The sequence below is a fragment of the Coptis chinensis genome, chromosome 5, assembly GCF_015680905.1.
Source record: "Coptis chinensis isolate HL-2020 chromosome 5, ASM1568090v1, whole genome shotgun sequence".
Classification (NCBI taxonomy): Eukaryota; Viridiplantae; Streptophyta; class Magnoliopsida; order Ranunculales; family Ranunculaceae; genus Coptis; species Coptis chinensis.
The window spans coordinates 74,723,452-74,795,540 of record NC_141460.1 but is presented as its reverse complement, the minus strand read 5'-3'; the positions used below and the strand labels follow the sequence as shown (position 1 = coordinate 74,795,540).

At 38.2% G+C, this 72,089-nt stretch overlaps 5 protein-coding genes and 2 long non-coding RNA genes across 7 annotated transcripts; 3 read left to right on the top strand and 4 right to left on the bottom strand.

The window, feature by feature from the left end:
* Positions 1–16,601: 16,601 nt before the first annotated feature.
* Positions 16,602–17,030, bottom strand: LOC147498886 (uncharacterized). Its single transcript, XM_086563367.1, has one exon. It carries the CDS (start codon positions 17,028–17,030, stop codon positions 16,602–16,604), a length of 429 nt encoding a protein of 142 aa, XP_086419493.1.
* A 21,185-nt stretch (positions 17,031–38,215) lies between these two features.
* Positions 38,216–39,169, top strand: LOC147498885 (putative protein FAR1-RELATED SEQUENCE 10). Its single transcript, XM_086563366.1, has one exon. The coding sequence runs from the start codon at positions 38,216–38,218 to the stop codon at positions 39,167–39,169; it is 954 nt and encodes a 317-aa protein (XP_086419492.1).
* An 8,544-nt stretch (positions 39,170–47,713) lies between these two features.
* On the bottom strand, positions 47,714–49,442 carry LOC147498884 (uncharacterized). The gene is made up of 3 exons (XR_015194381.1): positions 48,797–49,442; positions 48,073–48,711; positions 47,714–47,993 (listed from the first exon to the last, which is right to left on the bottom strand). It is a non-coding gene; the product is annotated as an uncharacterized LOC147498884 (long non-coding RNA).
* A 2,803-nt stretch (positions 49,443–52,245) lies between these two features.
* On the top strand, positions 52,246–53,241 carry LOC147498883 (eukaryotic translation initiation factor 3 subunit C-like). Its single transcript, XM_086563365.1, has one exon. The coding sequence runs from the start codon at positions 52,246–52,248 to the stop codon at positions 53,239–53,241; it is 996 nt and encodes a 331-aa protein (XP_086419491.1).
* A 1,800-nt stretch (positions 53,242–55,041) lies between these two features.
* On the top strand, positions 55,042–55,615 carry LOC147498882 (uncharacterized). The gene is made up of 2 exons (XR_015194380.1): positions 55,042–55,074; positions 55,246–55,615. It is a non-coding gene; the product is annotated as an uncharacterized LOC147498882 (long non-coding RNA).
* A 3,790-nt stretch (positions 55,616–59,405) lies between these two features.
* On the bottom strand, positions 59,406–60,252 carry LOC147498881 (uncharacterized). Its single transcript, XM_086563364.1, has 2 exons — positions 59,703–60,252; positions 59,406–59,638 (listed from the first exon to the last, which is right to left on the bottom strand). Exons 1-2 carry the CDS (start codon positions 60,250–60,252, stop codon positions 59,406–59,408), a joined length of 783 nt encoding a protein of 260 aa, XP_086419490.1.
* An 80-nt stretch (positions 60,253–60,332) lies between these two features.
* Positions 60,333–60,797, bottom strand: LOC147498880 (uncharacterized). Its single transcript, XM_086563363.1, has one exon. The coding sequence runs from the start codon at positions 60,795–60,797 to the stop codon at positions 60,333–60,335; it is 465 nt and encodes a 154-aa protein (XP_086419489.1).
* Positions 60,798–72,089: the final 11,292 nt, after the last annotated feature.

The window sequence follows — 72,089 nt, the reverse complement described above, 5'->3', positions numbered from 1 at the left end:
TATAAGAAGATTACAAGATGTTTATATAGAGATCAATACAAGAATATAAAATAGGAAGTAAAACTAAAACAGTTCTAAAAACAGTCGGTGGGTTTCTAGAGAATACACGAAGCACGGTCGCGTTCGTGTAAGGCGCATGTCGCGCTATGTTAGAGCGCAGTGCGCTCTCCACTATGACTGCGAGGAACGACTGCTAATAAGAAGGCAGGCAGACCTTGTTTTCTACCAACTTGCTGTTCTCTATGCTAAAAAAAATCTTACAATACTTTGCTTTCAAAAAGAAAACAAAAAACGTATCTGGGTAATTATAAGTACTCTTGGCTCTTATTACAACCTTGTACTGGTGATATTGATCAGGGTTATTCCTGCAGAGTAACAAAAGGATGTGAACTGCAAATTATATGTTCTTTATATACCTTAGGTTTTAGGTCATTAAATGAATAAATTAACAAATGTATTTAGGTCATCACGAGTGAAAGTATCCCAAATGCTGGGGTTTCTTCCATCCTCTGCAGTTGCTCCTACCAAAAAGAAAACTCCAAGTCATGCATTTTCAAACTTTTAATTCTAGAATTGATTGTGAGGGGTGGGGGTGGAGAGGGGAAAATGTAGGCAGAGATTACTTGATAAGCTAAGGTACCAGCGCCAAACACAAAACCTGGTGGAAAATCACGCCGGCCTACAACAGAAATGCCTGGTGGTAATACTAGTCCTACTACTACCATCTAAAGCCCATGCATGTGCAGATGTATGTAGACATGAAAATAGGCAGCAAAAAAATAGAGTAGCAGCTTGGATCATAAGTACTATATGTTTGAACAGAAGTAGTTGACGATCCCATCTACTTCTAGAGGAAACAGCTAGAGGTTAGAATATATGATATATGATCTTTTTCTATAGGAAACTATTAGAATATGTAAGGATTATTAGAACATGTCAAATATGGAAAGTCCTAGGTTTCTATTAGAACATCCATGTCTAGTAGTTTCTATTATTATGTTTTAGTTTAGTATAAGTATATAACTCTAACCCTATTATTCTAGCCTACTCTCTTCTAAATTCTTCTTCTTCTTGGTTTTCCCTCATTAGAACAATGTTACAACTCTCCTAGCATCACCACTAATATGAAATTCTACATGGTATCAGAGCATTATGTTCAAATATAAGTTTAGTGGTATGTTAGGAGAGGTATCTCCTAAAATTAGTATACAAGAAGAAGAAAAAAATCAATTCTTTTTCAGTTTTTAGTATTCAAATCAAGTTTCAATCTTTCTATGAATATTATTTATGTTCGCGGGTTTACTGTTCATCGACACTATCCATCGGTACTGTTCAAGGTTCTAGTTTTGTATTATCAGTTTTCAATATTGTCGCTTGGTACTGTTCATCGTCATGTTCGAAGTTAGTATTCAAGGTTTCACAATCTCTCGTCTCATTATTCTTCATGGTTCGAAAGCCAGGTAATCTCTCTGTCTTAGTATTGATAAGAGGGGCACAACCTCTTTGTATCCCGGAGTCTCTGAAGTTAGTATTGGACGAGGCACGCATGCACTTAGTCTAAGCCTTCTGCTAGGCGCGCACGCCAAAAGTTGGTTTAAGTACTGTTCATCATTTTTTTTATTCAGAGAAGAGGGCGCGCTGCGCTCAAGTATAGCCAGGTCCAAGGGGCACACGCACCCTGAGTACTGGAAGTTGGACGAGTAGAGGGCGCGGGCGCGCTCCAATACGTCTTGGCCTCCTCACATCAGTTTTCGAGATTTTTTAAGTATCAAGCCTTTGGAAGGTGGTTTACTCTCGTCCAGGATTAGAGGAGTCGTATTTTTTGTATGCTGTTATGGATGTTTGGGTTTCTAGCTTCCACGCAGTTGGTATTGATACCGTCTTCTGTCTCAGTTTCTATGACCTCTGTCTCAGAACACGTTGAGTTATTGCCATTCAAGGAGGTAAATATGTTTACTTTCTTAGAGATTTTGTATGGTAATCTAGTGGTGGATAATAAAGGTCCAGTCACGCCTATATGGTATTTAATTCAGTAATGGAGATTCGTTACTGACTAATGGAATTCAAGAGTTCCTATGTTGGTTATCCTGTTCGTGTTACTGATTTAACTCACTCGAAGAACACCTAGCCGGTCAAATTGGGCCAGATTCGATTCTGTCCGCGTTTGTTTGTTATCCTCATCATGTTTGGGGTTATCCAGTTCGCGTTATTTTTTGTGATCCTCATTATGTTTGGGGTATCCAGTTTGCGTTATTTTTTGTGACCTTCATCATGTTTGGGGTTATCCAGTTCGCGTTTTTTTTGTGATCCTCATCATGTTTTGCGTTATCCAGTTCGCGTTTTTTTTTGTTATCCTCATCATGTTTGGGGTTATCATTATTTTTTTTAGGCCTTTTATGCCACAGTGGTGCTCGGTGCTCAGTTCAAGTCGGAATAGACAAGTCTTTGTATGTTCCAACTCCGTCTTGTATATTCTAACTTGAGGGGGAGAATATGGAAATATGAGGACATTGAGTAGTATATAAGGCAAGGAGAATATGGAGACGTATGTGGAAGAGCAAACATGTCTCCATATTCCATCATGTCTTGACGCCCTCATGAGCCCCACTATTCAGCACTCATGTTTCCAGGTAGCAGTTAAGCATAAATTGCACTCATGTTTCAGTATTTAGGAGTACCCAGAACAGTATTTTGCAAGACTTTAACAATGATATTGATAGTAGCAGCCAAGAAGCTCATATCAAAGCACTGTTATTGTTTGAAATTTATGTTATGCAAGACTTCAACAGTGATATTGGTAGTAGCAGCCAAGAAGCTCACATCAAATCATTGTTATTGTTTGCCATTGCCTAAACCAACAGTTTCACTTCCATAACGTCTCAACAGTTGTTCGAGTTCTTCAACTAAAGACAGTTCTATGCGAAAGGGGGAGCTGTATTCTTATATTTTCTTTCTGCCATTCAAGCTGCAATTTGCAAGTTTGCGGCATTACAGCTTGAGGGGGATTATTAGAATATGTCAAATATGAAAAGTCCTACGTTTCTATAAGTGTGGACATCCATATCTAGTAGTTTATGTTATTATGTTTTAGTTTAGTATAAGTATGTAACTCTGGGTAGAGAACAATCAATATACTGGAACTCTAATCCTATTATTCTAGCCTACTCTCTTCTAAATTCTTATTCTTCTTGGTTTTCTCTCATTAGAACAATATTACAACTCTCATAACATCACCACTAATATGAAATTCTACAGAAACAGCTAAAAGATATGATATACTCTAACAACATTTTCTCTTGCCTATTACCTGCGCATGTTGAGAGGTTGCAGATCATGACATATATTGATTTTTTTTTACCATTTAACCAGCTTCTTGGACCCTCCAGTATATGGAAGATACCCTGCTATTATGGAAGATTACCATATTTGATAGAGAACGACTCCTAGAACCTCATATAAGTATGACAGTGACTATGCTAGAGAAGTCTCTACTAAACAATCAAATTACAAATCTACATACTAAAGTATGGAAAAAACTGATGACCAGAAATGTAAACTTTTCATTTAAAATAACCACAAACTATATTCTCATTTACAATCTCTCTCTCTCTCTCACAAACCATAAAGGTGTTTTTCTTTGTCAAGTTCCTTTGGTTCGATAGTTTTCTCTTCACTCAACATGATATAATACCGTGGCCCTCCACAAGAATTGGTCCTCTCTCTTGCTAAGTTTACAACCTTTATGACCTGTTTACATATTTCAGATTTGGTCATTGTCTTTGTAAACTCCACGTCATGCACGTGGCGACTTCTAGATCCGATATATTTAACAAATTCGACGTCTTCAGCTGTACTAGTCAATTAGCCCACCTGCGGCCGGGCCTGCTACATTAATAGTTCACGATGAATTGATTTTACTTTTATCAAACTATTAACAATTATAATACAGCCATAGTCATTTCAATCTAAAATTGTGGAGTTTCATGAAATTCTATCTTATGAACCATCCAATTGTTAATTACCATAATTAACCAATAATAATTAATACCCGACGAACCATGAACAATATGACCACTGAATATAGGACCTAAACACTGTCCTAATTCTTAGCACATGATGCAGGAGATTAAGTTACCAATCAATTAAAGTGAAATGGACTAATTAAGAGCACGGAGTTGTAAATTAGATTTGGTTACCATATTTCTCTCAACCACTTGTAACAAGGGAATTTTATATTAAAACAAGTAAAATGCTACTTGGTTTGTCAATCTAAGAAGTATCTAAAAGCGAGCCATCTCTTCACTTATATAGTGTGAAGAGATTGACCCTTTTAACCCTCTAATTTCTTAGACTTTAAGAAACCTAATTCTAGAACTTTCTTTAGCTTTCTTGAGTGGAGTGAGCCTTGGGCCTAAACCCATGTCTGATAGCAGCTTTGGCCTTTTGTCTTCTACAGCTTCCTTTGTAGAGTCCAGGTCTTGGAAGGAGTTGGGTCTTGATCACAGCAGTCTTAGAATGATGTTTTGAGCTTTTGACTTTTTAGGTCCTTCAGTTGACTTTGACCTCGACCGTTGACTTTGACCTTTGACTTTTAGCAGTTGACTTTTAACACTTTCTCCTGATCTTCCCAATTGGTCCCTTTTAGGCTCCTTTTGACTCTAGAATGCATACGTTGAGGTTTCTAGTTCTAGAATAGGTTTGTAACCTGAAAGGCAATAAGAAGGTGGTTATTCTACATTATTGATCATAATATTGACTGAATTGAAACATTGTAAGGGGATAGAAATACATATTTAAGGCCTGATCAACAACCCCGAAACAACATTTTGCTTGTCCCCAAGGAAATATGTGAAATTAAAACAGAAGAAGTCAAATATGTATTTATTATACTAATCTCGTTTTGCGGAGTGAAGCGGCGTCTTGGTTAACTGCCCAAGCACCTAATTCTGTGGACTCGTGGGCCAAACTTGTTCAACTATTTATGGAACATTTTTACCCACCCCTGAAGACAGATGAAATGCTTTCCAAGATTCATTTCTTTCGACAGAATCCTCATGAATCATTTTCAGAGGCTTAGAATCATTTCACTGATCTTCTTATAAAGTGTCCACACCATAACCTCACGAAAAACAAGTTAGTTGGTGCCTTTTTCAAAGGACTGCTACACCACCACAAAGAGGTGCTTGACATAATGAATGGAGTAGTTTCCTCAGTAAAGGAGCCTCAGAGGCTTATAAATTTCTAGAAGATCAAACAAAGCATAATAATAACTTGGCGGTAGTGACGATATCCACCGTTCCGCTAGTTCTTCTTAAACAGTTAAGGCTACCAGTATGTTTGAGGTTAAATCCGATCCTGAGCTTAAAACTTTAATTGAATCTCTCACTAAAAAGGTAGAAGCTATTTCTATTCAACAAAAGCCTATCCCCGTCATTAATGTCAACTCTATTCCATGTAATTTCTATTTGAGTCCAGAGCATCCCGACTCCTATTGTCCTCTCGTCTATGAACAACCATATGCTCAGCCGGACAATGTTTATTCCATTAATAGCGAACCTAACGCACCTTGGCGATAAAACCCCAACTTCGGTTGGCGAAATAATCAACAAGTTACACCTCCAAGGTATTATAATCAAAATGTTAGGCCAGCAAACAATTACAACCAAGCTCCACAGAGACAAGGACATGGACAAGGTAATTATAATAATTATAATAATAATAATTATAATGCTAATAGAGATATCGTTCCGGTTAATAATAACTATCACAGCCCACCCATTAATAATCAACGTGACATAGTTCCTGTCACACAACCTGTAACAACCACTCCTCCACAACTAGATCGATTCGACACCTTTATGCAAACCCAACAACAGATTTTACAAGCCATCCAACTTTTCTTATAGCAGTTAGCACAAGAGAAAGTACAACCAAAAGGTGTGTTTTCAGGTCAAGCGATACCTAATCCTAAAACAACAAACACAGCCTTTGAGGTAAACGGTAATACTAGTAATGAAAATGGAAACGTAGGTGAGCTAAATGCCATCACCACTCTCCGTCCTGGCAGAGTGGTTGATAACGCCGTAACGATGCCTGTAGTTACCCCACCAGTAGTCCCTACACCGGATATTGAACTAGATACCGAACTAGTAATTGAAGAACTACACCTGTAGAGGTACCAGTTAAACCACAACCTAAGAAACAAAAGGCCAAGGTTAAATATCATGTTGATCCATATGCTAAATATAGAGAAAAACACCATTTCCCCAGAGATTAGCTATGTTAAACAAGGATACAAATTTTGATGAGATTAGGGAGGTTTTTAAAAATCTAACGATAAACTTACCTTTTCTTAAAGCAATTAAAAAGTTACCTCACCACGCTAAGTTTCTTAAAGAGTTGTGCACTACTAGACGTAAGACAAATATTCCTAAAGACGCCTTTTTAACTGAACAATTTCCAACTTTAACCGAACATAATGGAATCGTTAAGTACAAGGACCCTGGTCGTCTTACTGTACAATACATATTAGGAGATCCCCACATGATGACAACACTATTAGACCTGGGGGGGAGTGTTAACTTACTCCCTTATTATTTATATAAACAAATAGGTCTACAAGAGATGCAACCAACGAAAATGATGTTGCAATTAGCGGATCGTTCTATTAAGTATCATAAGGGTGTGGTTGAAAACGTGCTGGTTAAAGTTCAAAATTTTTACTACCCAGCCGACTTCGTTATCCTAGACACTGAAAATGCTAACGACTCTGTTCCTATCATTTTAGGGCGTCCTTTCTTGGCAACTGCCAATGCACTCATAAACTGCCACGATGGTTCGATGTCCATGTCCTTTGGCAATTTTTCTGTTGAGGTAAATGTTTTTAAATCGATTCAACAGTACCCAGATTTGTCTATAGATGGGGAAGTTAACATGATCGAGAGCTTAGCTCAAGATTATTTCAAAACCACATTTCCTGAGAATCAGATGCACAAATTCATTTCCTTCGGAAATTCCAACTTCGACAAGAACTCCCTGGAGATTTCCTTCGACTCTTTTGCAACTCTTCCTTGCCACCTCGTGAGTCCCCCCTGTCAACATCCATTCATCCCTTGACGCTATGACGGAAGATGAATTTTTCACCCTCTATCCCTAGTGATTCTTCTAACCCACCTATTGAGGAATGTCTTGCAGATCTACAAGCTTCTGATGATTTAGACCTGAAAGCTATAGCTAAGCACCAAACACCCACCTCACATCATTCACCTTCCATCAATGTTCCCCGCCCTCCACCTTCCCAAAGGAACCTGGAGTTTGCATTTGACCCTCTTGCTTCTTCTATGCTTAATGATTTTCTAAATCCTCCTAATACGGAAATAATTCCCAAGGGAAGAGCACTTGACACCTTCATTTTCAGAATTAAAACAGTTCCTACTTACACCATGAATGAGTTTTGTGCTAAACCCACATTCTCATTTTTTCCATTCTTTTCTTCTAAAACTTATCCATATCCACCATATCTTCCACAACCATCCATTTTTTCACACTCATTCACTTGGACACCCTCTCGTTCAAAAATAAAGAACAAGGTGCATGCTCGGTTACGTTCTAGGTCTATCAGACTTTGTTTTCATTTCACTAAGTTGCGTCATCGAAAATCTTGGCGCTTGATTCTAGTTTGGGGGTGCATTCTATGTTATTTATCTATGGAAAGACCCACAGCTCTTTAGGTTATTGATATATGGTAAACTGCATGTTCATTATATACCTATGTGTTAGATAGAGTCTTGAGTATCTGACTATAAAAGACTCATTTTGTTATTTGGTGTACTTCCTTTCACTTTCATATATTGGTAAGTGCACCATTCAGGTAACCGGGCCCTCCCTATGGAGTGTGTGGCTGTAAGAGTATCTTTAGGAGAGCTACCAAAAAAACACCAAAATTTTGAACCAAAAAAACAACAAACCAAAAAAAACACCAAACAACTTCAGAAGCAACATCAAATTTTCGACATCAAACTACGCGGTTTTTGATAAACCGCGCCATATAGCCTACGCGGTTTTCCCAAAACCGCGCCATAGAAGCCCATCTGACAGGCCCAAGCCCACGCGGTTTTCCAAAAACCGCGCCATGTATCGCACATAAACTTTTTTCTTTTTTTTCTTTCCCAATCTCTAGCGCGGTTTTCACAACACCGCGACATAGAAGCCCACTAAGAAGCCCAAGCCCACACGCGGTGTTGGCAAAATCGCGCGGTTTTGGTAAAACCGCGTGAGTGATTTGATACAGCACCAAACCTGGAACCAAATATTAGCCGATTTGGTGTTTGGTTTGGTGTTTTTTTGGTGTTTTCATCAACATGTGACTTTCCTGAAGTTGAAAAAATACCAAATTGTTAAAAATTTGGTGTTTGATGCTAGGTTGGTATCACTCCTAAAGATGCTCTAGGAGAGCTACCAAAAAAACACCAAACCAAAAAAACATCAAACAACTTCAGGAGCAACATCAAATTTTCGACATCAAACTATGCGGTTTTGGATAAACCGTACCATATAGCCCACGCGGTTTTCCAAAAACCGCGCCATAGAAGCCCATCTGACAGGCTCAAGCCCACGCGGTTTTTCAAAAACCGCACCATGTATCGCACATAAACTTTTTTCTTTTTTTTTCTTTCCTAATCTCTAGCGCGGTTTTCACAACACCGCGACATAGAAGCCCACTAAGAAGCCCAAGCCCACGCGGTGTTGGCAAAACCGTGCGGTTTTGGCAAAACCACGTGAGTGATTTGATACAGCACCAAACCTGGAACCAAATATTGGCCGATTTGGTGTTTGGTTTGGTGTTTTTTTTGTGTTTTCACCAACATGTGACTCTCCTGAAGTTGAAAAAACACCAAATTGTTGGAAATTTGGTGTTTGATGTTAGGTTGGTATCACTCCTAAAGATGCTCTAAGTACTGGATCCTAAGTCCACAATTAACGTAATTCACGCTTTTTACTTTTACATGTTTTCTCGGTTTTTGAGTAATGTTTATATATGGAGTGATTTACGTCTTTACTGCTTATTGTGTTCATAAAAATATCAAAACCATAAAAATAGTAATCTAGGAAGTCTCGGGAATCTGACTTTAAAAGACCCACGTTTAAAACAAATTTTCTAAACTCTGTTCTATAAAATTTGTTTGGGGGTGGGGTGTTGGTCTTTCCATCCTTGATTGCTCAACTTTCCATTTTTGTTGCTTATGCCATTTAATCGTATTTTGATTCGGGTTGACTTTATATATGGATTTAGATTTTATTTGTTCGCATAACTTACGTTATTCACGCACTTCAAGGTATTTTCCACCTTTTTATATGTCAACCACGGTTGGAATAGAGTGTTTTATGGGTCAATGGATTGGAAATTCCCTCCTGATCATTTTCATATCGCATTCGCAAAAATCTGACCAGTAATGAGTCGAGAATTTCAATTTTAATTTTGCCCGCAGAAGGACAAAATGGGTATTTTTCAAAATTTATTGGGCTCGGCCCCATCTTTATCTCAACCCCCATCTTCATCTAGTGGTTTAGGAAATTTGTAGTGATTGATGTTGTTTTTATTGTTTTTATTAATTCGGATGTTAAGATTTTTAATTCAGTAGTTAAATTTGAATTCGGTAGTTAATTGTATTTTAATTTCGATTTTAATTTAATTTGGTTCTTTTCAAATTATGCGTTGATTTTAGTGTTAATCCCACCTTCCCGAATTGTTTGGGGGTGGTATTATTTCTTCTAGCATGATTTTTATATGATCCACAATTTTAGAAGTAGTTTTGCAATGATTGTTGGGAATGTTGCCGATATTGGCATGGCTATGAGTAGATATTATGGTAGGATGAAATCTTAACGAGTTAGGCAGTTACTATCCTAAATTCAACCTAAAATATATTAGATTTGTTTTGGAATAAAGAATATGGGTTGTTTCCGTTTTCGATTTTGGAAATATTTTGTTTCCGGCAATTGCCTTAATTGCCTTAAAGCTTTTTGGCAACTTGTCGATTCGTTTTAGAAACTAAAACCCTTTATAAACTTCCTTCATTCTCCACACAAAACCCACACTTTCCCTTTCATCTCTCACCTTTCACTCCCTATTTTTATCTCTTTTATTCTTCACTTCATCACTTAAGCTGCACGGAGCGCACCCTGTGCTTGAACCGCCTGTTACTCAACTTAGACCAGAGCGCACCCTGCGCCCTCACAAGAACAAATCTGAGCGCGCCCCGCGCTCAAAACACTGTAATTCAAAATTCACCTGAGCGCGACCCGCGCCCTACCCAGGCATAGTTTGAGCCCCCCGCTCTGACATCCGTAGGCACGAAAATTTTCAATTTTTTGTGGGTTGTTCCAGGATCGTTTGCAGCTGTTCTAAAGAGTACTTTTGTTATGACATCCCCTCGTATCATACCGGAGCAGTCTTTTGAAGACTTGTTCCAAAGCGCCACCTATGGTGCTTGGTTTCACGAGGTGATCATACATGTAGACTGGGAACCGCTAATGGTAAGACCTGATGAACATTATTCTCCAGCACTTACATCTTATTTTTATGATAATTGCATGTTCTTTGATAGATCGGATGGAGAACAAGTGTTCTCCATCACCATTGAGGATGAACCAATGAAAATTACTAGGTTCTTGCTAGCCTTTGTTCTTGGACTTGCTATGCCCACTAAAATACAAGACCCATGGGGCTATTGGGTAGATAATATGTATGTTTACACCTATGAGTTTTTGCATGAGGCTTATGGGGAAGGAATTTTCCGTATTGAGGACTAAGGGGAATACAACGTCGCCCTTGGTAGTCTGTCCATGAATGTGGGCACTGTTATGTTTTGGATCATGCTAAACATATTAGGGGAATGCCGTTTTTCTTCTGTGAATGACGCCACTTGTAGTGTCTTCCTTGCTTTAGCCACGGGACGTATGTTCTATGACCTTCCCCGAACCTTAGTTTCTAGTTTAGCGCGAGCCCATAGCTTGAGGCATAAGTAGCTTCTTATACCTGTTTTAGTTTGTCGTATTATGCTATGTTTCTTCTCTGTTTTTTGTACCCGTTTCACGGATTGGGTTGGGGTCGACATTGTGAGACCCACCAATTGTATTATTCGATCTTTCCGTGCAATGACTTGGCAAAGGTGGAGGATACAACCTCATCAGGTTACACCTTACACCCCATCCGACCAAGTGGCGCTTAATAGGTTAGCGATCATAGATGATAAATGGCGTGAAGCCTGGTAAATCATCATGGCATGGTATGATGCGAAGGAACCTCATTTCTTTATAGAGAATGAGGATGATGCTTAAACGCGGGAGAGGAGGTAAGTTTTTAGTTTTAGATAGTGTTTGCTTATGTCCCAAGCAATTTAATTCTTGTTAACCCCATAACAGGTGGAACTCCTATAGAGTTGCATCAGTTTTTATTTTCTATATTAGTATGTTTTAACCTTGTTTTGCAGATGTTCCAGAATTTCACGCGTTTCCATGGTATTTTTCTACCCTTTTTATTTAAATAGTTTGAGGACAAAGCATACTTCTTGTTTGGGGGTGGCATAGAAACACGTGTAATTAAGGCATCTGTTAGGATATAGATATATACATTATGCACTTGTTTTTCTAGTAAAAATTTCAAAAATTAAAAAATAAATAAATAAAAAGTTATGTTATACACTTAGGAATATTGGTATTGTTTTCTTTCCCTATGCTCTTAATAATCTAGAAGTCTCACGTTAGCTTTTGTATTAGAATAGTTTTTAGAAACTTAGGTTAATATGTAGATAATAATCTTTGCATCTTTCTATAAATATATTGCATGAGTATCTATGATTGTTTGGCAGTAAGTTTCTGAAATCTAGGCTAGAGTACTTATTCTACAAATCCTATGAGAATATAGCCTAAAGCCTTATATGAGTGCAGTATTTGAGAAATGACACAAGGGAGAAGTAAATTCCGAATAGAGAAATTACACGTCCACTTTCTTGATCACTATACCATATCCTAAGCGAGAATTTAGGCCCTCTTTGGATCGATATAGCCAGAAATTCAGACCTATGAATTATTTTCCGCTAGTCGCCCCTCTGAGCCTTTCTTTAGCCTTTCATAAACCACAATTCCTTTACCCTTTTACAAAACAAAATAAAAAATAAAATAAAAAAAAAATCAACCTACCCATTTTAGAATGAGTATGAGAATAGGATAAGTGAAGAAAAGAGAAGAGAAAAACCAATGTAAACAAAAATTAGTTAGTTGCTTCAGAAAAGAAAAAGAAAAGAAGTTTCCATCCAAAGAAAAGAAAAGAAAAGAAAAATAGAAATAGAAACAAAATAAAAACTCCAAAAAAATAGAATAAAAGGAGTCAAAAAACCAAAATAAAAAGGCTAAAGATGGAAACAAGGTGTAGAAGCAAAAAAACAAGGGTTTCTCTAGTTACGTAATATGAAAACCCTATTATCTCAAACTTGTCCTTTTTGAAAATCCATTTCCTTCATTCTTAAACCATCACCTAATCCCCGCAACACCTAATAAAGACCTCTAGCTCAATTAGGAATAGGTTAGTGTGATAGTAAGTGGCAGATGTGTTTGATCGACTCCGGCTTCCTTGTGTGTCATTGAGATTGTAAGGTAAAGTGTGCCCACCGCATTAATCGGAGTAAATAAACTTGAGCAAAAAAATCAGAGTGGTTTTTGTCTTGACATTTATGTGAGGACATACTTAAGGACGCTATTCCGAGTTTTCATGAACCTGCTAGTGCATTTCATAGTATTACTCATTGTATATATGTTTATTCATAGATAATTGATTATTAAGCATATATTAGCTTAGGTTTCGACTTGATTATTCTATATTCATTGCTAGTGAGATGTATAGATAATTGAGGCATAAATAAGGAAACAATAGTTTATGAACCTGCTAGTGCATTTCATAGTATTACTCATTGTATATATGTTTATTCGTAGATGATTGATTATTATGCATATATTAGCTTAGGTTTCGACTTGATTATTCTATATTCATTACTAGTGAGATGTATAGATAATTGAGGCATAAATAAGGAAACAATAGTTTTATTTCTTAGTCGTTGTAGTATAGATGAAGTTTGTGAGTACCTTCACTGGAAAACTCTCACGAGGCTATAATTCATCCACTAGGGAATTCCTAGTGGTTTAAGGTCTTGTTGCATATGGTCAATGCAATCGCACTCGGTGAAACGAGAGTAGGTAGAACTCCATTTTTAGTCACTTATTCTAATTTCTCATATTTGCTTGATGACAAGCAAAATGCTATTTGGGGGTGGTTTGATAAGAGCCCAAAACTGTAGTTTTAATCCCTTAACAATAATACTTTTAGACCAATTATGCGAGTAATAAATAAGAGTTAATGTTGATTACGTGCTTTTATGTATTTCAGGCATTGAAGTCAATTATGTGCAGAAATGTGTCACTTTGGCGAGATAAAGGAGTAAGGGTTGGCTGCTAAGAAGTTCTGTGATTAAAGGCCAAGATTCAAGGAGAAAAAGACTTTTTAAATCCTAGTCAAAGCTGAAAAGCCAAAGTCAATGCGGGCAGAAATAGCGCACAAAAGTTAGCATAACTTTCGAAGGCCGTATCTTTGGACTCAGATATCGGAATGGGGCCTATCTTATGTCAAAACGACCGTCTTGGAAAGAGCTTTTCAATGGTCTAAGCCTTGAATCAATCAGAAGAGCAGACGTGGACAAAAAGTCTATAAAAGTCAAATCCAATTGAAAAGGGCTCTGTGGACTGAATAAATTGGGCTTTGGGCTCGATTTTCCGGCCCAAAACATGGCTCCTCACCCCATGCACGAAAAAGTAGATCTTGTCTCCTCCATTTCAAGACACAAGACTTAACTCTTAAGTATTCTAGTTTTTTAGGTAGCCATTAGAATATAGTTTGAGATCTAGTTTTTAGACTCCATTAATTAGTTTTTCATTATCTTGTTTTAAATTCAGTAGTTGAATCAGTATTGTTATTTATTCATTAGTTCAATAAAGTTAGTTAGTTCTTGATAATCTAGTTGCATTTCATTAACCATTGTAGTTTTAATTTATAGATTTAGTTATTTATCATTACTAGTTTCAATTAAATCTTACATGAGTAGATATCTTTTTAATTCAAATAAGCAAATTTAGAATCTTTATATCATGTCTTGCTTAAAGTCATATAGAAATGATAGTGTAATGATTCTAGGCTAAACCTTTATTAGAGGGGGTTGAAGAAGTCTTGATGAAAACTTGATTTTGTTAGCTTAGAAATCATCGTGATAATCTATTCAATTGTAGAAAGTAATTAGTTCACCATGAGAATGGGTTTGATTGCTTCACATGCTAGTTATTATTTGGTAGAGATTGCCATGAATAATTAGGGATTAGATTTACCAATTTGTATGCGAAAGCACTTCAATTTGGATTGCGACATTTCTTTGTTAGTTGATTAAGTCGAGTTAAGGTGGAATCAATCCCCCTTAATTCCTTATCATAGTATCAATTTAGTATTCCGTAGTTTGATTTATCGCATCTTGTTAGCATAATTTCCATCGTAGTTTAATTTCCGTATTACTCTCATTAACTTTGGATAGATTGATAATCTTAGTAAACGCTAATTCTAAAGAACTAGGAGTGGAACGAATCTTCTATTCCCCCTATATTGTTATAGAATCGAGAGTAGAAAACTTTGATAACTTAGCACCAAGTCTAGTTTTAGTTTTACTTGCCTATGCGTAATTGTATTCGTAGGTAAAACGAACATTTTACCTTTTATCAGCTTATAAACTGTTGGGCCTCCAAATTTGACATGGTACTGCATAATTGGCTGACCCAATTGATGCTATTGGGCTTATGGATAATGGGCAATTGGGCTGGTCTTGTACCGAAGGCACGACGTGTTGTTTCACGCCGAAGGCGCGTGTACGCCTTGCGCCGAAGGCACGGGCATACCCTATGCCTAACATTTAGCACCTCAAAAAGGTTTCTAAACACTGCAAAGGATGCGACAATATTGTCACAATACCATGGTGCTATCTCAATCCCATTCAAGATGTTGACAACTCTGAGTGATTCTGAACGCACTATGAGTTTCTTGTACCCTCTATCAATGGCTGCCTTCAAACTTTCCACTATAGCTCCCAGTTCTTGGCTAATAATAGATTTACTAGGGGATGAACCAGTAAATACCAGTTCTACATTACCTTGCCAATTCTTGAAAATGCCACCAAAGCCATTATACTCACCTACTGCTCCATCAGCGTTCAACATAATCACGTCCACATCTGGACTGCTCCATTTGATAAAAGTAGCTTGCTTTAGACTGGTAGCGCACTTCAATGTTCAACCTTGATAACAAAACTCTCAATTCAATAGAGTCTTCAACTTCTACTAACCTCCTCTGAAGATACAACTGCATGTCATAAATAATCTTGTTACAAAGTTCCAGAGTTGTTTACTAATTTGATTCATTCTCCTCCTTCCTCTTTCTGCCCAGATCTAGTGTACTGTTGTTGCCACAAGGTTCTCCACACTTCACTCTTTGTGGTGTTCGTCCTGCATTTTTTGAAAATGTCATACCATTCAAAGGTCAAATCAGTAACACACCCACCCATTCCTATTACTTTCTTAACCTTACTCCACACTTCCTTAGAAAATGGGCAATCAAATTAAAGTATAGGTGTTTAGAGTATTCAGTCGAGCAGCCATAGATGCAACAACTCGAGTGGCTCAACATTTTCTTCCTAATTAATCTATCCAGAGTTAGTAGATAACCAGCAAATACTGCCACATAGTAAAAGAGTGTTTAGGAACCACCATCTTCCTCCATACGTATAATCTTGTACCATTTAACCTCCTCCCTAATCTTTCTCAGAGTCATATAAGCAGACTTGGATGTATAGGCTTCTGTGACTGAGGGGGTCCAAACTACTCTATCCTTTTCAACAAAATTGTTGATTTGGATTTGTAGTATTGCATTTCTCATAACCTCATCATCTAAGCTTCTGATTATATCATTCCACCTCCCCTCAGAGATAACATGACTAACCTTTGTATCAATTGGAAAGTCAAAGAGATTTCTACTAAGAGGTTGAAACCACAAAGGTACTTTTGTAAGCCACGGATCATGCCAGAACCATGTATCCTCTCCATTAGCTATAACATACTTGATATATTTTCTAGTTGTCTCTCTGTGTTGCAAGATACCCTTCCACACCCATGAGCAGTCACTTGGCACTTTCATCGTCTAGAAGTATTTGTCTTTTATCTACTGTTTCCATGTCCACTCCACCCAAATCGATTGTTCCTTTGCAATGATTCTATAAACCAGTTCACAATAAGAAGCATAGTTCCAGGTTCTCGGGTCAACAATTCCTACACTTTGTTCTTTAGAGTACCTCAAAACATCATGACTTGCATGGTGCATTTTGTGCTTCATGTCAGGTCCAACCCATAGAAACCTATTACAGATCTTAACAACCTTATCAAGGACCTGTTTTGGATCGGAATGACAAAAGACCTTGCCCAATACACTTGGAAAGAAGATAGAACATATTTGATAAGTTCTAGTCTTCATGCGCTGCCTTTGACAAACATCTGTTTTTCCAGTCTTCTATTCTTCCAGTCATTCTTTCAATAAGGGGAAGGCATTCTTTAATCCTCAATCTAGAGGAAGTGAGAGGGAGCCCCAAATATGTAACTAGAGGGAAAGCTAATGCCACATCCATGACTGCAGCCATCTCATTACTCTCTATACAACTCATACTCCCAGAAAGTAGAGTTGTCTTAGAGTTACTTAGATGCAGTCCTGTTGCCCGAGTAAAGGAATCAATAATTCCTTTAAAAGCTTCCACATAAGCTAACTCACCTTTACAGTAAACAATCACATCATCTGCAAAGCTTAGGTGAGTAAGTCCAAGCTTCTTGCATTTTGAGTGAGCAGATAAAGACTTTGTAACCAACCTTTTCTTAAGCAAACCACTTAACACCTCCATTACCAAAATAAATAAGAAATTAAAGAGGAAACTATATCACCTTGACGAAACCCCTTTTTACTAACAAAAACCCTTCAGAGAAACCATTAATCAGTAAAAAGTAAGAAGGGGAGGAATAACACAAGCATCTTCAACCAATTAATGAAGGTCAGCGGAAATCTGAATCTATGTAAAATCAGCTCCAAAGTCTTCCAGTTAACTGAATCATAGGCTTTCTTGATGTTCAGCTTAATGACACATCTCTTTGTTCCATGTTTTCTATTATATCCTCTCATGAGTTCATGTGCAAGGAGCAAATTATCTTGAATGCTTATTCCAAGAACAAAAACAACTTGAGTAGAGGAGATAAGCTTAGGCAAGCACAACTTTAACCTGTTTGTTAGTACTTTTGTAATACATTTAACATAGTATTACAATATGCAATAGGCCTAAACTGAGCAACTAAAGCAGGGGCTAACAATTTAGGAATTAAACACAGGTGAGTGCATTTATACCCCTATGCCTAGTACTACTAGAGAAAATATGTTCCACTGTATGAATAAAATCATCACCTATATGATCCCAACTCTTCTTAAAGAAGATTGCATTAAATCCATCATGTCCCGGGGATTTATTCTCCTCCATAGAAAATAAGGCTAGCTTGATCTCTTCACTTGAGATTTCTAGAGAAAGGGCTAGAGGTTGGGCTTGATTCAGTTCCTTCAGCTCAAAACCTTCAAGAATCTGGCTTGGGCAAGAATATTGCGCCTGCTCCTTACCCAGAAGGTCGGTGTAGTAAGAGACAAAGACCTCAGAGACCTGTACTTGGCCCTCTCGATCTTCTCTTCCCTTGGCCATCTTGTACTACATACCCAAATGTTGGTCCTGTTCTTTTTCTCCTTCGGAGCATTATGAAAGAAGGAATTCCCTTCATCTCTATAAGTTAACCACTCAGTGTTGGTTTTCTGCCCGAGTTCCTCTTCCTTAATTTGCATAAAGAAGCACAATTGGGTTCTAGCTTCTTTCTCTTTACAGCAAAGATCCACATCAAATGGAGTTTGTTGGAGGATATTTTGTATAGACTCAAGTTGCTTTCTAGCCCTTTCAGTGTTCTTTTTAATATCTGTGGAGCTTATCTTGGGCCACCACTTAAGCAATTGCTTAAGCTTCTTGAAAAACATGAATGACAGATTGCCACTATTCTGAATACTCCAGGCTTCAATCAATGTAGAGGTAAACTCTAGCATTGTTAACCAGTAGTTACAGAATCTAAAAGGAGGCTTACTGATAAGTATAAATTTGTTGTTATGTCTGCAAGACACAACACTAAACCTACACTTGTATCAATACCTTGCTCACAAAATTATGTTATTGTATAGCTTTGAGCAAGAATTCGTACCCATGCCTAAACATTAGATCATGTATGACTACGGTGTTGAATTGTCTCTAGGGAAATCTATGTGAGAAGGATTTATATGGGAACGAAGATTTCACACTACACTTAATATACAATTAGATGGAAATTACAATAATCAATTTAGAGAAGATAGAGAGAGAGAGAGAGTTGTGGAGAGTTAAATCCACTGATCTTGTTTATTTGGATTAAGTCTACTGTTTGAATTAATTTCCATTGCATCTCTAATCCTTCTTGGGCTCATAGACAAACCCAAGATGGATTCGAGTTTTGGTCATAACATGTTGAACTTACCTCTAAGAACAACCTGTTAGCATAAGGAATTGAAGTGATATTTCATTTCTGAAATATATATATCCATTCAACTCCTAGCCTGTTAGTGCATCTAGCGTTCACTGGAATTTTGATTTGGCTAAGATCAAGTCGTGCACGCTACTAATTTAGTCGCGCACTCTACTTTGTTTGAAGATACAGAATCCTAATTTGAACGGGTGTTACCATATTACAATAGGATGCAATTATAGACTTAAATGTACTGACCAATGAACGTACTGTAAATCCTAGAAATACATGAGAAACTAAAGAAGAACAAGTTGAGAAGAATAGTTTTATTCCTTTGGAGAAGACTCCATTAATGACTTACAAACTATTCTAAATCTAAATCATGATATAATTTCTTTTCAAAATACAAAACTAACTTTATGAAAAATAGAATGAGTGGAGACATGAGTGCTATATTTGTTGCTTCATTAGTGCTCCACTTAGTGCATTTAGTGCTCTTAGTACTCCACTTGGTTTTGTCTCAACTTATGGATCAAATAATGGAGAAACCAAATAAGTGATGAGCCCATATGTTTTGACCAGTGGTGGGTCCATATTGGCCCAGGTGACTTTTATAACTTTACGTCTTTGCGTAGAGCTCGTCGCACTGATTGTTTTGACTACAATTTACGTGCTGAATTCGGAGTCCAGAATCAGAAGATATGATTGTAAGTTCTTCTACTTTTCTGCATCATTATCTTGATTTGATCCATAAATGATCGGTGTTGAGTACACGAGCTTTATTTTGGCATTTTTGAGCTTCAAATGGGCTGAGAGAGAAGACTTTAGGTTTAAGCACTATTCCGTACAACATCTTCATGCTAAAACGCAGGTTTGGCCAGAATTTTCTCGTTAACTATTGAAACCTATGAAAACACGAATATACAATTAATTTACATTTATTAAACACATAATCAACAAATATGTAATGTCTCTACGGGGTTTATTACACAATTTTGGGTGCTTATCACTTATATCTGACTCCATCTGATAAGGACAAAACTACAGGTGAATGATCATAAATTCCCTGAGTTAGGAACTCCACTGAAAAGTTATGAAACTTCATTGACCAATCTACATTAATTAAACATCTGTCAATCTTTAAGTATTTTATGGTTTGAGCATCTCCAATGCTAGACCATGTGAAAAAACACCCTGAGGCCTTGTGATCATAGAGCCTAGCAGTGTTTAAGCAGTTGACAAGAGGAGATGTTTCTCTAGGGGAACTAGCTTTCCTCCCACTCTCTCAAACAAAAACAAAACATTAATTATTTAAGTCTCCCATAACACACCATGGTTCTTTTATAATTCTACCGAAACATACTAGTTCATCCCATAAGACTAGCTTCTCATATATCACCGTGAGCAGGAACTCTTGCAGAACCAGCAACATGGTAACTCAGCAATGAATAAACTGAGAGCTCTCTAGCTACTAGTTTTTAAACTTTAAGAAAACTAGTTTTCCAACTCAATCATATTCTTCCATAACAATCACTGGAATAATTGTTAAGGAACTCCCATGAAGCTAGGTCGGGCAGCACACCGGTGAAATAACATCAAACTTGTCAATCTTCACCTTAGTTTCTAGTAACCCAAAAAAACAAGTTTATTCTCAATTCTGAACTTGTTCAACTTTAGTGGGTGTTTGGGTCTCATTTTTTCTTAAAAAGCATTTCTATGAAAAAAATATTTATTCTAAAAACAATTTTTGAATAAACATGTTTGGTTGTGATTTTTCTTAAAAGCTATTTTATCAAATCAGATTTCGCACTATATTTCTTGACATATTTCGGCATATCGTGGCATAAAGTACTAAAGTCTAAAACATCCGGCAGTTCATTTGCCTTGAGTGCTCAAAGTGTTTCCCTCAAAGAAAAATAGTATTTTAACTTAAAAAACAAGTTTTACCTAATTATCATAAAATGAGTTTTTGGGACCAAAAAGTGAGTTTTGGATGAAAATTTTTAAAAAAAATAGAGACCAAACACATTTATTTTTTCAAAAAATGTTTTTTCACTACTAAACACTTTTTGGTAATAAATAAATTGTTGGAGTTATCCCTCACATGACGATGAGAAAAAAGTATTGTTTGAGTGATGAGGGCTGAGCGCGCGCTAGGGGTGTAATACGGGGCGGGCCGGGTCAACCGTGGGTCAAATAGTGATGGGTCGGGGCGGGGCGGGTCTAGGGGATACAAATCCAATGGTCCCCGACGGGGCGGGGCAGGGCGGGTTGAAGGTCATGCCTTAGTACCATCACCCGGCCCGTTGGATTGGGGTCACCTTTTACGGGCGGGTTTTGGTAGTCATCTGGGTCGGGTGGAAATTATCATTTTAACCCAATTTCACTAAAAAAAAAACTTTCTAATTCTGCAAGTAATATATTTCCAATTCACAGCATAGAGAAAAAATGGAATCAATCAATAAAAAATAAACAAAAATAAAAAAACTTGAATTTGAACCCAAAACCATATCTGTAAATTTGAAACTTATTTATCGTGATTTACCATTTGTAAATTGATTATTTTCCATAGTATGATAAAATGAAGATGGGAGCAAGGATCTATTGTACAAAACAATAAAATATAAACTAAAAGCATTCGAAATTAATACAAGGATGAATGATTTATCTTCTCCAAAATTCGAAAGTTGAATTTGAACTTTTGATATTTTCCCAAAGTTCAAACTTGAATATGTGAAATTGATGTTGAACTCATAAGTTTGTATTCATATCTCTCAAATTCCTACAAAAGTTAAAAGAAATTATAAACAAAATACAAAAATATTAGAGTTAGAGTCTTGAAATTGTGCGGGTCAACGGGGTTGGGTCAACGACTTTTGACACGGTGTGGGTCGGGCGGTTTGACGGGTCGGGTTTGAACATAGAACCTACACTCATAGCCCGACCGCATAAAAACGGTGGCGGGGCAAGGTGGGTCTATTTTTGGGTCGGTGCGGGTTTGGGTGGCGGATGAAGACCGGGTACCCTACCGGATGATGGGTCAATGGTTTTTTTTTACACTCCTAGCACACGCGCTCAAATTGGCTTAGACCAAAGGCACGCCCGCGCCTTTATTACTATTCATGGGAGGGGTTTGAGCTCGTGCGCGCTCTAATTGACCTTGCCGAGAGCGCGCCCGCTCCCATGTCTAATTTCGCAGTTTCTATTTTGCTACAGTAACCGCGAGATTGTGGTTTACTATATAAACAGAAACAAGGTTTTAGAAAACCTAAGTTTTACAGAGAAACCCAATTTTGAGAGCAATCAAGATTGAGAGAAAACCTTTGTAGAGAGAAAAGCATGTAAAGAGAGAGGAGTGATCTAGTAAGGTGGAGAGACTTGAGAGGAGTGATTGTAATCTTCCTTCCCACGTTATAAAAGAATTAGCTCTTGTGGAAGTAGGCATCATTAGCCGAACCACGGTACATCTTTGTGTTGTGGTATGCTTTATATTTTCTTTGCATTATTATTTGTTATTAATAGTTGTTTAGAGAGTTGGGCATGCTAGGTTGGTTGTAGTGGATATTTAGAATTTGTATGGAGTAGTAGTGTGTTCATATTACAAGTTATCTGTGTAGTGGGGATCGATTGGAATCGTTATTCCCCAACATGTGGTATCGGAGCCAGGTTAGATTAACCTAGGTTGTTATCCAAATTTTGCTCGGAAGGTGTTTGACAAAATTTCAGAGAGAAGATTTGAGTTTAAATAACTTATAGAGATGGACCATTCTGTGAACACTCGCATGACTAGTTTGAATAGAGCTAACTACACCATTTGAAAAGCTAAGATGGAAGACTTGCTCTATTGTAAAGACTTGGCATAACCCATTGAAAATGGAGGAGAAAAACCGAAAACGATTCCTTTGGCTGAGTGGAGCAAGCTTGACAGAAAAGCAATATGGTACATTCGATAGTGGATTGACGACAGTGTCTTCCACCATGTATCCCAAGAGACTACTACTTTTGGCTTGTGGAAGAAACTCGAAGACCTCTATGAGAGGAAGTCGGCCAGAAACAAAATGCTGCTCATTAAGAAGTTTGCCAACACGAAGTACAAAGAAGGTTATTCAATGTCTAAGCATCTTAATAAATTACAGAATACCATCAATCAGTTGCACTTGATGAAGATTGATATGGGAGACAAAGTTGAGGCTTTGTTCATATTAAACTCTCTACCCAACAATTGGGAGACGTTAGCAGTTTCTCTTAACGGAGCCACTAAGGATGGAGTTATTTCCATGGAGATGGCTATCGGGGCATTGTTGAATAAGGAGACAAGAAGGGGTTCAAAAAGCAGCTCCTCTCACTTAGAGATCCTTGTCACAGAGAAGTGGGGGAGAGGTAAGAGCAAAAAACCATCTCATTCTAGAGGTAATGACAGAAGTAAATCTAGGGGTGAAGCTAGAACTCCTAAGGCAGAGAGACAATATTACTATTGTGCCACCAAGGGTCACTTCAGGTATGAATGTAGAACACTAAAGATGGATGAGAAGAATAACTGTGTACATGAAGACATGGTACAGAGGAACGTAAACACAGGCAAAGATACTATCGCACTAGTCGACGATGGTCTAGTAAGAATTGTGTCAGAATGTGGTGTATGCTGTCTTAGTACGTCATGCCAGGATACATAGTAGGTGATAGATGAGGAGCATCCTATCACATCACACCGCACAGGGGATTCTTCACTATCTATAGCTGTTGTGAATTTGGTGAGGTAAAGATGGGTAACAGTGGAGTCTCGAAGATTGTAGGCATTGGTGATGTTCATGTAGAAACTAATGTCGGCTACACCTTGACACTCAAGGATGTAAGACATGTCCCTGACATTCGGCTAAGCCTAATTTCCGCTGGGAAGTTAGATGATGATGGCTTTCTAAACTCGTTCGGTAACGGGGTATGAAAACTGAGCAGAGGTTCCATTGTAGCAGTCAAAGGAAAGAAAACTTGCTCTCTTTACAAGACACATGCTAGTTTGTATAAAGTAGAAGTAAATGCGGTAGAAGAAGAAGCTTCCTCCGAGCTATGGCATAAGAGACTATGTCATATGGGCGAAAAAGGCATGGAAGTTCTTGCCAAGCAAAAGGCCTTGCCAGACATCAAAGGTACGCATTTAAATAGGGTGTCTTTCCAAAATATGGTAACTAACTCCATGAACTAATGGTTATCAAAACCAAAACCGATTTGGATAAGGCTTCATGTGCTGGCGGTTTCCATGTTTCCAATTTTATATTGGAAATCCGCGTGTGATTTGGCTCTATTACTTAACAATCTCCCACTTGGAGACTGATAACCAAAGTAAATCAACTCCATGCATTTCCAATGAATCATGGTGCGCTTCATCCACGATCCTCAAGATAGAAGACCCACTGAAGCTAAACACAGCTTCAGCTTCTCAATAATCATTGTCTTTATCCACTGCAGTAGCTCCCACTGCAAAGACATAACCAGTAGCGCCTTAAATTCCTGCGATCAACTTCACTTGCAAAGTCTGTATCTAAATACCCCTGCAAATACACATCACCCCTCACATAACATATGCATTCATCAGTAGTACCTCTTCGATACCGCGGTCATCAACTTGCTAACATCTCTCACTACATGGGAAATATCTGGATGCGGGCTAACATCTCCCACTGCCTAGGGGCTTGTGTCAAACTATACAAGCTCTTTCTTAGCTTGCATACCATATTCTCTCTACCCAATTCAAAGAAACACTCACATTGTTGCACATACATCTCTTCCTCTTTGTCACCATGAAGGAAGACAGTTTTCACATCTAACTGCTTAAGGAGTAAATCTTCTACTGCAACAATACTTGACACTAACATCGTAGTATTTAGTTTCACAACTAGAGAGAATATCACTGTGTAATCAGAGACGAGGGACTTTATCTCATTCTTCATTGCAAGCTCCCACTCGCTTGCATCATTAACCTCCAATGCTTTATCATAGCACTGGGGTTCACCACCATCAGTAAGGAGCAAGTAAGTTACATAAGTGGATGTGGGATACTTTTGACTCGGCACATGTTGCCTAGAAGTCTTCCTAAGATCATTGGTCGGAGCTAGAGTCTGTGATGTAGCAACCTCATCACCACTTTCTGTGTTTGACTGTGGAACATCAGTAACCTATTGTTGCACTGTGCCATGACTAACTTCAGTGTCTTCCAAGTCAACAAAGTTAGTCCCACTAACATGTGTGTCATTTCTGTCTTTGTACATTATATTCTCATTGAATACCACATCTCTACTCTGTATGATTTTTTGATTATGGTAACCCTAAAATCGATAACCAAACTTATCACCACCATATCTAATGAATACACACTTTAGTGATTTAGGGTCAAGTTTACCCCTAGACTGATCACTGATATGCATATATGACACACATCCAAACACTCGCAAATAAGAGAGACTTACTTGCTTGTCGCCCCAGACCTCCTCAGGTAACCTGTGATCTAATGGAACTGATGGCCCACAGTTAATCAAGTAAGGTGTTGTACTAAGCGCCCGGTAACCCCTTTTGTATCGCATGCACGCGGCACGCCTCTGTCAATGACTGTTCATTCTCTCACCACCCCATTCATTGTTGAGGTGTCCCTGGCAGTGTCTTCTCCATCCGAATACCATTTTCAGCACAGTACTCCTTGAAACCAGTATCATTGTACTCTCCTCCATTATCAGATCTCAAACACTTCAATTTCAACCCTGTCTCATTTTCAACTATAGCTCTCCACTTCTTGAATACATCAAAAACCTCATATTTCTGCTTCAAAAAATAAATCCATACCTTTCTAGTAGAGTCATCAATGAAAGTCACAAAGTATGACTTACCACCAAGAGAGGAGATAGATGAAGGACCCCAAACATCTGTGTGAACCAACTCAAGCTTCTGCTGCTTTGGAGTTCTTCCCACTTTCTGAAAGCTAACACGCTTCTGCTTCCCACATATGCAGTTCTCACATAAGTCTATCCCAGTAGATTTCAAACCTGGTAGTTTTCCTTGTGAATGAAGGACTTGCATTCCTTTTTCACTCATATGGCCAAGTCTGCGATGCCATGTGTTTGGATCTTCTTTGTCATCAGCAACATCAACATAACCACAACCACTGGTGGTTAAATATAGAGTACCATCTTTCTCTCCACGTGCAATAAGCGATGCACCTTTTGCTACTTTCTAACTTTCACCTGTAAAATGGGTAGTGTAACCTTCACTTGCTAGCTGCCCTACTGAGATTAGGTTTCTCCTCAAATCCGGATAATGCCCTACATCTTTAAAAACAATATACAGGGTGCTATAATATACACACCTTAAAGGAATTGTAGATAAAAGCGAGGCAAGAGGAAGGCAACTTAGCAGTAAAATCCTTTGGGTACTCCTGTTCTTTCTCCTTTGGGTAAAATCCTCCGCTGTGTACAGCGAGAGTTCTTTGGTGAAAGAAACCTCTCTCCGTTTAGTATTCAAGTATCTTGGAGGAGTAATAACAGTGTTGAGTTCGGAAGTAACTAATGGTTAGTATCTCCATTATATTTTTGGTTACACTAGTGGTAAAATCCCTAATTGTCTACAGTGATAGTTCGGTAGTGTAAGCAAAACTTTCTTTTTTTCTTTGCATCTTTTCTATTCCTCTATACTATTCTTCTCTTGGGTTCGGTTCCTATGGCTTCGGTTCCCTTTGGTTTTGGTAGCGACAGACACCATGCCACCTTTCCAAGTGGGAATGGTGTTGAATCATCACGACAAGGTGAAAGTAGGAATATAGTGGAAACTGATACAACTAGAGAATCTTATGTGCACATAGCTAAAGGCAGGATGAAGCAAACTGTTGATGTCTCAACTTTGCCGCTGCCGTCCAAAAAAGATGATAAGCCAGCTATAAAGATTCCACTAAGCTCGTTAGAAAGAGGAATAGATGCATGTAAGTTCACTCTTATTGCTCACTTAGATTCTAAAGTGTTGAATCTAGACTCTATCAGATCCGAAGTTAGCAATGTTTGGGGGCTGACAGGAACGCTAAAGTTGTCACCTTTAGGAAAAGGATATGTGGTTTTCCGACTGGATAATGAAGGAGACTTCAATAAGATCTTTTTTGGGGGACCTTGGCATCTACAAGGGCAACTGATCAGGTTTATGAGGTGGACGCCAAATTTTAACATAGAGACTCACAAACAAACCTCTGGTTTTGTTTGGATCAAGTTTCCAGGACTACCCCATTTGAATACTGGGAGGTGGACATTCTTATGAGTATGGGCAGAGGTTTTGGCAGCCCTATTCGTGTTAATATGAACTCGCTGGAACACAATAATGGGTACTATGCTAGCGTACTTGTGGATGTTGATCTGTCCAAATCTATACCAGATCAAATATATGTTGAAGTGCCGAAACGTGGGATCGAGTTTTGGCAAAAAGTTCAAATAGGATTGCTACCCAAGTTTTGTAATCAGTGAAAAATTGTTAGGCATCTAGTAGAAGAGTGTAAGCAGGCACCCAACAATAATGTACTAGCTACTACGTCCCAACAGGTAGTATCCGCAGCACAGTAGCAAGCTTGGGACAAAGGAAAGGAACCGATGACACAAGATGCTCAGTGGTAAGAAAACAATGTAAGATTGTCTAAGAGCCAAAGACGAAGATTGAAGAGATGGAATCAGGCCGCAGAGTGGAGACCTGTAAACTCTACAGCTAACTCTGAAGCGCATTACATTGCGCGGAGGCAACTCTCGAAAGCTTGGGGGTTAGTTAGTTACACATGCAACAACCAAGTGAAGAAGGATTAGGTCCTTCTATGATAGTGCAGACTCCTTCCAGTTCTTGCCAGGTGGAAGAGGTAGTACAAAGAGCTCCAGAGCCCATGGAACCGAATATCTTTCCTTGCATTGGGGACGTGCCTATTGAGGCAGCAGAAAATGGAAGTAGTGACATTGTTGTATGGAATGCACAGCGGCAGAATTCAGTTTTAGTCGAGGAGCAAGCTTTAGTCCTTCATGACCATGAAATAAGTATGAATGCGATATTAGAACAGAAAATGGCTATGGCTTTTAACATGGAGGCTAGCAGGTTCCACGTGCAAATTGATGTTACTGAGGAGGAGGAAACATCGGACTTAGAGGAAGTGCAAGAGGAAATTCAGTTTTTTCATGACAAAGTGCTAGAGAAGGACGATACTGAAGCTTAGCCAGCTACCCCATTGATGCCCAATGGTGTTGTTACACGATCGGGTAAAGTATGTATTGCAGCAAGTAAGCAATCCAGCAAAAAGCACAAAGAAGCAACAACCAAGAATCAAAGTAGTGGTAAAAAGGGAAGGGACAGACCAAAGGGCTCCAAGAATAAAAATCACAGATGATTACATCAATGTGTTTCTGGAATGTCAGAGGTACTAATGACATTGAGAAAGCGCGGGAGATAAATAAAGTTAGAGTAAATAAAAAGCTTAGTGTTTTCTGCCTTCTTGAGACCAAAGTTAGGCAAGATAAGTATGACTATATAAGGAACATTTGTTGCCCTTTGTGGGAACATACAAATAATTATGGTAAAGATCCAGCAGGAAGAATTTGGATTTGTTGGGATTCTTACTTTATAAGTATTGAGAAGGTACAGGACTCCGACCAGTTTATCCATTGTCAAGTTACTTTCAAGCTTAACAATGAAGTCTTTTTGCTAACAGTGGTGTATGCTAGAAATTCTAAAGGTCTCCGACAAGCTCTCTGGCGGGATATAAATGTTCTTCAAAGCTCAGTTATGCTTCCTTGGGCGGTAGTTGGTGATTTCAATAACATAACTATAGCCAAGGAAAGGATGGGGGGAAGTCCTATGCACCCTAGAGAAGTCGAGGGCTTTGTGGAATGTCTACAAAGGTCAGGATTGTCTAATCTGAGTTTTAATGGGTTCTTTTTCACTTGGAATAACAAGGTAAAAGGTAAAGGCAAAATACAGTCCAAGATTGATCAATGTGTAGTCAACAGTTTATGGACTGATGTGTATCCGTTATCAAAGGCAGAGTTCTTACCCCATGGGGTATCAGATCATTCACCAATCCTTATCTTTTGGCATGATTATGACCGGAAAGCTTTACCTTTTAGATTCAAGGATTATTAGGTAGAACAAGAGGAATTCCAAGGCATGTTGCAAGAGGTGTGGGAGGTACAATTGTTCTCAAATCCAATGTACGTCCTCATGCAGAGACTAAAACTTTTGAAGACTAGAGTTAAACCATGGGCTAGAGCCCAGTTCTCAGATATTCATGGTATATGGTGCATACAGAATGCAGAGGGGGACACTGTAACTGGGCAGGTTGAGGTTATACAATCGTTTGTGGGTTACTATACTGAGATGAGGCAGGGGAAATCTGTGGTATGGAGTTCTTCAACAATCTCCAAGTTAAAGCTATCATCTCACCTACCATGAATCTTCTTCTAGACTCTGATATTACTCCTGCGGAAATTAAAGAAGCTCTTTTTGGGATGAAAGAGAATGCAGCTCCTGGGCCAGATGGTTACACTCCATTCTTTTTCAAAAGCTATTGGGAAACAGTTGGTGGAGATTTTACATGTGCTATCCTTAATGCATTTAAATTTTGTAGATTTCCTAGAGGTGTTAATGCTACCTTTATATGTCTCATTCCCAAAGTTAACAACCCCTCAAAGGTTGAAGACTGTAGACCTATAGTGTCACAGCAAGGTTGTAGCGAATAGAATAAGGCTAGTCATTAATGACATTGTGCAGGCTAATCAATCAGCTTTTATTCCTAACAGATCTATACAGGACAACATTTTGCTTTCACATGAACTTCTTCGGGGGTATGATAGGAAGCATGGCACTCCTAGACGCTCAATCAAATTGGATATCAGGAAAGCGTATGATACAGTGAGTTGGGATGCTATCTTAGCTATGATTAATGTTTTTCACTTTCTTCCTTGAATGGATAAATGGATAGAGATGTGCATTGCAACCCCTTCTTTCTCCGTCATGATCAATGGTGCCCCAGAAGGTTATTTTGCAGGCAAGAGAGGTATATGGCAAGGAGATCCTTTATCACCCTATCTGTTTGTTCTAGTGATGGAAATCCTCAGCTCGGTTATAATGCAGAACATCAACAACAAAGCTATCTCTCTTCATTCAAAATGTAATAGAGTGAGACTGTCACATCTAGCATTTGCGGATGATGTCATCTTGTTTTGTAAGGGAGATTGTGCCTCTGTGAATGCTGTTAAAGAGTGCTTAAAAACTTTTGGAGAAGCAATGGGGTTGAATATCAACAAGCACAAAACATCTTTATTAGCCGGAGGGTTAAATTATCAAGATGTTCTAGCTTTGGCGAATATCTTGGGGGTGGAACTTGTGAAACCTCCTTTGAGATACTTAGGCCTACCACTCATTTCAGCCAGACTGGGAATAAGGGAGTGCCAACCTCTTGTCGAGAAGATCACGAAGAAGATTACAAACTGGAAATCAAAGTTACTCTCTCATGCAGGTAGATTGCAGTTGATCAACTCAGTTCTTATTTCTTTCCACACTTATTGGTCAAGAACATTTATTCTCCCAGTAACTGTTCTTGAACAAGTGGAAAAGATATGTGCACAATTCCTATGGACTTGTACGACCATGAAGAAAGGCCATCACCAAGCATGTTGGAGTACAGTCTGTCTACCCAAGGATGAAGGTGGCTTGAGAGTTATGAATATGCAAAGGTAGAATCTAGGAGCATATTATGGATTAATTTTCAAACTGGTGACAAGAGAGGATACCGTTTGGGTTGATTAGACTTAGAAGCAGCATATTAAGGACAAATTTTTCTGGTCCATGAGTATACCAAAAGACTGCTCGTGGACATGGAAGAATGTGTTGAACACTAGAGTGGTGGCAAAGAAGTTTATCAAGTATTCGATAGAAAATGGGGAGAACACTCTTCTATGGCATGACATATGGTGTTCTCGATCTCCGTTGATCCAAGACGTCGAAGCTATGGTTGTGTGGAATTTTCCCCTGAACTCTAAAATGAGTGTTCTCATGACTGATGGAAGCTGGAATGATGAAGTACAAGGGATACAATCTCCTGCACTGAAGGGAAGCATAATGGCAGTGGAGATAAATCAGCACCTTAACGCTGACTTCGTAGTCTGGACATCTCATCAGAGTGGAAACTTTACCTCCAGCAGTGCTTACATAGCTTTGTCTACTGAGCGAGAGAAGAAAAGATGGTGTAAAATGGTGTGGGGACGATGGGTGATGCCACGACATTCCTTCACCACTTGGCAGCTATTTTCGAACAGTATGCCCACACAAGATAGGTTAGTCTGCAAGAAAATTCTCACACAGTAGGCATGCTGTCTTTGTTCCTCCAGTAGGGAATTCTTTGCTCACTTATTCTTTGAGTGCCAATACTCTAAAGATTTCTTCTCAAGAGTAAAAGGACTGCTGGGCATCTATACAGATAATAGTAATTCAAATAGGGAATGAAAATTTTGTTGAGATTGTGTAAAGTACCAGAAGTGGGTGAGATATATAAGGTATTCTTTTGTGCTTCGGTCAACTTCATATGGAAGGAGAGGAATGACAGGAAGTTTCGCCAAACTACTAAGTCAATGGAGGCAGTGTTTCACAAGTTGGTTCGTGACTTAAGGAACTATCTCCAAGTACTAAGACCGAATGTTAGAGACACCGATATGGTTAGAAACATTTTCCTCAGGCTCAACATAACCACTTAGTTTAAGCAGCAAGTGGAATCTAATTGCTCTGGCCCCTCCTAGGGGCAATAGAATCAAAGTGAATGCTGATGGGGCCTTGAACAAAAATGGGCCAAGCTATGGGGGGGGGGGGGGTGATGAGAGACAAAGATGGTTTAGTTGTTGCAGCCTTTACGGGGGGTGGAGGACATAAATCAATAACATACATCTGGTTTGTTACTTGTTATTTTTCCGTTATTTTAACATTAAACATTTTAACCCGTGAGGTATGGTGATTACTTGTTACCCTCCTCACAGATTACTTAAAATCAAATGCCCATTCCACTATGCCTATTGCAATAATCAAATAACCATTGCATTACCCATGATTTCATGTAACTAGAAAAATAACAAGTAATGCAAACACCATTGCCCATTGCTACACTAAAAAATCACAGATTACTGTAAAAGTTCTACATGAAATCTCTGACACGGATTTCACCAAGTTATTCATACTTTAATTATTGTATAAACAGAGAAATTGCTGATTATATAAATTGGTTGTTAGTTAGAGCTGTAGCGTCTTTCTCATACTGTCAAAGGTGATTGACCTTTGTGAATGAATTTGTCCTGCAGGTTCATATAGTCTTGATATAATGGTTGGTGTTCATTGCGATGCCGATATGAATCCGATAGAAATCGAAGAAGATGTAGTTGGTTCTTCGTCTACTAAATCTCTAGTTCAAAGTACGCCGATATTAATTGCTCCGTATGTAGGTATGACTTTTAGAAGTGTTGACGAGGCAAAAACTTACTACAGAGAGTATGGTCAACAAGAGGGATTTGAGACTCGTGTTCAGACAATGGAGAAGAGGGGAACTGATGTGAATGTGGTTACTAATTGTTTATTTGTTTGCGCACGTGAAGAGGCCCCTAACAAGAGAGATTCAGTGAGAGTAAGAAATACATCGACTATCCGGTGCGATTCTTGAAGCTAAAATGCATGCTAAGAAAAGACCACATGAAGAGATATACAATGTCAGCATTGCTCATAATGAACATAACCACGGTTGCGTGACTCCAACGAAGAGAATTTGCATGAAAATTAACAAAAATATGCCTGAAGCAGCAAAGAGCTTGACTGAGATTTTCAGTGATAACAGTTTACCTGTTGGGAAAGTGGCATATGTTTTTCATGGGGAGAAAGTTGGGTTTACAAAGAAGGATTGTTGGAACCATCATTATGGTTGGTCTAGAAAGATTCCTAAAGAAGGTGATGCAACAGCCGTGCTAAACTATTTTATGCAGAGGAGTGCGGAGGATCCCCAGTTCTACTATGCCATTGATCTAGATCAAAATGGGACTGCACTAAACTTTTTCTGGGTTGATGGGAGGTCTCGAGTCTAGTATGAATACTTTGGGGATGTTATGTCTTTTGATACCATATATCGTACCAATGCATACTCTATGCCTTTTGCCCCCTTTACTAGAGTCAACCATCATTTGCAGTCGGTTCGGTTTGGTTCTGTATTTGTTGCTTGATGAGACGAAGATACATTCATATGGTTGTTTAAGGCTTGGCTTGCAGCCATGGGTGGTCGTCGCCAACCGCAATTATCAATCGACCGGGATAGAGCGATGACTACAGCCATTGCTAAAGTGTTTCCTGATACTCGTCATCATTACTGTCTTTGGCATGTTATGCAGAAATTCCAAGAGAAGCTGTCCTTTACTAAAATTGAAACATTGGTAACTGACCTGAAGAATACTATTTCTTTCTCGTATAGGATTACTGATTTTGAAAGAAGATGGTGTACAATCATAGAGAAGAACAAGTTGTCTAAAAATTATTGGTTGACAGAAATATATAAAATGCGGGAGAAATGGGTTCCTTGTTACCTCAGTGACACCTTTTTTGCTGGTATGCATACGACTGAGAGAAGTGAATCGATGAATTCTCATTATGACCAATTTGTCAATTCGAGAACTACGCTGATGCAGTTTGTACATGGTAATGAGAAGTCTCTGGCTTCAATTGCTAGGAATCAAAGAGATTCTGATTACCGCACCGAACATAGTTCACGAATTGTGGCTGAAGATGCTTTCCTCCTTATGCATGTTGTGAAGGTCTATACTATTAGGGTATTCAATAAATTTAAGGAGCAATTCCAGAAGGCAAAGATGGAGTACAAAATTGATGGGGAACAGATTGACAGGTATGGAACCGGAAGCTACATGGTTAAATGCAGAGACCCGCTAAAGAAGTCTGTTTGGAGAGTGAGTTTCGATAGAGGAACCTTAGAGGGAGACTGCGAATGCAAGTACTTTCAGTTTATGGGGTTGCTTTGTGGTCATATGTTAAAGGTTTTTATGCGTTACGAGATTGAAGAGATTCCAAGGCATTTTCTTTTGAAGTGGTGGATGCAAAAGACAAACACGTATAGAGTGGAGTTTGATACTAGATTAGTGGCCGGCCATGAAAACCATGAACCTTTGAGAGTGGCTCATTGTATCAAGGTTGCTTCTCAACTGGCTTACATTGCATCACATACTGTTGAGGGTTATTCATATTTTATAGAAAAGATTGGAGAAATGGCTATTGGAGTTTCAAAGTTTAATGAAACTTCTTGCGAAGGAGATGCATATAATGAAAAGCCTCCAGCTGCAGAGCCTTCAATTCCTTCGGTTAATACCTCACAGGTTATTTGATTTTAATGTTTAATGTTATTTGATTTTAATGTTTAATTTGATATAAATAGTTTTTTTTATTTTGATTTTCAAATCTTTATTTCAGATATTGATTTTGAATCCCAACATTTCTCAAACAAAATGGAGGGGGAAGAAGAACGAGGAGATAGCCCTAAACAATCCAGGAAGAATGTGTAGATCCTGTGGAAAGATTGCTAAGCATGACTCGAGAAATTGTCCCAAGAAAAATAACAAGTAATCTGTGAAATGTAAGTTTTTTTGGTGTTGTCAATACTTTCCACTATTGTATGACTTTCTTGATGTAATCTTAGAAGTATGGAAGTATTAGAGGCATGTTTTTTTTTTCCCTTAGTTTCCATCGTCCACTTTTTGTGATATAAAGCACCTGCACTGTCTAATTGATGTTGTTAGGGTTATCTTGTGCAAGTATTAACCTTCCAATACCAGTTATCTGTGGTTGGAATAGATGCTTCTTCTCATCATAGTACAGTTACTAGTGCATGAGCAGCATGAATTATGAAGCACTATGCAGCTAAAATGCATAAATCTCAGTATGTCATAAAATATAGTGAGATGTTATTTGTACTAAGGAAATCCAAGGTATATGCAGAAATCAATATAACCTTATATCTTAGTTTATGAACAAACAAGGACATCCCTGTTTTATCTGTATGTGGTCTGGCTTATGAGCAGACCATGCAGAGGCGCGCATATACCTTGCGGCTTCCTTTCATGAGCTTTAGAAACTTCCTTTTATGCATTCTTCATATAGTGATTTCTGATCCTTTGGCTTATCAAAACAGGAACCAAGGAATTGAATTTACCCCAGACAGTTTCTTTCCAAGTTCTCTCAAGTGACGCATTGAAAGCATTAAGTAACAGTATAGCACATGAAGATATTGGTGAACAGAGAGATGAGATTAAAAAAGATTTGAGTGAAGGACTGCAAGATGTGAGGACATTTGTATTGGTGTTTGTTGGTTATTCCCTTATTTGACATATGTATACTAGTGCACTTTAAAGTCTAAAATGTTGGTTTATGTTATTAGCTCAGGACATTTTTGGACTATGAAGAGATTAAAGTAGTGATAAGCATTGGTTGTTGTTACAACTTAATGCACTAGGAAGGAAGGTTTTGAAGCTGAAAACACGACATGTCACAAAACACCCTAGCGTGCAAGGAACATGGACAACAGATGTGAAGTTCTGATGCCTGCTGCTGGTGCGACTCACGCTGTTTGTTCTTGGCAGTGTGCATTCTGATAAAACTTTAAAAAAAAAGAAACCAAGTGACTGTTAATGCCTCATAATCTGTTCTTGAACCTGCTTTCAGTATATTCATTTTCATGTTTCCTTTCACATGATACTTTTTTTTTTTTTTTTGTATATTAAGTTTGCATTATTTGGGTTTGAAGATGTTGTTTGCAATGGCAACACATTACGATCGTGTTGATTCGAAAGTCCGATTTGTCCTATATTGTAATCTAGTTCATGATTATGTACATCGTTTGAATTAACAGAGGACACATCGTTATTTTGTATTGTATTTTGCATTGTGTCGTTTGAATTAACAGTTGGAAAATCATGTCAGAGCGCGTCGTAGTACTCTTTCTATTTTAGCTTTCCAGCTACAATAGGGGTTAACTAAACAACTAGAGTTTCACTCACACTAGTGTCAAGTATTTCTATTTCTATTTTAGCTTTCCAGCTACAAGTGTCAAGTATCATGTTCGGTCTACATTCACAAGGTTTGCAAAGAGACCGAATCAGTACTCTTCTTTCCAGTACCAAGCAAATTTCATAACACACATTCAACACACACTCAACAGATTCATAACAGATAACCGAAAAAATTCAACAGATTCATAACAGATTCTTAACAGATAACCGAAAAAATTCAACAGATAGTAGATTCAACATATTCTTAACAGATAACCGAGTAGTTATACCATCCTCTTCAAAACCATCAAAAGCACCATATCACCTTAATTAGGTATTTGATAATACAGATAACCACTAAAAGCATACACACCAACAACAACCTCAAAATGAGCATGCCGATCCAGTGAATAAATGAATCAGTCTTTATCTTCCTTGCGCAAATGGAAACTTCACTTTCAGTTAAGCTGGCGCAAAAGAATTTGTGGATGGAGTTAGAGCTGGGGCAGACGAACAACTTCCATAATTTATCTCATTCTTCTCCCATATAAAATATGTACATCTATGTTCTACCGGTAAATGATCTATATTTCTTACGCAAATGAAGAAACACCGCCATGGATTCAACACGGTTCTTGAAATTCTATCGAATACAAAGCTTCCACATAATGGACACTTGCTCTTATTCATGGATGTAGAAATACTACAAAAAGTTTAAAAGATAGTTACTGTAAAATTCTAAACCAGACATTGGCAGTTAAACACTAATACGGGGTGTATATAAAAAGTCTAGTATAGAGCTACAAGAACAGAGCTATGACCTCAATATACATAACATTGAATAACATCACAACCATGAGCTATGTACTGATATACACTTTCATGGTATATACAGGACCCTCTAGAATCCCCATACCCGAATAAGCAAAGACTGATTTCCTTTTCATGCAATCGTCCTCCTCACATTAAGTCACTAGGTGACTCTATCAAAATTGGTAATCAACTTAGTTGGTCAAAGGATTAATCATTCTAATTACAATTTGGGAAAATTGGGAAAAATGATCAAGTACTTTTCAATTCCACATGAAAGTTACATATAATAACTAGATAATAACTAGTTACAGATAATAACTAGTTATAGATAGTACGCAAGTAGTTGATCAATGTTGAATGAAATATGGAGAATAGTGAGCTGAATAGTGAACTGAAATCTTGGGTAATGCAATGGTTATTTGATTATTGCAATGGGCATAGTGGAATGGGCATTTGATTTTAAGTAATCTGTGAGGAGGATAACAAGTAATCACCATACCTCACGAGTTAAAATGTTTAATGTAAATGTTTAATGTTAAAATAATAGAAAAATAACAAGTAACAAATAATGCAATGGGCAACAAGGGAAGTAACTAACCTGGGGTTAAAGCTTGCGATGACTTTGAATGCTGGAGTGGGTTTTTCAATTTGGAGTTTTCGGAGTTTGGAGTGTTTTTCAACTTAGTTGGTTTCGAACACTGTTTCACTAAGGTATTTGTTCACCAATTTCTGTTTTGTGTTTTGTTGAGTTCGTGGGCTGGGCTTTAAGGACACAAACAATAGTATGTCACGGTAGGATGTTACGTAAGGGATGTCACTCTTGCCCCTCCATATATATATATAGGCTCCTAAAATGACCTTAAATAAGGACCAAATCTAAAACAACCCACAACTTCACCTACAAAATAATTTAAAACCTAATGTTTTGTGGATATGGTCTACTAACACTAAAAAACATCTCTACAAAAGTTCAACTCGTTTGATATCCTCGATCTAACTTAGATAAAAATTGTTGTCCACTTTTGAAAAAATATCTAACGGTCCATAAATGTCTAGTTTTTGCAATCATCTTTTGTCAATGTTAAAAATTGTCAAACAAATTGAATTTTTGTAGAGATATTATTTGTGGTTAGTAGATCATAGCCATAAAATATTACGTTTTAATTCATTTTGTAGGTGAAGTTGTGGGTTGTTTTAGAGTTAGTCTTTATTTATGGTCCTTTTAGGAGCCGGGCTGTGGAAGTTTCGAATTTTAATAAATGCCTATTTTTAAGGAGTCTCTCAAAGAGCTCAGTTAAGAAACAAGTGGGATATATATATAAAAGTTTGCGATTTTAGCGATTCATTTGTTACAGATGTGGTAAGCCATAAAATTTCAGTTTATTAATCAAAGAAATGCTTGTTTTATCTGAGTTAATGATATTATTTCATGTGATTTTGTTTGGCGAATTTAGGTGTTCCCATCTCGTAATGAAATGGTGAATTGGGTCCAACAAGTGGGGAGAGGTTTGGGCATGATTATTGTCACTGGGAGGTCAAATCTAAATACCAGTGGAAGGACTCCAAAATGTTTTTTGGAATGTCAGCGCTCTGGTGAGTATCGAGTGCATGTGAAAAAAAAAATGGTAAAGGAAATCACTTCAAGCAAGAGGAAGAGAAACGCGGGAACGAGAAAGTGTGGTAGTCGATTCAAAATAAGAGGAGTTTTTGTTCCTTATTCAAAAGATTGTTGGAAAATTGAGGTGGTTTTTGGTCGTCACAATAATTCTGTTGCTGTACAGCTAGAGGGCAACTCATATGCCAATAGATTAAAAGTTGAAGAGAAAGCTTTAGTTGCTGATTTGATGAAAGCAGGGATGAGACCCAAGAATACTCTTAAGAACCTTAAGGAAAGATTTCCAGATAATACATCGACCATACAAACTCTATACAACTTTCGCAAGAAAAATAAAGTAGAAGTCATGGTAGGTATAACAGAGTTGCAACAACTTTTACATTTGATTTCTCAGAAAGGGTATATTCACCATGTTAGATGTGTAGATAGTACAGATGAGGTTAGGGATTTGGGTTGGGCGCATCCAGACAGCATATCTTTGTCCAAGTGTTTCACATATGTCTTTATCATGGATGCCACCTACAAGACAAATATGCATGACTATCCATTATTCGAGATTGTAGGTGTCACCCCTACTTACAAGACTTTTTCAGAATTTTATTGTCTAATGCAGAGAGAAACTGCAAATGGCTTTAGTTGGGCACTAGAGAAATTTAAGTTAATGTTGGATGACTTGACACCTTTGGTAATGCTGACTGATGCTGGTGCTGCTTTGATGAAAACTTTGGAAGTTGTTTTCCCTCAAGTTACTAAATTGTTGCGTCGATTTCACATAAATATGAATGTTGCACATAGGGCGAGAAAAGAGCTTCCTAATGTTGAATCGTGCCAAAAAAATTCTAGTTTGTGGGATCGTTTGGTAAGTTTTACAACTAATGCGGAGGTGGAGTGGCAATGGAATTATATTGTTGAGAAGTTCAAGGAGTTTCCAGATTTGATTGATTATCTTCAAAACACATAGATGTCTTGCAGAGAAAAATTTGTTGATGCTTGGTCAGATTGTTGCGTGAACTTTGGTAAGAAGACCACGAACCAAGCCGAAGGTGCACATGCTTCACTAAAGAGAAGCTTAAATGGAAGAAAAAATAATACATTCCTTGACATGTGGGAATTGATCCATCCTAATGTCCCTGCTCAAGTTATCGAAATTAGAGCTTCGTTTGAGCAAAGCTTGAACAACATTAGGCATGCACATAGGATTGCTTTGTTTGGTGAAATTCAAGGCTTTGTGTCAAGGAAAGCGATGGATCTATTGCTTGAAGAGAGGGAAAGATGTGAAAATGTAGGAAGTTCTGCAAAAAAGTGTGGTTGTGTTCTCCGTCTCACACATGGGTTACCATGTGCCCATTCATTGAATGGTCTTATTAAGAGGGGGGAAAGCTTACTATGAACCTGATTCACCCATTTTGGAAGAAGCTAAGTACAATACCTAACCTAATTGATCGAGGTGAGCTAGACTACCAAGATGAATTTGCTTTGTTTGTTGACCATTACCAAAATTCTTCTGCGGATCAGAAAAAAAAAAATTGTTGCAAAGATTAAGGGAAATAAGTTGTCCACAAAATACTTGATTGATCCCTCCTCAAACAAAAGTGAAACCAAGGGAAGACCGGTTGGTAGTCTTGGCAAAAAAACTAAAGGGTCAATGAAAAATGAAAGTAAATATGAAGACTCGAAAAAAAAAATCCTTCGGCTTGGGAGAGATCGCTACCTCTTATAGTACTAACCAATGAATCAGTTGCTTCTGTGCAACATGCTCTGAAGAAACAAAAAATATCTTAAGTGCAGAAAGCTCCTAAGGAATCTCCGAAGAAGGCTTCACAAAATGTTGTTGCTCCGAAGAAGGTTATTGCTCTGAAAAAAGCTCCAAAAAATCATGTTGCTCTGATAAGTACGAAAGAAAAATATCTTCCACTTGTGCATGAATCTTTTCGCCAATATGTAAAAGATTTTGAAAATGTGAGCGGTGATGGAAACTGTGGTTTTCGGGCAGTTGCAGTTGGTATAGGATTTGATAAGGAGATGGGGTGGATACAAGTGAGGCAAGACTTGGTTGAAGAGATTGACACATGGAGGCACGATTTATATGATAAAATGTGGCACGATGATGGAGCCTCAAAACTTTGCACAATCATCGATTGGTATAAAAGCCCATGTTATTCCTTGAAATATATGTTGATGCCCGAAACCAGTTATTTAATTGCTAGTAAGTATAACGTGGTTTTAATTTTTTACCCCTCTAGTGGCATACATTCTTTTCTTCCATTGCACTCAAGTCCTCCAAGTAATCCTAAAATAATTGGTGTTTTGTGCAACAAAGACAATAACCATTATGTCAATGTAAAACTCTACCAGAATTGTCTATTCCCTAGACCTGTGACTTCATGGAAAGATTTTGTTTTTCAAGGAGGTGGTGAATGGAGAGATTGGGCATTACCTAGAGTCGATGCATACACGGAGGCTTTTAGGAACCTTCAACTTCTGACAGATGCTGGAGTTGAACCCTATGCAATTATCCTATCTAACGTTGATGATGATGATGATGATTTGATGTAGTTTTTCAGTGAATGTAAGGCTAAACTTTTGTAAAATGATGTTTACTTGTAACTTTTTTTGAATGGTGGTTACTTGTAATTTTTTGTAAATGGTGGTTACTTATAATTTTGTGTAAATGGTGGTTACTTGTAATTTTTTGGAATGACGAGAATGTAATGAAAAAGTGAATATCAAATGTTAATCATCTTTACTTTATTTATTAAATGTTGAATTCTAAGGAAAACACTTACATATCTTTACGTTGTTAAGTTTAAGAGTATCAAAAAATATAGTGTGCATGTGTTTGCAAATGTCATAGATTTAATGCCTTTCACCTCACTAAGATTGAATTGTACCAAGAAATTAACCACATAGGAATTATCGAAATGGAACAATATAAATGACCAAATGACCAAGTGATACTCGATTTTAAGATTGCACGCATGTTTATGGATTCAAATGTTAAATGCAAAAGAGACAGTGTTTATGAATATATTCAAATGTTAATCATCATTACTTTGTTTATTAACTATGAAATTTGAAGGAAAACATTTGTATATATCTACCTTGTTAAGTTTAAGAGTATAAAAAAGTAACACTTTAAAATGTATCAAAACAGGCACTCACGACAGGCACCCACCGTGAGATAGATTAATTGACAACAGGTATCCACCGTGGAAGATTGAATCTCACGGCAACTCAGAAACGTGGAAGACTGACTTTCCCGGCACAAGGGTACCGTGGGTGTCTATTTTCCTACTGGAATGCCACGGCAGCCAGTGCGCCGCCGAGAACAAACCCCAAAGACAAGGGTGCCGTAAAAGGCGGCAAGCAAACCGTAAAGTAGCTAACTTTTTACTTGAAAATGATCGAACCCTTGCTGGAATGCCACGGCAGAAAGGTGTCGCCAACAGAACAACTCCACGGCACAAGGGTGCCGCCAAAAGACCACATGGACGACAATCAACTGGCGTAGCTCACTTTTTACTTGAAAATGATCGAACCCCTTTCTGGAATGCCACAAGGTTTGAGTTTAAGCTGAGGCAGCTCTGTTCACTTTACTAGCAAGTATGCTCCATTGATGGCAGAGGGAACTAGCCTTCTATGTAAAATCTTGCATCAATGAATACGTACGCTGTTACGCTGTGCATATTTTTCAATTAGGCTGAACTAGTTCTGTAGATTTGTTGTTGCCATTTCTAAAGAAACTGTTTCCATGTGTCCCTGCATGTCATTTGTTACATGCTCTTGACATTCACTAGGTAATTGATGTTGTGCATGCTAACATGCCTTATGTGTATGAAGGTAGTGCAGTTGGGCGTTGGGTTCGTGTAGCGCAACGACTTCATTTGCAGCAAGGATACAATGAATTGGCTTCATTTGTCGTAGCTCATTTTTTACTTGGTTTATTCAATTGAGAGTTTATATTAGAATTTTTCATGGCGGATTAGAATTTTTCATGTTTGGTACGTATTTACGCTTCAAACACTTTAAAAGGAACTGGACAATATTTCAACAGTTTTCATATCAATAACAAATTTCAGCAGAGTTTCGTCTATATTTTTAACATTAAATCATAAAACCTATCATACGTGAAAACAAGTTTCACAAAGATTTGAAGAACCCAAGTTTTGTACACCATTATATATTCCAACACTCATTAGAACTATTTCTTTCTACTACCTCGACTTCGACCTTGCACTCGACCTTGAGTTGGACCTAGACCTATAGTCTTTCTTTTCTTCACATTCACAGGACCGCCATCATTCGAAACAACCACAACGCAACCTTCATTCTCAGGACCACCAACCGAATTTGTCGATGCAAAAGTCGCAGAAGAATCATGAACCGAATCTTTGGATGCAAAAGATGCAGAAGGGATCTTTGGATGTAGAAGATGCAGAAGAATCATCAATCGAAAGTATTTGGTATGCTTCGGTTATTTACGCAATAGCACTTCCCCCATCCATCACAGTCTTAAAAATGTTCTTTGCTTTTGATATACGAGAAATCTGCAATTTCATCAATTCATATACTTTAGAAGGAAAAAAAAAAAAAAAACCGCCCTTCTTCTCCGCCCGAAACCCAAACCGCACTCCTCGTCTTTGCCGCGCCCCCCCCCACCCCCCACCGCCACCATCACCTGCCACCACCTTCCACAACCACCACTTCAAAACCCCAACACTTCAAAACAGTCCTCATTACCACCACTTCAAACCCCCGACACCTTCTCCTCCAAAAAAACCTCGACCTCCACCTTCCCCATAAACCAGAAACAGACCCCAACCACCACCTTCCCCAACCTCCAAAACCAGACCCCGACCACCTTCTCCTCCGAAACACCCGGCCATCATCTCCAAAAAAAAAAAAAAAAAAAATCCAGTGTTACACTACTGGTGCAGCACCCAACTCTACCACCGCCGCCACCATCACCATAGAATATTTTCGGTTTCCCTGTAGCAGTGTAATTATGCATATTTAATGCACTTGTTCTAGTAATTATTAGAGTGTTGATCGAAAGGAGTTGGATGCTGTGTCGCTACTACAGCCAGACCTGGACGTACTATTGAATGCATTGATGGGTCGTGTTGGGTGGTAATTTGGAAGTGCCCCCCTACATGTGGACATGTGACGATTACCAGATTGTATCTCTAATGCAATTTTTGGTTGGTATTTGAAAAATTACCAATAAAAAAAAAGGAGAGAGGTTACCTTGTCTCACTAATTAAGGTTTTGAGATTTGTTTGTATTGGGTTTTGTATGTTGTTTGACGAGTTTTGGGGTTTGGTTTTGGTATGTTTTGGGTTTTGTTGAGTTGTCGACAGGAATTATGAGAGGGAAAAAAGCTCTCGCCCTCTCAGTTACTTCTTCGGGGTTTTCTGCCCCACCCCCTAAGAAACGTGTTCATTGCCCTTTCCGGGATCGTCATGGCTGCACCAATGGGGTGAATGGTAATGGGTTTACTGTTCCCTATATTTTCACACATTTCGATAAGCAACACTTGGATTGCCAGTTGAGTATCGAAAGGGTACGAGATGATATTAAGGATGATCGTGACTTGTATTTGTCATTAGAGAACTTCTTAAAGTCAGTTGACAAATGGGTTTGTGGCATTTGTCTTTGCATTCACGCACTTGGTATACCGTGTCGTCACCCAGATGATACCATAGAACCACCTGTTTTGATGGAGAGTGGAGAACTCACATGTGTTATTGTGGGCATACCGCAGCCACCCTTTAAGCCCAACACTATGAATCTTACACCCACGGCACACAGGGGTGACGGTGATCCTCCTAATCTGCTTGGTGTTGCTTCGCATCTTGATGAGACATTACTTGATAGTGCATTCTCAGATACCTTTTCGATCGCGGAAAAGTATACCCACGCTTTGTCGTTTGGCTTTTTCGGTGCACTTAAATCGCTCTACGGGATATTACGGTTGATCCGGTTCAGTTATGTCTTGGGTTCGTCTCCTTCTGCTGCCACGCTGTACTCGCAAGTTTTTCAACCACAGAATCGTCAGGAACGTCGTTCTGGTACTCGAAAAAATCTTCAGCAGAAACAGATTCTCCATGCTTTGACGACATGGAATGAGCCTGGTGGGATGTTTCGCCTCTTAGAGTCTGTAATAGAGCCTCTTTCAATCCGATCAACCGGAAATCCGGTCCCTACCGGAATGTGCGTCGATGCTTACAGAAAGTTGCTGATGGACATTTTGCTGCAGCGGTACAAGTGTTATCATCATCAGGGGTTGCCTCCAATAATGCAGAGACTGTACATGCATTAAAGGAGAAACACCCGATGCGACAACCACCGGTGAGACCAACTGTTCCTTTTGCTGAGCCCCCTTTATTAGTAGAGAGAGACACCTTATTGTCATGTATTAAGTCGTTTCCGAAAGGTACTTCTTGTGGTCGTGATGGTCTCCGTGCTCAACACTTGTTAGATGCTATGAGTGGTGCTGCAGCAGCTATATCGTCTGACTTTTTAGATGCCTTGGCTTCGGTGGTGAATCTGTGGTTACAGGGACAATGTCCGCAGCCGTTAGCAGAATTCATAGCGAGTGCTCCGTTCACTCCACTTCTTAAGCCGGATAATAGCATTCGTCCGATAGCTGTAGGTATGGTTTGGCGACGTCTTGTTTCCAAAATTGCAATGAAAGGGGTTTCCAAAGAGGTGGTAGGGTACTTGTGGGATTTCCAATTATGGGGTCGGTGTCCCCTGGAGGAGCAGAGGCGATTTTGCATCTTTGTTAATTGCATGGTATATGCTAACGGTGTGAAGACATCTCTTTCTATGTTGCTAGTAGATTTTTGAGAATGCCTTTAATATGGTTGATCGGACTACTATGTTGAGAGGTTCGCATTCGCTGCCCGCTTATTTCCCCCTTGGGTCGAGTATTTGTATTGTCAACCTGCAAGATTATACTTGGGGAATGATTACATATGGTGCATACGGGGTTCAACAAGGTGATCCTTTGGGTCCCCTTCTCTTTGCACTAGTGTTGCACCCCTCGATTCTACTGAGATCCGGTCAAGTTGTCAATTATTGCTCCAAGCTTGGTATTTAGATGATGGGACTCTAGTTGGGGATCTGAGAACAAGTGGCGGCAGCTCTGCGTATCATTCGGGGAAGAAGGGCCTTCTTATGGGTTGGTTCTTAATGTGGCCAAGACTGAGATATTTTGGCCATCATTGGATCAGCGTCGTTCCACTCTGGTCCGTTTCCTTCGGATTTATCTCGCCCTCGCCAGGGTCGGGGTTACTTGGAGGGGCAGTTAGCACTGATTCTTCTTTTGTCATGAGTCTTGCTCGTAAAGCGTGTTGAAAAGGCTATGACCCGATGGACCGTTTAGCTGCATTGGAGGATCCACGGTGTGAGTTAGCACTTTTACGAGCTTGTCTTTGGGGCTCTCCAGTTTGTTTTTGCAGTTCGTACTTGTCCACCACTTTTTTTAGAGAGGCACTAAGACCTTTGATTAGCACATTCGCATGGTTTCCGGGGCATTATAGTTTTCGATGGTCCCGGCCGGTGATTGATTTGCGGTGGCGTTTAGCGGCGCTTCCATTGCGCTTTGGTGGGTTAGGGTATCTATTGTGCCTCGATGTCTCTGCTTTTGCTTTTGTGGCCTCCCGTTTTTCAGACTTTAGAGCTTGAACCACATTCTTAGGAGTTGTGGTCCGGTGCCTATGGGTGAGATCCCATCGATGCTACTAGTGCATTCGTCTCTATCTTTCTGATTTTGACCTTGATTCTCTAGGCTGTGAATGCTACCGTCCCCTCAAAACCACAAAAAGTTTTGGCGGAAGCTTTTACGGTAAGATTGTTGCTAGTCTTGAGAGGGAGTTTGAGTTCTCTACTTTCGTCGAAAGCGATCATGGGATGCTTGCGGTCGGAACATGCAAAAGATTTTCTACTTGCTATTCGATGGAGGGACTTGGACAACGTATGTCACGAGGTGGAGTATCGTGCCATTCTCAGTGCACCGTCTTATGATTCCTCGTACTCGACGGCGGGGTCTTTGCCTGTATGCAAAAAGTAGATTAGATGCTTTTGGGGACCATGCAGTACATTGTAGACATTTCCCTGGTTTTAAATACCGACATGATCATGTTAGAGACATTTTGTGTGATGCATTTTGGAGGGCTGGGGTACAAGTGAAGAAAGAGGCTCCTGTTAACTTTCTCACTGATCCGAATGAGGGCAGATCGACACTTCGGCCTGCGGATGTCTTGATTTACAGTTGGTCCGAGGGAAAGCATGCATGTGTTGATGTAACTGGAGTCTCTCCGTTGGTAGGGTTAGGGAATGGTGACTTTGAGGTAGGAGAAGCTGCTAAGAGGGCAGCAACAGGAAAGATGGAGAAGCATGAGGAAGCTTGTAGGGCTAATCAGCATTGTTTTATTCCGTTCAGTTTCGACACTTTTGGGTTCTTGGAACAACGATGCATTGAGCTACTCAAGAGACTTGAAAGTTATGGATCAGTAACGTTATATGAAATACCGGTTCTAACGAGTTTGTTTTAGAAGGATAGGATTTGCTATTCGAAAGGACTTGCGGTGGCGCACTTGTTGCACGCTTGTCATAATTAATTGTAAAATTCATTATCATTCATTATCAATAAAATTTCCACTTAAATGAAAAAAAAAAAAAAAAAAAAAAAAAAAAAAAAAAAATAGGAACTAAAAGTCACGACAAAAATCTGAAGACATGATCGATAAAAAAAAAACAAACTAAAAGTCTAGGCCAAACATATATTTCTCAAAACACAAAAAGGTAAAAGTTGTCCGTAAGCCAACTTCAAAAAAAAAAGACATGAAACTTTCTTTAAATTCAAATTTAAAAGACCACACTGATGATCAAAGGGTTTAGCATATAGATATTGAAAGCCCACTAGCTGCAAACACAATCGAGTGTTATAATGTAACGTGCAAAAATAAAAAATAAAAATGACATGACATGATCAAATTCCAGTAACATCAGAAAAATAGTTTATGGTCTGCGCAATCTTGTGAAACAATTCATATAAAATTGAATATAACTCCAAATCAGTCAAATCCAAATCCTGTGAATTCAGACACATATCTAGATTTAGTCTCAAGAAACTTTTATCTAATCAAGTACCTAACTTAGACACATATCTTGAACACGAGGGTGGCTAACACTATAATACCACTCGATATATTTGGGATCGCAGTCTGAAGAATCAACAACAGTCGTTCCACGCATTGTCTCGTTTAACACATGGTTAAACCACTGTGACCACTGATGCCCCTGAATGTTTGGGTAAATGATTTTGTAATTATGAGGAGTACTCGTGTCAAGCTCCGGTATAAGCGGCTCGAGTGGAATACCTTGAACCCTACCAAATTGGTGTAATACCCGATCTGGATGATAAGCAGCCAAATCATTAAGACAACAAAGGCATCCATTGAAGAACGAAACCTCATCAAAAGAAAAAGATGCCCGCACGTCTCTATAAGGATCCCAAGTTACCTACAAAAGAAAATCACAATTCATATTTAAAAAGGCACAACTATACAATCTAACATGATTTTTAATATATATGGAATTTAAATCTTACATCTCTTCCTTCCACCTCATCAAGCTCCTCTCGAACTGAAACCAACCTTGTCATGATATCACCTGTGCTGGTCCCAACGAGCCACCTTTTCATGCGTGGCATGTCTATAGTATTTTCAGAATTATAAGGGTGGCCGGAAGCAAGGAAAATGCTCATATACCCATGCCTGAAAATATTTAAGTCATACCACAACCAATGCTACAAAATACCAAAAAAATAAAAATAGAAAACATTTTAACACATACCTCAACCAAAGCTGCAAAACCACAAAATTGTCTTACGTTGTGCTGAGAAGCAAGACTTAGTTGCTTGTACAAATACGCTCCGCCAGACATACCCCAAGCATAATCTTTCACTTTTTCCAAATTCAACAAAAACTTTATGTATGCCACATATATTTTATCACCAGACTTATTTGGGAAGAGTACACATCCAAGCAAATATAATAAATAACCCCTCACACAATTATCAATTATTTCGCTATCTTTACTGTTTTCCTTTCCTGCCAACTTAGAACGAAGCCAACCCAAAGACACAACCTTACCAGCACTACCACAATCATCTAACTCTTCATCTATCTCGGCTTCTGTTATAGCTGGAGATAACCCTTGCACTAGTAATTGTTTAACATCTACCTTTTTAATATTGACTTTCCCAACCAACGCTTTACCCCTAATCGGAAGCCCAGTAAGTTGTTTAATATCGTCCAATGCCACCTCTCGATGAAAGCACAAAGAACGACTTTGTTAACATACCTATGGGTGTGCAACAAAGGGGGAAAGGCCTGAATCTTTAACCTTTTGCCAAAATGTTGTGCATTTTCCCTCCACAACCCATGCCAACATCTTCATTGCATGTTGGTGAGTTTTCAATACTCCGCGCTCCTACAAAACACATATTTTCTCATTACAATGAACACAAATGAGTTATATATAATAAAATAAATACGTTATTGCATAAGTAACACACCTTTCCCAACCAAACAAAGAAAGATACATGCTCATAATACCACCTCAAAACAGAATCTCTACCATCTGTCGTTGGGCCTCCAGGTAATGGACCCTCTTTGGGATATTCTTCTCTTACATCGGGACTCTTGGCTTTTTCCTTCTTCTTTTTCAATGAAAGTATAAAAGCTTTGTCAAAGTATTCTTGAGCCCCTTCTTGACAGTCTATGGAATTGCTTTCTTCCAAATTTTCTTCCACAGAAACATAAACACGTGGAATTTCTTCTTCAATAACATTCTTACCCAACTTTCTTTGATTGTGATTTTTACGGAAAGAAGCAGTTTGAGGTTGCTTGTCGGCTCTTGACAACTTTGCAGCACTAGGTTGTACTTAGGAAGCCTTTGCACCTCTAGTTTTAGGAGGCATCACTACAAAAATCATACAATTAATCATAGTTTATTCTTTAAGAAATTTGAAATGATAAGCAGTATAAACAACATCATCGCAATTATTTAAAATGGAATAAAAAAAATCAAACATTCGATATATATTTAGCGAAAAATGCAACATCCATTTAGTTTCAATAAAACCAAACTAAAAAAAAATTACAAAAAAAAACTTCATTTTAGGCATTTCATCAAATATCTAGCGCACTTTATCCAACTTATATTTCATACAACCAAAACCAACTTCATTTCAATCCAAAATAATCAACAAATTCATCTACGCAATCGCTCGAAGTTCTTTTACGCATTTAATCAAAAACAACAGTGCACTTTACAATCAGTTAAATCAACATTAAACCAAGAATAGCTAAAAACTAAAACTCTAAAAATTCCCATTGCAGAGTAACAATTAATAGAAATTTTTATGAAACTGGTGATATTGTAAATCTGTAACTGAACTGTAAACTAAAAATAAACCATTAAACTTTTTTCAAATATACAAGTTAGTTTTTTCAAATTTATCCGATTTAATTTATAAGAAACCATAAGAACAATTACCCAACTTAATTTACATAACAAATTGCGAAGAATAAAAGTCAAAATTGAATAAGAAATTGAATGAATGACAAAAGGAGTAGATGAATACCGAAATGTCCGAATTGAAATTGAAAAAGAAGATGAAAGGTGCAAATTCAGAGGAGCGGGAGAAAGCGCCAATGTTTTCTATTTTGAAGAAGAAGTATCCGCCAGTTCTTTCTTTTTTGTTTTGTGTTGGGGTCAATTCCAAAAAGTGGGGTGGGGTGGACGGAAAATGACTTATTAAATGGAGGGGTGCCAGTACTATAGATTTAGGGAAAGGGGTGCTAGTCCCATTTTGTGGGGTGTCAATACCGCGGTGAACCCATACATATTACGTGATGTGCAAGAAAGGAATTGTGGGATGGTAGTATGGTATAAGGGTGTAATACGGGGCGGGGCGGGTCAAATAGTGATGGGTCAAGTCGGGACAGGTCTAGGGGATACAAATCCAGTGGTCCCGACGGGGCGGGGCGAGTTGAAGTGTCATGTCTTAGTACCATCACCCGGCCTGTTGGGTCAGCTTACGGGGCGGGTTTTGGGCGGGTCATCCAGGTTGGGTGGAAATTATCATTTTAACCCAATTTCACCCAAAAAAAGCTTTCTAATTCTACAAGTAATATATTTCCAATTCACAACATAGAGAAAAAAATGGAATCAATCAATAAAAAATAAACAAAAATAAAAAAAACTTGAACTTGAACCCAAAACCATATCTGTAAATTTAAAACATTTTTCTCGTGATTTACCATTTGTAAATTGATTATTTTCCATAGCATGATAAAATGAAGATAGAAGCGAGGATCTATGGTACAAAACAATAAAATATAAACTAAAAGAATTCAAAATTAATACAAAGATGAATGATTCATCTTCTCCAAAATTCGAAAGTCGAATTTGAACTTTTGATATTTGCCCAATGTTCAAACTTGAATATGTAAAATTGATGTTGAACTCATAAGTTTGTATTCATATATCTCAAATTCCTACAAAAGTTAAAAAATATATATAAACAAAATACAAAAATATTAGAGTTAGAGTCTTGAAATTGTGCGGGTCAACGGGGTTGGGTCAACGGCTTTTGACACGGTATGGGTCGGGCGGATTGACGGGTCGGGTTTGAGCATTGAACCTACACCCATAGCCCAACCGTATAAAAATGGTGGGGGACGATCGGGTCTATTTTCGGGTCGGTGTGGGTTTGGGTGGCGGGTGAAGACCGGGTACCCTACCCGATGATGGGTCAACGGTTTTTTTTTAACTCCTAGTATAGTATGGTACACAATTGAGTTGGAAACAAAATTGAATGGCAATTGCGTCTATTCACCTATTTTATTCCCAATTTTAGTAAATTACATCTGCAAAACAGATCGAAGCAAAGTACAAAATATCAGGATATAGGTATTTATCGATATTCAATTTGTGGATATCTATCGTGGATATATCCCCTTCTTTGGGGATATTTGACATTGTTTCACATGCAAATATCGTAGATATATCCAAAATATCGACAAATATCGTGGATATCGTGGATATTTATTGATATATCATGATACATTATTTATATTTATTTGAAATATAATAGTAAATATTAAATAAAATTGTTATATACACCAAATATCGCCAAATATCTCCAAATATCACAAATATCATAAATATTGTTAAAATATCACTGATATTTATAGTCGTATACATAGTACAAAATATCCCGATATATCGCGATATTTGGGGATATCTATCCAGATTTCAAAAAAAGATATATAAATATTACGATATGTTAAGAGATATATACGACTGCAAATATCGGTGATATTTTGACGATATTTGCAATATTTGTGATATTTTGCGATATTTAACGATATTTTGTGTATATAACAATTTTATTTAATATTTACCATTATATTTTAAATAAATATAAATAATGTATCATGATATATCAAGAAATATCCACAATATCCACGATATTTGTCGATATTTTGGATATATCAACGATATTTGCATGTGAAACAATGTCAAATATCCCCAAAGAGAAGGATATATCCACGATACATATCCAGAAATTGAATATCGATAAATACCCATATCCTGATATTTTGTACTATGGTCGTATATATCTCTAAACATATCGTGATATTTATATATCTTTCTCTGAAATCTCTAGATAAATATCCTCAAATATCGTAGATATATCGTCGGGATATTTTGTACTATGGATCGAAGAGTCGGGCTGAAACCGATTATAGTGATTGAGATTGGGTTATAAAAGGATGTTGCTCGTTAAACCCTCAAACTAGTTATATTTATATTATTATTCCCTTTTCTTTCCCCTATATTCAGATTTGGTCATTAAATTCCACTGCTTCCGAACCCTACCTACAAGAAGTTTGTGTTAGCACGTAAAAAATAGCTTTTAGTATTGTTTGATATATTGTTGTAATCATGTATACGATGACAGCAAGTGAGAAAAAGGATATTCCGTTTTCTAGCGACGATGAAACAAATTCGATCGAAGAGGAGGATGAAGTGACTGATGATGAAGTGACTAATGATGAAGTAGTGATTCGGAATGTGGATCGGGAATTCGATTCGGATTGGGAAACGGATGAGGATGATGGGATAAAATACGAGAAGCCACAAGGGGATAGTTGGACGAAGGAGATGGATAAGATGAGAGGATATTTTGGGGATCCTAGTAAGATTGTTACATTTGATATGATTAACAATATTTTTATAGCTACTAGGGTTCGGAAAGGAATAGCAAGGCTTGAGGAGATAGAACAACTCACGTTGTTGGTAGAGTTTGCAAAAATACCAGCCCAAAAGGTTGACATCCTTGTCTATATTGTATGGACTCAGCTTAAGGTGGTTCCTCGTGGACATGTTCCAGTCACTGTGTGGAAAAAATGCATGCAAAACATGCTTGTCATAGTCGATATCCTTGAAGAGAATTTAAAGATTGTGTTAGATGATTCCGGAGAATTTGGGTTTGAGGATATTAGTAAGGGAATAAACTGTGATGGAGAGGTACGGATCTGGCGGGCAAACTTGCCTGATTTGTATGCATGGGTGGCTTTTGAATTTTGTATTGGTCTGAAATCAGCGAGACTTGAAAGTTGGGCATATAAGGAGATGCTTCGTTGTGAACCGGTTCTCTTGCTTCTTTCTCAGAAGGTTTTCAAGTATTTACAACTACGGCGAAAAGATTTTGTTGAAGCTGCAATTGTTGCACGAAGAATGATGGAACATTTGTACTATAAACCCCGAGAGGCTTATGATGCGATCGCGCGGAAACTTGTGGAGCAGACAGAAGGTGGAGCTGTTCAAGTGTATTGGTGGCCAACACCTTCTCTTATTTCCAAACATGCACAACAACGACCCACTTTTCCGGAGAATGGCAGCGCATTGATGGCTGAGCTGCGTGCTTTTATTGACAAGCGGGAATGATGCGGCTAAGGTTGATGCTATGTTATTTGCTATATATCACCACGCCATCAATGACGAAGTTCTCCGTATCAAGAGATTTACTCTTGATGAGCCACTTGCAGGATAAGGTTCAACATCTGGACGCATCAACCAAAATACTATTCAACAGGACAATGGCTCAGCTTGGTTTATGTGCATTTAGAGCCGGACTCATAGCAGAAGCCCACAGCTACCTTTCTGAGTTATATGCTGATGAAAGCATTAAGAAGCTACTTTGTCAAGGTGTCTCAGATTGCAGCTGCCATTACAAAACTCAAAAGCAGGAAATTATGGAAGCAAGGAATCAGATGCCTTACCACACACACATAAATCTCGAGCTTTTGGAGGCTGTCCATCTGATATGTGCTATGCTTCTGGAAGTTCCTAATATGGCAGTGAAGACTCATGATGCCAAAGGGAAAGTCATAAGCAAGACATTCCGTAAGCTGTTTGAGGAGAGTCAGAGCAGACTTTTACACCCTCCCCTGGAAATGTTTGTGATTATGTAATGGCTGCCTCTAGGGCCCTTTGCCAGGGAGATTTCCACAAATCCTTCAATTTAATCAAGTCCTTCGATTTCTGGAGGTTCCTCGGGAACCGGGATAATGTCCTTGAAATGCTTATGACCAAGATCAAAGAAGTGGCCTTAGAGAATCCGCCTGTTCGGTTATAGCTCACTGAGCGCGGACCTGCTAACCACCTGGTTCAACTTACCCGAAGATCAAAGAGGATGATGATTCGATCGTGGAGCTTCATGCAAGTGGGAGCTTGCATGCACGTCACATTGTAACAAAGCTACTGGCACTTGTATCCTAGTTGACTAAAAAGTCTTCAATCGTTGCTGAAAGCAATTCAAAATTCGTTGAAGCTAGGACATGAAAAATTGAATGGAATGCCCCCATGTCGCTGGCGAAGATTGATGGCTCTTCTGGAGATCTCAGGACCAAATTGTGATTATTGTTATATTCTGCCCACTTTGAACACTGTCGGTGCTAGTTTTGATATGAAATATTTAGATCCTTCAGATGTAGAATGTTCAAGAAATGCGAACGTGTATTTGTGCCGGCTTAGTCCAGTGATCAGTATTGATATGAAATATTTTGATCCTTCAAGTTAATAGGACAGAACCAATGTAATTCCTACTTTTATGGTGTGCAGCTAGATAGCGTACAATGTCTTACCTTGTTTGTTCTGCAGACTGTGGTTTAGTTTCTATGAAGTATGTAATACTGAAATTTGATTATAGAAGCTCACTGTCATCCCTGAAGTCATAATTGAATTTTGAAAGTTTATTAATTGTTAAGTTCCATGTTAGTGTGCTAAAAAAGAAATACTACTTGGTTGTGAACGGTTTGATGTAAATGCAATATAAAATCTCACTTTAAACTCCCCCTGTGAGTTTCATTGAGTACTAGTTTCTACTGAATTACAATCTCAAATTTGGTAATATGCATTTCCTGGTTGGTTTGTCGCTCTCACTGCTGCACATGCTTTAATTAGTATCGCTCCAAATACTAGGGCGAGGGTTTCAGTATTAGGTTCTTTGGGAGCACTTGTCGCTTTCACTTGCTGCTGTTGTCAGTATCTTGTTACAGGATTTCTTTCTTGTTTTGCAGGGATGGTTCTCGTTCTAGTATGCAAATTTGTTCTCTGAAGCGTTATCAATCTCCAGTGCTTTGAGGTTCTAATATATCATTGCCTGAGTACATTTTTAAAATTTGAGACTGCATTTTCTCATAAATAACAAGGTGCATATATTGGTATGCAGGTTGGCAACGTGGAGGGATAGCTGAGATTGAGAGCTTTTCATTGAAGGTTAATGTTTAGTTTATTATGTGATTTGAGAGTAATCCATTGTATGTTCATTTTCAATTATAATTCGGGGTTATGAATACAAAGTATTTGTTCACTGTTTATCCAGGGTTATAACTATAACGTTTGCAGGATCTTGCATCCAGTTGACTGAAAAATTATTATTGCTTGCAGAAAGCTTGGGTTGTCATATGGTCAAGGACCTTTAGAGCGAATGATAGCATGGCTCTCCGTGGATCTTTCAGTGATGAAGCCCATGAAGTCTGTTTTGCTGTTGTAGTCGTAATCAAGGGGCTTTTCCCGTATCAACTTAACATAGATGCCGACTGCAGCCCTCGAGCATAGGTCAGTTCAGATTCTTTTGTTCTGAATCCAGTTGACTTGCTTTCCAGCAGCATTACTGTTTGCAAATTTATTTTTGTTGTTTTCTTTCTCAACATGTCTTAGATTTTTCGGTATATTTGAAAACCATCAATACACATGACATTGAGATAAATAATTATGGGTTTCGGAATAATTTTTGCTCCCTCTCTGAATTATAACTTGATATTGTCCCTATTTGTCTCTGTGACGTATTTCGGATTGAGTGATTTGATTCAAAGCATTTAATTTAACGCGAACAATCGAGATTCGAGGTCATAAATTTCTGGGGAAGAAATGGGGTTTTTTTTTTTTTTTTCGTAACTGCATTTCCTTTGTTTATCTAACATTGCGGAAAATACATACAGCAGTTATATCATTGAAAACTAGACTAGCAATATTAGGGGGTGGTCTATTACACCATACAAAAGTATGTCCCAGAGACATACATTGTAACGGTTCCGGCAAATTTGTACGAGCTACCATTGGTTTTAACCATCATTCATTAGTATTAGCCTGAGCAAAGCCAAGTTTTGCGAGACCATCAGCCACATAATTTCTTTCTCTGTAAAACCACTGGAGTTTAAATGAAGTGTGAGATAGAAGGAGGTCCCGAACATCCATGATTATGAGTCGTATTTCCCACGGTATAGGCTGGTTCTTCTCTGTAATGCTCTGATGCATTGAAAAATATATTGGGAGTCAGTTTCAAAGATGTCATTTGTTTGTCCTAATTGAGCAGCTAGTTGAATACTAGTTCACAGATCAGTAGATTCCGCATATATGGTAGAACCCCGTCGGATTGGTGTAGAGAAACCCAACAGAATGTCACCCAAAGCATTCCTTAATACACCACCAGCACCTGCCGGACCAGGATTACTGAGAGAGGAGCCATCAACATTAAATTGAGATGGGGGAGAGGAGGGAAAGTCCAACAAATTGCAACGGAAGTGGAATTACTGCTGTGTGTAGAGAATTTCAGACTAGAATGCAGATTCAGTAACTCACTAGAAAGCCGCTGAACAGTTCGAATGACATTGAGAGGACTGGGTTGTGTTTGAAAGCGATATTTATTCCTCTCCAACCAAATCAGCCACATAGTAATAGCCAATAGGGAACAATATAGCCTGGTATTGAGAATCATTTGACGCGGCGAATCATAGAGAATATATCCAATAGCCTGTACTTCTCCTTGCAGAATCTATAGCTTGAGAAAAATTAAGTCCAAACCAGACTGGACGAGCAAAAGGACACTGATCAAGTAGGTGCAACTGAGTTTCCTCCTGTTAGTGCATATAAATAGCAAGTAGGATTGGAGAAAAATCAAAGAGGCCAGATAGGGATGACACTTCTAGGAGTTTGGTTTGGGCCTATGACAGTTCACCTGAGGACATGTCACAAAAGAAGCAACTGATTTTCACCTTGAGTAACTCTTTCAATCTCACAGAAACATTGGAGGATGCTTGAGCGTAAATATCATTCACTGTTACTTTTTGAGGGAATTCATCTGTCCCCGTTTATCATAATGTCGAGTAGTTGTGCTAAGTGACATTTGTTGTTTTGATCTTTCTTCTAGTTTTTCCTGATTAAAGTTTGAAAATGTAGATCAACTGTTTCTACTACTTTGCTGCTGATGCAAGTTGAATTTGGAAGTCAACTAGATAACGCTGGCGAGCTACCCCAGTTTGGAGTTAGCACGGTTTTACCTCTCCAAAAATCCAAAAAAAAAAGTACCATAGTGTTCCTCTTTGCAACCTACATTTTGTGAAAAGTGAAAAAATGGCGTTTTTGTTACTTTCTTCTCCCCTCCATTTTCAAACGATTTCAGGAAATAAACCAAAATCTGTCTTCCCTTTCCCTCACACCCACTTTAAACCAATGCCACCACTTCACTTAATTTGTACCCGATTTTCCAGTGAATCTGTGAAGTTTGCTCTTTCCAGTGCTCTTGCGATTGGATGATCAGTCACTGGTAAGTATAAAACTACTGTTTTAGAAACCATCCATACAGAATATTTTGTTTTTTAGATTGTGATTTAGTTTCTTTGAAGTATTTAATCTTGAAATTTGATTGAAGAAGCTCACTGTCATCCCTGTAGTCATAATTGATCTTTGAAAGCTTATTAAAATTTTAAATTCCATGATAGTGTGCTAAAACGAAATACCAGTTTGGTGTAAATGCAATATAAAATCCTTGAGTTTTGCTCTTTCCAGTGGTTTTGCTCATGGACTTTCACTCACTGTTAAGTATACTACCATAATAGTAGTACCTCTGTAGAAACCATCCATAACATTGAAATTCATACTTATAGATCGCGGTTCAGTTTCTATGAAGTATGTAATCCTGAAATTGATTGAAGAAGCTCACTGTTTAACCTATAGTCATAATTGATATGTGGAAGGAAACTTATTATCCAATGAGCGGAGCGAACGTTTTGGGCCAGGGTAGTGTGTGTGTGGCCCAAAATGTTGTTTGGTAGGTTTCTGTCTGACTGTCCACGTTCTCTCCCATCTCTCTTCTCTCTGCCAAGCTGAGAACTCTTTTCTTCTAAAAACTCCTCTCTCTCTCTCTCTCAATCACTCGATTGTTTCTCCTCTTCCATCTCTCTCAATTACTCGGGTTTGCTTTGTATAACGAAGAAACGCCCCAACATCACAGTCCTTTGCATTGAATTGTTTAACTTTTTGTAGAGATACTTGAAATTTTTGTTGAGGGTTAAATTGGTTGTTTCTCTATTTGGTGCACCAAGTTATCAATTCATGGATTCTTAGAGAAGTTGCCTACACTTTTATTGAAGAAAATCTCACACGAGTGTTTTTTTTTCGATTGATTATGTTATGTCGAGTAACTTAAGTTTTCGTCCTTTCATGATATAGTTACTTGTACATGGAATGAAATTGGTTTTTAAGAGATGGGTATGCTTGGTTGGGTTTTTTATTATTTTTTTTATTTTTTATTTTTTTGCAAAAATGCAAGTGGTTTTGTATTAATATAAAAATAGTTATTTACACTCTTCTCTTAGACTCTCAGTCTCCTCTAAATCATTCACCTACAACTCTCACCTATGACATATGAAGCCAGCCATAAGGCACACTTGACATATTGTCATCATCTACTACGGTTCACATAGTTCTTGTATATCTTATCCTCTCTTATCCTCCAAAATAATCTTTGCCATTCCCTTATGTAGGGGTGATGTGGAGTATATTGTTCCTTGTGCTCAGTTTCTTTGTTAGACTCTTTATGAACTAGTACCATGGCTACTTCTGCAAACTGACCTATATTATCCCATATTGCCTATATTTCATTCTCAACCATCCAAGGAATCATCATTTTCCTATTCAAAATCTCTATAACTCCTTTTTGACTAGAAGCTATCTTGATTCTTCTGTATCTTGCTTGTCTGCATAGCTTGATCCCTTCATGTATGGCAGTGAGCTCTTGGTGTAGTGTTGTTCTCTCCCCCTCTTGTAGCATGACATGCTACAAAATTGCCTTTGTGATCTCTAAGGGTGTTGCCCCTCCCTGTTTTATCCTTCTCAAGACTGCTTGCCGTATTTATCTTAATGACTCCTTGATCTGGTGGTTCCCATTTGATTAGGAAGATTTTGTGCCTCTGGAATTGTGCTTGTATACCCAATCCTCGTGCTATGTCCTTGTTCTTAGGGGTGTCCTCTATATTTTTGGCTATGTGATGTAGGACAATAAGGATGGGTTCTATAGAATTAGGAAGGCTATCTAATTAGTAGTTTCTTATTTGAGTTTAATTAGAATTAGTATTTTTCTTTCTTGGTTATCAAGTATGGTTTATCTATATAAAGAGGCCAATGTAGTTTGGTTAGGGATCAATCAAAAACCAATTATCAAATATCAAATCTCCAAAATCCTTTTTTTTTTTTTTTTGGTAGGCAAGCGGGGTTTTTAACGAGGTCTCCTACCCCTTCATTAAATAAATAAATAGTAACTGAGCTGTTTACAATCTCACATACTCTATGCCAATAGCATCCTCATATACAATCTTCCTAATATCCTCTGAAAAAGAGCTAGGGATTATATCAACATTCCTCACATTGGGTACATTATCAGCTAATGCATCAGCCAATTTATTCGCTTCCCTATACACATGAATTATATTAAACTGCTCCAAGTGTCTCACCAGCTCTTCAATGCTCCGAATTAGCTTTCCTTGCGTGCCATGGGTACTGCCTTTTTGTGTTCAAGAATGAGACGACATTCATTGAGTCTGTCCTTGCTTCAATTCGCTGTATACCTTGTTGTCTTGTCATTTCCAGCCCTTTTTCCAATCCTTGTAGTTCGATCATGGCAATGCTGCGATGTTCTGACTTTCCTTTGCTTGCCGCGATAACTTCTCCCTTGTCTGTTCGAATAACTGCTGCCCATCCTCCCAAGTCTCCTTGTAATGTCCCATCGGTGTTTAACACATGTAGATTAGCTTCAGTTTTCTCCCATCTGCATATCTTTTTCACTGTTTCCCTTTCTTCAATCTTCACACTCCAGGTGCTGCTCAGAAATTCCAGCTCCCTTCCTGGCTCCATAGCTACTCTTAGCGACTGCAGTTTTATTCTTGCATCATTAAAGATCAAGTTCGCAACTTGTTCTGCTGTGTTCTTCTTGTTCTCGAAAATTCTCCCATTTCGCTCCCTCCAAATCCAATATATCATCCCATTCCACACCAACTTCATTGCGTCTTGTTTAAACCCCTTCCCTTTTGTGGTTTGTATAACCCATTCCATCTCATCCATCCATGTTCTTTGCCGCTTCCTCTCACAGTATCCGGTTTTTGTAGCAGCTTTGCCCATATGAATTGGCTATAGTAGCATTCGAAAAATAGATGCTCTTCATTCTCCACTTCTCGCCAACATAGTATACACACATCCGATTATACCTTCCCCCATTCTCGCAACTTACTGAGTGTTTTGAGTTCCCCTTGCACTGCCATCCAACTGATGAATGAGTGTCTCGGTATCCGATTAGCATACCACACCAGCTGGTGCCAATCAGTATTTGCTTTTGTATTTCTAACATGGTGGTAGGTGTCTCTCATGTTGTAATTCCCTCGCTCTGACACAGACCATATGACTTTGTCTTCTCCCCCTGTTATATCCACCACTTCTTCCATTTTCATGACAATGTCAGGCATGTGTCTTCTAATACGCTGCGGCACTTTCCACTCTCCATTCTCTATGAACTTCGAAACTTTTGCATTCAAATTACCTGTGGAGTCGTATAAAAGAGTCTGCGGAAACAACCTTTTGAGAATCCCAGCTGGGTGCCAAGGGTCTAACCAGAACCTTGTATTTTGACCGTCTCCTATTTGATGCATCACAATACCTTTTCCTTCCATTCTGTTTTTTAGTATTCCCCTCCAGCTGCAAGAGCAGTCCATTGGTATAGCCATATGCCAGAAGTCTTTCTTTTTTATGAGGTTTGTCTTAACCCATTGTACCCATAGTGTCTTCTTATTGCTGACCACATTCCAGAGGTGCCTTAAGTTAGCTACTACATTCACTGCTGCAATGTCTCGCACTCCCAATCCCCCTTTTTCAAAAGGGTGGCAGACCCTTTCCCATGATATCAATGCATGAGAGATAGCACAATCAGGCCCAGTCCACAGAAAGTTCCTGCACAATCTATTAATATCCTCAATGATACTTTGCGGTAACATAAAACATGAAGCCCAGTACATACTTATGTTGTTCAAAACTGCCTTGACTAGCTGTAGCCTTCCCGCATAAGATAAAGATTTACCTTTCCATGATTGTATTCTGGTGGCCACTTTAGAAATTAATGGTGCACAATCAATGGAAGTTAATCTTGTTGTAATAAGCGGCAGCCGAGATATTTCACAGGAAGTGTCCCTTTTTGAAACTGAATAACACTTTGAATATCATCACATCTATTGTCCTCCAGGCCTGCAAAAAAAAGTGAACTTTTTTCTATGTTTACTTCTAATCCCGTGCATTTGTTAAAGATCTCCAAAATCCTATTATACTTTTCTCCATAACTTCTACAATTCTTCAAACTTCAATTATTCTTCTTGATTCTTAATGTAGATCTGACTGGCGAAAGCTTTAGTTAAATAGAATCTACACTTTAATTGAAAAACAATTAAAAGACGACCTAAAAATCACTCTTTTATTGAATCTCTCAATCACAAATCACACACATAAAACACAACTACCCAAACCCTAACTATAAGCCCGCTATTTAAACTAAACCTTAAAAACATAAACCAATAGTAATACGACATGTGTCACAACTAACTAATGGACTCGAACCATGGGCTTCGACTCAACTAAGGGGCTCACGCTCATAAAATGTAGAGGGAACATAGGCGCACACCTATGTCTTCAAAGCAACGAACTCATGTTCTACATCATTCTCTCCAAGTTGAAGAAGCTTGTCCACAAGCTTCTTGACATGAAAACCCACCAGTATGCAAAAGCTCTTCATTCTATACATCACCCTCCTGGGGTTCGGAGGAATTCGACCTCGAGTTTTGGCTTTGTATCTAAACACAAAGGGAATAATGCACCATGATGTTACAAATGTGCACTGTATTTCTTTGCTTTGCCGTAGAGAAAATGTCTCAATATTGGGCAGAAAAGGATCCACATAACCACTGTCGAAGGCCCAAATCCAGAATGTCGCATTGGCATTCCAGCAACTAATTGATGTTCACAAAAAGTCGTCCCAAAAGAATTTGTGTGTGGGCTTTCTTGGACCTGTTTATCACAAGCCCATAGTGGTGAGCATTGCTGCTGATGGCATTTGTAATCACGCTCAAGATACAACACAACGGCTTCAAAAGTTCCTTCATTCTTTTTGTTGTCATCGATAACAACTGGTGTTTTACGTTGGGCTATAGAAGCTCCACCAACGATGGGGGGTTTGGGCTGCAAAAGCTCCACCATAGCCTCCCTCAGTCGACTAGTTGCTTCTTCTAATCGATCAAACCTGTTTTGCATTAACATTTCTTTCAACTCTTCTAATCGAGCAACCCGAACTCTAGGGGTTAATATGAATCCATGAGTTCTCTATGAATTCTTCATCTCTGACGTTGTAGACATATCTTGATTTACAATAATAAAATTGGATTCACGATGAACAGTAACGCATAAATAGCACCTGATGAACAGTGTTTTCGGTGAACAGTATCGTGAATAGTAACCCTTGGAATTAATCTGCTCTGATACCAAATAATGTAGATCTGACAGACGGAAGCTTCAGTTAAATAGAATCTACACTTTAATTGAAACACAATTAAAAGACGACCTAAAAATCACTCTTTTATTGAATCTCTCAATCACAAATCACACACATAAACACAACTACCCAAACCCTAACTATAAACCCGTTATTTAAACTAAACCTAAAAGCATAAACCAATAGTAACACAACATGTGTTACAAGTAACTAATCGACTCGAACCATGGGCTTGGACTGAACTAAGGGGCTCACGCCCATAAAATGTAGAGAGAACATAGACGCACACCTATGTCTTCAAAGCAACGAACTCATGGTCTACATCAATTCTATTCTCTATTTTGAGGATCTCCGCATCCTTTAATTTCTTTCTAAACCCTTGTTCCTTATCAATTGGTATCGGAGCCTCAATTTCTAGATTCTTATTTGGAAATCAATCCACCATCCACCATCCACCAAAAAAATAAATAAAAACGCTTCCGCACAAACCAAGCACAAACAAAAAAAACGTCATCTTCAAAAATTCACCCAGAACAGGATACTTGGAGCTAGTCATCGTGCCATACACCATTGGAAAGATACCGAAGTCTAGTTTCTAACAAAAAAAAAAACGTTGAAACGTTTCAAGGTCTGTAGAGAAAGTTATTCCTGTTTTCATCCAAAGCATGTTCGTTTTGACTGATTTCTAAAAAAAAATCAAAGTTCTTCATCAATGGCTCCAAACAATCAAGATTTCATCACAAGGGAAGAGTTTAATGCTCTAAAACAAGTAGTAGAAAATCAAACTCAGAAAATTGATTCTTTTGATGCAAAGTTAGATTCAAAGTTTGAAGCTTTTGAGACGAGATTCATGAATATATTAAAAGAAACCATTGCGAGAAAAACACCATCTTCAACTATTTAATCCCCAAACAAATATCTCTCTTCCATCCAAAAAGAAACCTCCACTTTTGATGTTTCCATAACCCCTAAAAACTCCACCTTCCCTGGAGATGTAGCTCAAATTTTACCTAAAACACTTATTTCCATCACCGAACTCCTTAATCAATCTTGCAAATCAAATTCTTCCATCACAAAGTTCTCTTCCTCATGTCACACCAACGATACCACGAGCATCGATGAGGATATTAATGAACGAGAGTGGAGATGCAAGTTTGATGAAGATAAGAGACTCAGTCGAGATTCAACAAAGATCAACTATGGAGCCATCCCTGAATACAAACTTAAGGCAGATATAAAGTTTTCAGGTAATTTCAAAATTGAAGATTTTCTTGATTGGATTTATAAAGTTGATAGGTTTTTCAAGTTTATGGATGTTCTTGAAGACAAGCAAGTCAAGATGGTTGTTTACAAATTGAAAGGGGTAGCCGCAGCATGGTGGCTTTCGTTTATTGAACAACGACAACTTGTAGGTAAACCTAAAATTCTTACATGGAATGGTATGAAGAGATTGTTACGTGCTAAGTTATTTCCTAAGGATTATCGCCAACAATTGTTTTCTAAGTTGCAAAATTGTCAACAAGGAGCTGGAACTATTGAAGAGTATGTGACTGAATTTTATTCACTTATTGCTCGTAATGATGTGCGTGAAACTGAAGAACAATTGATTTATCATTTTATTGGTGGCCTTAATCGTGTTATAAGTAATAGCATGCTTTCGTCTACATACATTATGGCTGATACGATTCAGGTGGCTATCAAGATTGAGAGTTCTTTGAATCAGTTACCATCTCCCCAATTTTCCCGTCACTACAACAATTATTCCCGCTCTAACCATTCATATGACCCAAAATCCATATTCAACTCATTCTCATCCTAATACCTCTACCCATTTTCCACCTCCTACTTCCAGCTCCCACAAATCCCCACAATACCATAATCCATCACCTCAAATGTCTGAACCACTACTACCCTTAACAAATATCCCTCCTTTTTCCACCCCATCACCCCAACCTAAATCTTAATTTCAAGCTAATACTCGTCTACCTTATAACCAATCCAAACCAAACACTCGCCCAAACCAAACCTACACTCAAACCAGCAATCCATCTCAAAATCTTTATGCCAAACACAGAGGAGAACATTGTAAAAAGTGTGGTAAGCCAGGCCATTCTTCTATTAAATGTCGTAAGCAACAATTTCTTGGCTATACTGAGAACACTAACGAAGATGATGTTGATGCGACTCACAATGACCAAGTGGAACAAGATATTGCTTATCAGATTTATGAGGTTGAAGGTGCTATTGATGTTTAGTTAGTTCTTCATTTTATCAACTCGAGGTCGAGTTGTTTTAAAAGAAGGGGTGAATGATGTAGGACAATAAGGATGGGTTCTATAGAATTAGGAAGGCTATCTAATTAGTAGTTTCTTATTTGAGTTTAATTATAATTAGTATTTTTCTTTCTTGGTTATCAAGTATGATTTATCTATATAAAGAGGCCAATGTAGTTTGGTTAGGGATCAATCAAAAACCAATTATCAAATATCAAATCTCCAAAACCCTATTACACTTTTCTCCCTAACTTCTACAATTCTTCAAACTTCAATTCTTCTTGATTCTATTCTCTCTTTTGAGGATCTCCACATCCTTTCATCTCTTTCTAAACCCTTGTTCCTCAAAACTCTCTTGATTTCCTCTTGTACACCTTTGCTGATCACTCGTGCATTGGTTCTCTTCTTTTTGAATCTTCGATTATTTCTCTCTCCACAGCATTACATAGAATGCATTTTGAATGATCAATGATATTCAACTGCATTAGTTTGTTTTGTGTCAATAAAGCTCCAGAGTAAACTTGCCAACTCAAGAACTTGTGCCTCAGTGCACCAAACCAATTTACTCCAAGCCACCTCTCGATCTTTCCTCATGATGGCTTCATACCCAGACTTCAATGTATATTTCCCTGAGCTTGTTTATGTCCAGTACCATCTGTCTCCCATGCCTCCTCTGTGAACCTTTGTTTTCTTTATTTCATCTTTGATGGCAGTTAATAAATTTACATTGTCACAGTTCCAAGTGTGTCCTTGCAGAATGCAGCTCACCTTGGCTTTGTCGGGTATTCCTGATGCTTGTCTAGCATGTTGATCTACCAGCTGTGCTAGTGGTTTGTCAAGCACCCATCTCTCATGCCAGGATGACGTGTCTTTCCCATTAGTAATCAGCTTCTTCATCATCCCCTGTGCAGCTACTCTATTCTGTAGTATCTTCCTCTACGAGCATGAGCAGTCTTGGGGTTCTTTTATTGTCCAAAACTGCTTTGATTTGATGTTATTCTTGCTCATCCATTTGACCCATAAGTTCTCTTCCTCAGTCATGAGCTTGAATGTCAGACCACAGATTGCAGCCTTATTCCATGCTGCCAGTTTATTGATTCCCAACCCTCCATTGCTTTTTTCTCGACATAGAACTTCCTCACTGACATGGTGTATCTTCTTGTTCATCTTTGATCCTGCCCATATAAAGGTGGTGCATTCTTTGAAGTTCATTTGTGGATCGTTTTTAGGTAGTATCGAGTCGCCCTTACCCGGTAGAATTGTACATTGGTAAGCACGATTTCACCGATTGCGATGCGCCAAGATATGAGAGTACTCTTGCCCTCCATGATGTTATCCTTTTTGACATAGCTTCAATAAGAGGATTACAATCATCAGTGCTTAATCTTGATGCTACCAGTGGCATACCTAAGTGCTTGAGTGGTGGTGTGATCAATTTAACTCCAATGGCTTTTGCTAGGTCTTGAGCCCCTTCAGTTGATAGTCCTGCAACAATAATGTTACTCTTCCTGTTGTTCATGTGGAGCCCAGAATATCCTTCAAATTCTTTAAGAATTTGTACAATGGCCCGAGTGGATGAGACTCTACAGAAGACTATCAGGTCATCGGCAAAGCATAGGTGGGTTAAAGGGGGTTAAAGCATTTTGGGTGAGCATTGAAGCTTCTCTTCTGCCTTCCTTGTTCTAGCCTCACTACCAGAGCTTCCATAATCAATACAAAAAGGTACGAGGATAGTGGATCCCCTTGTCTTATGCCTTATTCTCCTTTAAAGCACCCCACTGCTTGCCCATTCACCATAATAAAGTATGAAGGTGTTGTGATACAAGCCCCGATCCACCGTACAAACTTATGGTGAAATCCAAGTTTAACAAGGATGTCAATGATGGCTTGCCATTGTACATTGTCATAAGTCTTTTGTAAATCTATCTTCAGTGTGCATCTTGGTGAAACTCTTTTCCTCAGATAGTTCCTCATAAACTCATGTGATAGGAGTAGATTATCCTGGATTTGCCTTCCCGAAATACATGTTGATTGGTTCTCCTGTATGAGTTTGGCTATGTATTTCTTCATTCTGTTTGCAAGCACCTTTGATATAGTCTTATAGACATTACATCATGCAATGGGTCTATTGTCTTCCACCTAGTTAGGGCTATCAACTTTGGGCACCAGTGTGATGTTAGTTGCATTGACACTTCTTAACATTCTAGATGCCTTGAAGAAATTCTTTACTGCCTTTAAGAAATCAGATTTGATAATGTCCTAGTATGCCTTGAAGAAATGAGCTCCAAACCCATTCGGCCCTGCTGACTTGTCATCTCTAATATCAAAAAGAGTTTCTATAATTTTCAAGTCTGTTATTTCTTCCACCATGTTGTCTGCCTCAACTGGATTTAGTTTACATCTGAATGGTAATTCTTGCAGCATGTCATTTGTATAGGCTTGTGTATGTGGGGACCCCAGAAATTCCTTGTAGTAATCTTCTATCACCTGTTGTGCCTCCTTTTCAGATTTGGTTCGCTGACCATCTTTATTCATCAAACCCCATATTGAGTATCTTTTCTTTCTCTGCTGAACAATCTTGTGGAAGAAAGTTGTGCATTCATCCCCATCTGTATCCCATACTATTTTTGCCTGTTGCTTAAGCATTTCCATTTCTTTGCTCTTAAGTGAGTTAAGTTGTTGTGTTAAGTCCTCCTCTGTTTGCGCAAGCAAAGTGTTGCTTCGTTGGAGTTGTAGTTTCCCCTAAACTTCTGTTAGTTCCTCTCTCACTCTTTCAATTCTCTTTTCTATATTGGAGAAGTTGTTCTTTGCCCATCCCTTAATTTCTTTCTTAAGAAGCTTTAGTTTCCTTATGAGTATGAACATCGGGTTTCCTTCAATAACTTGCTGCCAGTTCTTTTTAATAACTTGATGTAGACTGTCATCTTCGGTCCAGAAATTGTAGAATCTAAACAGCTTCATCTTTTTGTTACTTCTAGTTGCACTTCTTACTACACGTGCTGTGATCAGACACTCCTGCTGCTTTGAACTCTGCTACCGTGTTATTGTATTATGTGTTCCATTCTTCATTAACAAGGCATCGATCAATTCTACTCATTTTCCTATTGCTTCCAGCACCTTTATTCGACCAAGTGAAATAGCATCCCATACTGTTTAGATCCTCAAGATAAGCTTGTTCCACGCAGTTTCTGAAGTCTTCAATATCCTTCATTTATACTGGTTCACTTATTCTCTCCTTTGTCTCTAGTGCGTTATTAAAATCACCTACTAAGATCCAGGGATCTTTTGTACTTTTCACAATTATCAAAATGTCCTTCCATAGCTCCTTCCTTATGCTCAATTCATTCGAAGCATAAATGAAAGTGGCATAGTAACTTGTTGCTGTCTGAAGATTATCAACCCTGGTGTGTATTAACTGGTTGGTGCAAAATATCTTTGTGACGTTGATCATTCATGAATCCCACAAAACTCATATTCTGCCATTAGGGTGTCTCTTATAGTTATCCATCCAATTCCAATTGAGTGCCAATGAATTAAAGATGTTGAACTTATTCTGCTATTTAACTCTAGTTTCCATAAGTCCCATTAGAGAGGCAAAATTCTCTAGTATAAACTTCTTAACCTCCTTACCTTTTGAGAAGTCGTTTAGTCCCCTTACATTCCATGCTCCAATCAAGTGTATATCCATTAAGAACTGTGAGTTTGGGTCTGGGACCTATCTTGTTCCTTCTCTCCTTGGGGTTGGCTATCTGTGGTTCTTTCCCTCCCTTCTTCCCTTGAACTTCATTGTGATTTGTTCTCTTTTCCTTCATGCCACCACTTCCTTTTGTCTTTTGGGTTGTAGTCTGTACTATAGCCTTAAACTTAGGAACTTTTGGTGCCTCTAATGCCTACTCTGCCTTTTGTATGTTGACAATTTATGTACACTCATCTACTCGTAGAAAGTCTATATTATCATCTGTCTCATTCTCATTTTCCTCATCCTCATTGTTCATCATTAAGCAGTTAGATTGGTTTGATGTTGGAATTTTTATATGAGTTCTTAGTGTGATTCATATTTTTGTTATGTTAACTCACTGTTATTGATTAGTTTGGAAATGGTTTTGGTTTGATACTTTGATTAGTTTATCTGTAATTGTGACTTAAGTTGTCAGCATTTCATGATCCAATTATTTATGGGGAGGCACAAATGTCTATTTTTTGTGAAATGGGTGTGTCTGGATGTCAGGTGGCAACTTATACTTGTTATGATGTTAACCGAGATTCATTTTCTCACCCTTTAGTGATTAAATACACTATTTACGTTGGGACCATTGGTTGCATTTGTCAGACCGCGTTTGATCGTGAGTTGGATTAAGATTGGTAGTATGATTGCATTTGTCATTTTTCATTTGAGCGCATTTGAGATTGCGTTTGTCATTTTTTAGTTGGGTGAGATTGATTATGACATTTCGAACACGAGCTGAGAGTGACATTCAATTGAACAACAACGACAAAGAAGACAACGAGCGGCTTCTGGCATGTTGATCTCCATTGGGTTGAATTCCTCAGTTTGTGAACGTGTGTTGCTCATCTTTGCTCCGGTTTTTCTTTAACTTCTTTGTCGAGGTATCTCTCTCTCTCTTCCGGTCAACTGTTAATTTTGTTGAATAACCATGGCATGCACAGGGGCTCTGCTCACTCCCCACTGCAATGCAATATACTAGTAATGTAACTTGGTTGGTGTCTATCCCGACTGTCCATACCCCCTCTCTCTCTCACCAAATGTTTTCCTTCCAAATCCTCATTCATGCAATGCCAACGCTCATTTCCTTTCTTCTTTCTCTTCCTTCAACAACACTTCCATACAAAAATTCAAACTAGTTTCTTCTTATTTCTCCAAACCCCCCACCCTCTCCTTATTTACAAAAAAAATCCACTCCAATTTCATTAATAGAGCTAGACAACGCGATGGTGCTGATGGTGGAATGAAACACCACTCTTCCTTCTCCTTCTTTGCTTCTCCTTAATGGTAAGATTTGTCCAACTGTTTTTTTTCCATTTAACTTTGTAAGTTGTTTATGGATTTTGTGTAAGTTTTATTCCTTACAAACTCTTCATTTCAGTGTATTGATTAATGGGTTCTTTGAATCAAAGTATCAAGTGACGGGGTTTTATCCTTTTAGTGATATTTGAGGTTTTTGGATACTTTTAGAACTTTGGGTGTTTGATATTTTTTTCTTTTTCATGATTTGGGTATGTTCTGTTTTCATGATTTGTAGCTTAAACGTGTTTTCCATGTTTTGATTTGTTTTTAGATAATAGATTGATAGTAAGGTACGGTATATGATTGAGCTTACTAAAATGAAATGAAATTTGATTTTTTTAATGGAAGACTTAGAGGAATGTACTTGGTGTTTGGGGTTTGATATCGGCGTTGTTAATTCAAAGTTAAGCTAATAACAATGTCATTAGTACTCTCAGAGAACATAATATCGGACTTTCTCGTCAATATGATGAACAAGTAGTCCTGATTTGAAGGAATATACACTAAGATAGTCGACAATATGATCCGAGACCACCTTGTAAATAGCATGAGCATGAGTTCCTTGTTTTTATCCTTTTATGGTGGGAAAAGGCATTAGTCTGCCTTAGTTCCTTCAATCAACTTTCTAGGCATGTTATGCTTTGAAATTTTCGTGACGTATAATGTAGTTTTCTTAGATGAGATGTTCTTAGAATTCATTAGAGAATGTTTTGGAGAAGAGAACCCCACTATTCCCTGATGGTAACTGGGGACTTGGGAGTGTTATTATCCACCTTTTCTCCGCTCACGCCCCCACTGCAATGCAGTATACTAGTTTAATGATGTGTTCCAAAAGGAAATATTTGGTTGATGAGAGTTGGGTACGAGAGTTTTACTCCCATGAAGGTGTTGCTCTGTGTGGCTCGAGAGTAGTTGCGAGCAGGTTGATGTAATGCAATCTCAAATCTCAGTTGATAGTCTCTTGTGAATTTGACTGAGATATGAGTCTGCTACATTGCATGAGTGAAATCATTGTATTAGAAACCTCTCTTGGCTCACCTCAATTTGTTGTCTATCCCATCCTTTGGTGGTACTACATCTTAAATGAAGATAAGCGATTGTCGTTTCCTAGTGGAGCTTTACAATTTCGGTGAAGTCGTTTGGCTCTTTGGACGTCTGCACTAAATTTTGGGAGAATGATTTCATGAAGGATACCACTCTGAGTTTTTCTTGAACCTGTTACTGTGTTTATGCTCTACTACTTCTCTGAATTTTGAAATTACTTGCCATGATCAATTTTCTATTTTGAAAGTCGAAATGCCGCCTTCACACTTAAATAGTTGTAGAAAATGCTTCTATTTCTGTGCTTTGTACAAGATTGGAGTTTTCTTTTGATATAAAATTTAGTACAATACTGGAGTGACGTGCTAGCGTAATTAAATTTGAGTGTCGCGTGAGTTTAAAGTAATGAAATTCTAATAATCTATATAATAAGATATGGTTTTTTTTAGCACTGCAGGACAAAATAACAAGTTGCCTACGACAAAGGATGGTCATGATCGATTTTTAGCACCATCGAATAGCTGGTGAGTGCTGATCTAAAATTCTGAAATGGGACATTGACGGAAACGGCTCCCACTTGGTATTTACGGGCTTTTCTTCATGTCAGGTCATGGGTTCGAGCCGAAAAAACCTAACTTTCGATGTTTTTGTTAGAATTATTGAAACTCATTGTGGTGTATCTGTTGAATACTAAGGGTACTCAAAATTCAGCAAATCTTAGTTCTGCCTGCCGCTACTTTCAGCAAATCATCGTCGAACACTCGAGGTATCTACCCAATTCAATTATTTTGATGTTTTTTTTTCTCCTTTTTCGAATTAATTTCTTTGTCTTCTTTGATTACGTACGCTCTATTTATTTCAAAGTTTTAATGTTTTTGTTATTTTAGATTGATGCGTTTGTGTTTTTGAATTGAATAAGAAATGAAAGATGTTTACTTTGTAAATAAATTGAAAGTTTTGTTGTTTTCGTCTGTTTGAATTTTGTATTTGAGCTAGAATGTGTGTTTTTTTTGCTTAAAAAAATGATGCATGAAACACTGCTGAGTTGTGAATAAATGGGATTTCGCTCCTCCCTTATGATGACTTTATT

What these genes read in the sequence shown, in the direction of transcription:
- LOC147498886 (XM_086563367.1), bottom strand. Translation starts at nt 17,030, where the DNA reads ATGGAGGTGTTAAGTGGTTTGCTTAAGAAAAGGTTGGTTACAAAGTCT.
- LOC147498880 (XM_086563363.1), bottom strand. Translation starts at nt 60,797, where the DNA reads ATGGAAGGAAAAGGTATTGTGATGCATCAAATAGGAGACGGTCAAAAT.
- LOC147498885 (XM_086563366.1), top strand. Translation starts at nt 38,216, where the DNA reads ATGGTAAAGGAAATCACTTCAAGCAAGAGGAAGAGAAACGCGGGAACG.
- LOC147498881 (XM_086563364.1), bottom strand. Translation starts at nt 60,252, where the DNA reads ATGGGCAAAGCTGCTACAAAAACCGGATACTGTGAGAGGAAGCGGCAA. An exon ending in GGAAATGACAAGACAACAAG is followed by an intron (nt 59,639 to 59,702) that starts GTATACAGCGAA and finishes GAACACAAAAAG; the next exon opens with GCAGTACCCATGGCACGCAA.
- LOC147498883 (XM_086563365.1), top strand. Translation starts at nt 52,246, where the DNA reads ATGACAGCAAGTGAGAAAAAGGATATTCCGTTTTCTAGCGACGATGAA.